Genomic DNA, 72,089 nt, shown 5'->3' with positions numbered 1-72,089 from the left:
GACCCTCTTCTTGAAGATGATCAGTGCATTTTGCTCTTGTCCACTTCTCAATATATCATTAAAGATAATCCTCTCTTGCTTCCAGCAATTGATATGATTGGATAATCTAGATCTAAACACTCCATTTACTCCTTTGCCCACACCACTAATTTCCCTGCCCTGTCATTTTGCTCCATTTATTATTTTCTCCACAACAATGCTGGGAATCACAGACATCCTAGAGGAGCACTCTCACTCCCACATATCCACTCTCTACTTCTTTTCCACCCCAGCTTGCACTCTTGGTCCCAGTCAGCAAATCTACTCACTGTACCTGTGCCTACTCATGGTTCTCATCTTTCTGGCCTCCAATCCCTTGCTCATATTTTTTCTCCTGCCTGGTACTCTTTTCCCCTTCAGATTCACCAGGCTGCAGCTCATTCATCTTCTTAGTGTTTCTGAAGTCCTACCTACCTGAGGAGTCTTTCCCAATTAATTTTTCTTCTTCCTAGGTTATAGTAGTAGTAATAGGGTTTATTTAGCACTGACTATGTGCAGAGCATTGTACTAAGTTCTGGGAGAGACTTTACAAGTGGGAATTAGATATAGTTCCTGTCCCTCAGGGAGCTGACAAACTTAGACCCTTCCAAATATGTTCTCAGTACTTTGATGACACTTCTGCATTTATTGCACTTTTCTTCATAGGGACATACATATTCTACTATTTTTGCATTTGCTCATAAACATATGCATCTTAGATTCTCTTCATCCTCCTATTTCAAATTTACTTTGTGAGTTTTTTCCCTTCTAGATTATACACTCTTTGAAGGCAGGCATCATGACTACTTATTCTATTGTATTTTCTTCTCCCAAATACTTAAAACAGAGCTCTGCACCCAGTAGGCATTAAAAAAAATTAATTGAAAGTTTCTTTCCCTTAAAGGTCTGCACACTGAGCCCTGAACTGGGAACCGGGCGGTGTTGGTTAAAGGACTGCCGGAGGGAGTTAGTCTAATTGTGCAAGGGATCTTAAACCAAGCCCAGGATTAATTGCCTATCCCCGATTCTAGCACTTTTCCTTCAGAGTATACTTCACTGTAGACAGTCGATGGGTTGCCTAGTGCTTCCTGAGGTGGATGGGGGAGGGACAAGCCAAGGGAGCAGTTCTGTCCCAAACCTCGCACTCCTCTGAGTCCACAGATGGGGAAGCAGTCAAATACAGCTGTGAAGCATTATTAAAAAAATGTTGGGAGAAGAAATGAGCCATGGAAGAAGCATATTTGGGGGCACATGAAGTGGTGGGAACATAAAGGAGCTACAGGGAAATAGGGAAACAACTTCTAGAACGTTGGGGATTTGAGGGTGGAGGTAGGAGCATTATTAAATCAATTATTGATCACTTGCTGTGTGCAGAGCACTGTACTAAATGCTGGGTAGTGTACAAAATAACAGTGTTGGTAGACACGATTCTTGTCCACAAGGATATTACAGTATAGAGGGGGAGATATTAAAATAAATTACAAGTATGTACATAAATACTATGGGGCTGAGGGTGGGGTGAATATCAAGTGTTTAAAGTTATCCCCCTCTAGACTACAAGCTAGTTCTGGGCAGGCAATGTGTCTACCAATTCTGTTGTATTCTTTCAAGTGCTTAGTACAGTGCTCTGCACAGAGTAAGCACTGAATAAATACCACTGATTGACTGATTTATTGATTCATTACAGGGTACATATCCAAGTTCATAGATGACACAGAAGGGAAAGGGAGTAGAGGAAATGAAACTTTAGTCTGGAAAGATCTCTTGGGGGAGATGTGATTTTAGTAAGGCTTTGAAGTGGGGAGACTGGTGGTCTGCCATCCATAAGGAGGAGGGATTTTCAGGCCAGAAGGAGAACAAAGGGCAAGGGATCAGTGCTGAGATAGAGTTACAGTGAATAGTTTGGCAATAGAGGTGTGATGTGAGTGGGCTAGTTTGTATTGAGAAATCTAGGAGGTAAGGTAAGAGTGGGAGAGCTGATTGAGTGCCTTAGAGTCAATGATGGTAAGAAGTTTCTAACTGATGTGAAAGTGGATGGGCAATCACTGGAGGTTCTTGAGGAGTGGGAGACAGGGACTCAATGTTTTTTACAATACTAGGTGGAGATGTAAGGAAAGGATAAAATGACTGTTACTTTGGTTGAAATAAAGTTAGTAACCCTATAGTCAAAGTTCATTTCCCTTTCCAGGTTTGACTGAGAGGCCCCGGGCTCTTCCAGGTCTCATTTTTCTCTCTCTCCTACATGGAGGATCAGAGGGAGGCCTGAATCCACCCTCACCAAGGGAGACCAGACTCCAAACTCACCTACATCGAACCAAGGCTGGTTAGACCCTGCCCCCTGCAGTCACAGTTAAGTGAAAATTAATTCACTTGTCCCTCCTCTTTTCAGGATAAGAATGAAAAAAATCTACTGATGGAAAACTCTGTGCCTCTTTCACGGAAAAGGATGAGTTTCGTTATCAAGGATGTGAAAATGCCCTGAGATTCAACGTGACTGTGTTGAAGCCCTGAGATTCTGCAGGAATGTTGGCAGCATCTTCTGGAGAGGCTTTTTCTCTTAATGTTGGGGAGGGTGGGGGCTTTCATCCTACCTTTACATTTTTTCTTCCTCTTCTCTGTAAATTATTTTGACTGCCTTCCACTCTAGATCTAAAATCTTTAGGGAAGAAGTTGTTTTTTCTAAGCTTATGATGCCCTCCCACTCACTTAATAAAGGATTGAGTTTTCCGTCCACAAAATAGTTATACTAGATATGTAAGTTCTTTGAGGGCAGAGGACCTGTTTATTTACTCTATTGTATGCTTCCAAGGTCTTAGTAGGGTGCTCTGCCCACGGTAAACTGTAAGTTCCTAGAGGACAAGGAACATGTCTATTAACTCTATTGTACTCTCCCAAATACAATACAGTCCTCTGCCCACAATAAGCACTCAATAAATACCACTGATTGATTGATCAGTGTGTTGTAAGTACTATAGATTGCTCTCAACTGATATATGCGGCATATGGTCAGAATGTAGGGTAGCACAACTCCTCTAAGAGGCCTTTCCTGAGTAAACCCTCATTTCCTCTTCTCCCACTCCCTTCTGCAACACCCTGATTTGTTCCCTTTATTCATCCCCCGTTTCCAGCCCCACGGCACTCATGTATATATCTCTGATTTATTTATTTATATTAATGTCGGTCCCCTGCTCAAGATTGTAATCTCACTGTGGGCAGGAAATGTGTCTGTTTATTGTTGTATTGTAGTCTCCCAAGCGCTTAATACAGTGCCCTGCACAAAGTAAGCGCTCAATAAATACGATTGAGTGAATGAATGAATGAATGAATGAATAGTGCTTGACACATAGTAAGTGCTTAACAAATACTATTATTATTACTATTACTATTATTATTATCACGGTCATCTACCACCACAACCTTAGTCCCCACCTCCAACTCTCAGAACCATTTTGATGCCTTTCTCATATTCCTCCTCTCATTTTTCAACCCTACATTGATCTTTGGAGAATTCAATGTTCATGTGGATGTCCCAGATGATCTTTCCACTGCCAACTCCTTTCATGTCTTTAGTCCATGATTTCCTGCTCCTCCCCACCTTACAAATTCACCAACTTCGGCACACACTTGATTTTTATAATCTCTAGTAACTGTTAAATCTCTTCCCTTACCAATTCTGAATTTCGTCTATCTGACTACAACCTCCTCACCTGCTCTCTTTCCCATTCAACCTCTGCCCACCCACCCCAGCAAATTTGTCCTTTCACCCCCAAGAGACCTCGGTTCTTTTAACCCCTTCCTGTATTCTGCAGGCTTCCTACCTGATTTGGTCTCCATACCCAAACTACCCACCTTCTCCTGACACACAAATCCACACACTCATCACCACCACCCTCTCCACTGAACTGAACTCTCTAGCTCCCGTGACCCTCTGCCAGTCTCATACCACTAACCCACTACCCTTGATCACCTCCACAGTACGGTTCCTCCGCTCCTGTACCTGAGCTGCGGAGTGCTGTTGGAAGAAATCCAGACATCTATTTGACCTTGTCCACCTTAAATTCATTCTTATATGTTTCAATTAGGCCCTTTCCTCTGCCCAATAATAATAGTTCTCCTTCCTACTTCACTCCCAAACACACTGCTCCCACCAGCTGTTCCAGACTTTTAACTCCCTTCTCAAACCTCCTGTCCCCCGACCTCCACTATCTCTTTTCCCTATTTACCTGGCTATATACTTCATCAACAAAATTCATTTATTCATTCGTTCAATAATATTTATTGAGTGCTTACTGTGTGCAGAGCACTGTACTATACACTTGGGAGAGTACAATACAATGTTTACTGTGTGCAGAGCAGTGTACTAAGCACTTGGGAGAGTACAAAGCAAAAATAAACAGACCTATTCCCCTCCCGAAACGAGCTTACAGCCTACGAGGTGGGGGGAGACAGACATTAATATAAATAAATAAAATTACAGATATGTATAAGTGCTGTGGGGCTGGAAGTGGGGAGTGGGATATGAATAAAACTGAGGCTTTGTCTGGGAAGAGATGTGCTTCAATAAAACTTTCAACTGGGGGAGAGTTTCCTGGATTTGAGGAGGGAGGGCATTCCAAACCAGAGGCAAGATTGAGTCAGTGAGAAGATGAGCATTAGAGGAGTGAAGTGTGTGGACTCAGTTGTAGAAGAAGAGAAGAGAGTTGAAGTAGGCAAGGTGGTAGAATGTTTTAAAGCCAATGGAGAGGAATTTTTGTTTGATGGAGAGATGGATGGGCAACCACTGGAGTTTTTTGAGGAGCTGGGTGACATGTCCTAAACACTTCTGTAGAAAAATATGAGCAACAGAGTGAAATATGGACTGGAGTGGGGAGAGACAGGAGACTGGGAGGTCAGCAAGGAGGCTGATACAGTAATCCAGGTGGAATGAGATGAGTGACTGTATTAACTTGGTAGAGAGAAAAGGGTGGATTTTAGCTGCCCTGTGAAGGTGGAACTGACAAGATTTAGTGACAGATTGAATATCTGGGTTTAATGAGAGAGAGGAGTCAAGAATAATTCCAGGGTTTTGGGCTTTTGAGGCAGGGGGAATGGTGGTGCTGTCTGCAGTAATGGGAAAAGTCAGCGGGAGGACAGGGTTTGGGTGGAAGATTAGGAGTTCTGTTTTGGACATGTTAAGTTTGAGGTGAGGGAAGGACATCTCTACAGGTGTCTTGAAGGCAAGAGGAAATGTAAGACTCCAGAGAGGAAAAATCCCCATTTTGGGTATTGAATCCCCATTTTGCAGATGAGGGAGCTGAATCACAGGTAAGTGATTTACCCAAGGTTACACAGCAGATAAGGGTTGGAACAGGGATTAGGTCCTCATGGCCTCCGATTCCAAGGTCCGAATTCTTTCCACTAGGCCTCACTGCTTCACTACTGCTCGTATAGCTTGGGAGAGCGCTTTTATTCTCTTAAATGCTTAGTACAGTGTTCTGTGCTCAATAACCACTTCATAAATATTACTAATTGATCAATATATCAATATATATCAATATAATATCAATATTATATCAATCAACATTAATCAATATATCGATGGTATTTACTGAGCACTTAATATGTACAGAATACAGTACTAAATTCTAGTGATAGTATGGTACCTGAGTTGGTACCTGAGTTGGTAGAGTCAGTCTAGAGGGGAAGACAAATATTGATATAAATAAATAAATTACAGTATGTACATAAATGCTTTGGGACTCAGGGTGAGGTGAATAAAGGGTGTAAAATTCAAGCTCAGGGATAACACAGAAGGGAGTGGGAGAAGAGGACATGAGGGCTTAGTCAGGGAACATCTTGAAGGAGATGTTTCCGATTTTCTCAAATCATCATGGCCCATTTAGTTTCCATACCCAGACTACCTTCCCTTGACAAAAAAATTGACGCACTCAACACAACCCTGAACTCTTCTGAACTCAAATCACTCGCTCCCCTATCCCTGTGACAATCTAGCACCACTAGCACACAACTCTGGATCATCTCCACGGTTCACTTCCTTTGCTCCTGTGCATGAGTGACAGAGAGCTGTCCCCCGCCTCCCCCTTCTGTTGCCCCCTATGACCTGGCTATCTGCTTTATTAAGAAAATGAACACCATCAGGTGTGAGCTCCCTAATTTCTCCCCTGCCCCTCCTCAGTCCCTTCCCCTTCCGGCCCACTCCCTTATTCCCAGCAGTATCTCTAAAGGAGATGTCCTGCCTCCTCTCAAATGCCACCCCCTTGACATGATCATCGGACCCCATTCCCTGGCATCTTATTAAAACTCTTGCCCCCCACCGCCCCAGTCATCTTGAACCATTCGCTCTCCAATGACTTCTTCCCCACTGCCTTCAAACATGCTCAAGTCTCCCCATCCTAAAAAAGCCTTCCCTTGATCCCGCATCTCCCTCCAGTTATCTCCTCATGTCTCTCCTATCATTCCTCTCCAGACTCTTTGAAAATGTTGTCTCCACCCACTGTCTCAAATTCCTCTTTTCCAATTCTCTCCTGGACACCCTCCAATCTGGCTTCTGTCCCCTTCATTCCATAGAAACCCCCGTCTCTAAGGTCACCAATGATTGTCTTCTTGCCATATCCAATGGCATCTACTCCATTCTAAAACTACTCAACCTCTCAGTTGCCTTAGACACTGTGGCCCACCTTCTTCTCCTGGAAACATTATCCAACCTTGGCTTCACTGACTCTGTCCTCTCCTGGTTCTCCTCCTCTCTCTGGCCTTTCATTCTCAGTTTCCTTAATGGGATCCTCCTCTGCCTCCTACCCCCTAACTTTGGGAGCCCCTCTAGGTTCAGTTCGGGGTCCCCTTCTATTCTCCATTTACACTCAATCCCTTGGAGAACTCATTCGCTCCCATGGCTTCAACTATCATCTCTATGCAGATGATACCCAAATCTACATCTCCTCCCCTTATCTCTCTCCCTCTCTCCAGGCTTAGATCTCATCCTGGCTTCAAAACATTTCTACTAGGTTGTTCTCCCATCACCTCAAATTTAACATGTCCAAAACAGAGCTTCCTCTCCCTGACTTTCCCATCCCCATAAGTGATGGGATCCTTCCCATCTCACAAGCCCAAGACTTTGGTGTTATCCTTAACTCCTCTCTCTCATTTAACTCACTTATTCAATCTGTCACTAAAACCTGTCTGTACCACCTTCACAACATCGCTAAAATTGACCCTTTCCTCTCCATCCAAACTGCTACCAAGTTAATACAATTACTCATCCTATCTTGCCTAGATTACTGCATCAGCCTCCTTGCTGACCTCCCAGCTTCCTATCTCTCCCCACTCCAGTCCATACTTCAATCTGCTGCCTGGATCATTTTTCTACAAAAACGTTCAGGACACATAACCCCGCTCTTCAAAAATCTCCAGTTATTGCCTATTCACTTCTGTATCAAACAAAAACTCCTCACCATTGGCTTTAAAGCACTTTATCACCTTGCCCCCTCCTACCTCACCTCGCTTGTCTCCTACAACTCAGCCTGCATATTTTGCTTCTCTTATGCTGTCCTTCTCACTGTGCATCTATCTTGCCTGTCTCACCGCCAACCCCTTGCCCATGTCCTGCCTCTGGCCTGAAACATCCTCCCTCTTCCAAGATGACAAACAATTATTCTCCCCCATTAAAAGTCTTATTAAAGGCACACCTTCTCCAAGAGGACTTTCCAGGCTAAACCCCACTTTTTCTCATCTCCCTTTCCCTTCTACATCACCCTCCGTCATTGGCTGTCCCCTGCCCAAGCCCCACAGCACTTATGTATTTCTGTACCTTTGTTTGTAATATTTGTCAATAATTTGTATAATTTGTATATAAATGTGTATACAAATTATATAATTTGTAAATTATTTGTAATTTTATTTATTTATATTGATGTCTGTCTCCCCACTCCAATCTGTTAGCTCACTGTGGGCAGGGATTGTCACTGTTTATTGTTGTATTGTACTTTCCCAAGTGCTTAGTACAGTGCTGAGCACACAGTAAGCACTTAATAAATATGATGGAATGAATGAGTGAATATCAGGCCGACCTCATACACTTCAAGTTCATCCTTGCCTGCTTTAACTCTATCTGCTCCTCTCCCTGGCAACATTATTTCTCTAGTCATTCATTTATTCATTCATTCTTATTTTTTGAGCATTTACTGTGTGCAGAACACTGTACTAACTGCTTGGGAGAGTATAATGCAAGAATAAACAGAAATATTCCCTGCCCACAACAAGCTTATTGGCTCCCATGCCCAGTGTCCTTGTCAGTTGTTTCAGACAATTAACACCCTCCTCAAATCTCCTATCCCCCGCCTCCCCCATGTCTTGCCACTAATGAGATTGTTTAACTCGTTGTGGACGGGGAATGTGTAGGTTATATTGTTGTAGTGTAATAATAATTATGGTATTTGTTAAGCGCTTACTATGTGCTGAGCATGAAGTATACTCTCCCAAGCACTTAGTACAATGCTTTTGCAACTCAGTAGTGTCAGTTAGGGATAGGGGGTTCATGACTCAGCTTTTCCAGTGGAATAAACAAGGATATTCAGTATCACAGGAAGAAAACATTTATTAACATATGGAAAAACATCAGCGCAATGGATTCTGCTTCTGTTAAGCCCTCAACCTGGGGGTGATGGGATCTCTGACTCTATTTAAGCCTCTATCCAGAGGTATTGATTATTTCCTATCATGGGATGATCAGTTCCATTAGATACACAGGTCCTTAATGGGCCAGACCAGCACTGGCTTCTCCCGAGCATGAGATCCCTCAGATGATGTCTGCCCCTGCCTTCTCTTCAGAGGACAGTGAGCAGCCAAGTCTGGGCCTACAAGAAGATCTCTCCTACCAGGGCTCTGTGGTTTATCCTTTCCAGTAGCAGTGAGCAGCAGCTGGACAGGCATTTCACCCAATCCTTTATACTATACCTGTTGAACATTACATCAAGTTTTTTCTGCCTAATGGATCTTATTTACTAATTACAGTTCCATTGTCTTCTGCTCTTAGAAGACATCTCACCTGAACCCCTGTGGGTGTTTCAACATTTAAGTTTTATCTTGGTGCAAATTCATGTGTCTCACCTGCAATCACAGGAAGCTATATGATGTCTATGCCAGGTGCTGATCGTACATTTTAAATGTTCTGCACACAGTAAGCACTCAATAAATAGGATTGACTGACTAAGCACTCAATAAATAGGATTGACTGACTGCCTAACACTAGCACAAATCCTCCATTTTCTCCCATTGGTTGCTGGGCTCTTAATCAGTTCCCTCAGCCAATCTGTGGCCATCTCCATCAGCATCTGCTCCTCCCAGAAGGGCACATGGAAACCCGCTCTCCTGGAGTCCCTACTATGATGACTTTGGGGTCCAGAGAATAGCGCTGGGTGGAGGGGAAGGGCCAGGGAGAGATCTCCACTGGACTCCAGAGAGCGGGTGAGTGGACCCTGGATACCTGCCTCTCATGGGCCTGAACACTTGGGAGTGAGAAGTGAAAGATGAATTTGGGAAGAATGGCAGAGCTGAGACCATCATTAGTTTACAGAACACATGGGGTGGGAGAGAAGAGGGTGAAGAGAGGCTGGAACCAGGGTTCTGATCTCCTAGATGGGGAAGGGGTCACAGACTCTGCAGCAGCCTGGGCTCTCCATTCATTCATTCATTCATTCAGTAGTATTTATTGAGCACTTAATTTGTGCAGAGCACTGTACTAAGCTCTTATAAAGTACAATTCAGCAACAAAGACAGACAGTCCCTGCCCACAATGGGCTCACAGTCTAGAATGGGGGAGTCGGATATCAAAGCAAGTAAAGAGGCACGAATAGCATCAATAGAAATAAATAGAATTAGAAATATATATACACATCAGAACAAGTAAAACAGGCATTAATATAAATAAATAGAATTATAGATATGTGCATATATTCACAAGTGCCATGGAGCGGGGGTGGCAGAGCAAAAGGAATGAGTTGGGCACGGTGGGGGGGAGGGGGAACTGAGGAATAGTGGGGGCTAAGTCTGGGAAGGCCTCCTGGAGGAGATGAGGCTTCAGTAGGGCTTTGAAGTGGGGAAGTGTGATTGTTTGGCAGATTTGAGGAGGGAGGGCATTCCAGGCCAGAGGTAGGTCGTGGGCCAAGGGTCAATGGCAGAACAAGCTAGAACAAGGCACAGTGAAAAGATTAGCACCAGAGGAGCAGAGTGTGCGGGCTGGCCTATAGAAGGTGAGAAGGGAGGTGAGTTAGGAGTGGGCAAGGTGATGGTGTGCACACCCACCTTATTTCCCACCTGCGTCCCAGGCCTGGTGCTGTCCAGAGACTCCTCTGGACATCCCAGCAATGCTGAAGCACCCCATTCTTCCCTCATGGACATCACAGGCATGTTCCTGGCACGGCCCAGGTGCCCTCAACATTGGGCAGGGTATAGAGTTTCCCTTTGATGCAGAGAGAGATGGGTAGGTATTGGAGGTTTTGGGAGAATGAGGTCCCCCAAAGGACAGGGATCCTGTCTAGTTTCTACATATGCATTCTCTTCCAATCCTTAGTACAGTGCTCTGCACACAGTAAGGACATAAAATTAGTCACCATTGGCTTTAAGGCACTTAATAACTTTGTCCCCTCCTATCTCTCCTGGCTACTCTCCTACAACCCAGTCCACACACTTTGATACTCTAGTGCTAACCTTTTCACTGTACCTCCATCTCGCTTATCTCACTACTGACCTCTCATCCATAACCTACCTCTGGCCTGGAATACCTTCCTCCTTATATCAGACAGATAACTGGTCTTCCCCACTTGAAAGCGTTATTGAAGACCCATCTCCTCCAAGAAGCCTTCTCTGACTTAGCTCTCTTCTCCTCTTCTCCCACTCCCTTCTGCATTGCCCTGACCTGCTCCCTTTATTCATTCTCCTTCCCAAGTCCACACCATCTGGGTATATCTGTAAATATCTATTTATTTATTTCTGTATATCAATGTCTGTTTCCCCCTCTAGACTGTGAGCTTGTTGTGGGTAGGGAATATGTCTGTTTGTTGTTATACTGTACTCTCCCAAGCGCTTAGGACAGAACTTTGCACACAGTAAGCGCTCAATAAATATGATTGAATGAATGAATGCTGGCAAAATGAGTTTTGTTCTATGCTTCAAGAGGACATGTGCAGCAGCATGTAGCATAGGCTGAAGTACCGAAAGAGTGGAGGCAAGAAGACCTGTGAGGAGACTGATGAAGAAATCTTTTTGCAGTAAGATCAAAACTTTTACAAGGGTGATTGAAATTTGGAGAGAGAAGAGGGGCAAAACAGATTGACCAGAAGATGTCAACTAGGGTCTAGGTTCCACTAAATGACTCAGGAGAAAACTTTTACTGGGATGGAGGGCTGACAACCCCCAGAACCATCACAAGAACTAAGGAAACTTTGAGAGCCATTTAACCTGACACACACTGGTACTGGTATTTCTCACTGGAGAAATAGTTTAGGAATCCTAGAGTATACACCTTGGAGTGTCTGCTTCTTAGAACCAGGATTAATCCATTCCAGGTCTTACCAGATGATTTTACCAGATGACCTTTCACACTATTCTACTCCCCCATCCCTTTCTTTACTCCTTTTGAAACCCATATCATCTGTGTCTGCCACCCACTCCATTTACCAGTCATTGACACCTACCACTGCCCGGATACCAACTCCAACTTTCTAAACAATTTTGATCCCCTTCAAATGTTCTATCTCTCTTTTTCATTCCCTACACTGATTGTTGGGACTTCAATGTCCATGTGGATGTTCCTAACAATGCTTCCACTGATCACTTCCTGTCACTTCTTAATTATACTGACCTCCTGCTCTAACCCACCCTCTAACTCACCTCACCCACTCTCCAACTTGGAAACACACTTGATCACCTCATCGCTAGTAACTGTGCAATCTTCAACCCTCTATCTAACCACAACCTCCTCACCTGCCTTCTCTCTCACACACCTCCTTCCCACAAGTCTGACCTGTTTCCTCACAAAGATCTCCAATCCTTTGACCCCATGCAATTTTCTCAAGTCATCATGCTCCATTTAGACTCCATATCCAAACTGCCTTCTCTTGATGACCAAATGGATGCCCTAAACACCACACTCTATTGAACTCAACTCACTCCTCTATCCCTTCACTGACTGCATACTACTTACCCTCAGCTCTGGATCACCTTCACAATCTGATTCCTTTATTTCTATGCATGAGCCGCAGATGACTACTAGAGGAAATCCGGGCACCGGGCCAACTTTGTTTATCTGAAGCTTGCCCTTGCCTGCTTTAATTCTTCCCTCCCCTCCTCCAGGCAACATTATTTCTCCATTGCCCTCACCACTTGTTTCAGATATTTGAATCCCTCCTCAAACTCCTATCCCCCTACCCGCCACAATTCTCTTGACCCTAATGTCCTGCTGACCACATACTATACTGAGAAAATTGAAGCTATCATGTATGAGCTCCTTAAAATCTCCCTTGCTTCTCTGCAGTCCTTCCCTTCTCCTGTCCCTTCTTTGACTCTCATCTTTCCCACAATGATGACTGGAAGTGAATAAGTTCTTCAAGGGAGTGGGTGCCAATGCAGAAATGAAGGGGACCCAGAACTGAGCCCTGGGGCACTCTCACAGTTAGAGGGTGAGGGCAGAGGGGGAATTACTGACAGAGACTGAGAAGGAGCGGTCAGGGAGAATGCAGCTCATTCTAGAAATGCCAGCCCATTTCAAAGGGAGGGGTGGAGATGACACTAGGAAAAAAGTAGAGGCTTTTGTCCCAGGTCACTTTAGATTTATGGGCAGAGAACATGTCTACCAACCCTGAGATTCTGTACTCTCCTGAGCACTTAATACAGTGCTCTGAACACAGTAAGTGTAGAATCATTACTACTGATTGATTGATCTCTAATCACCAGTGAGGAAAATTACACAGCAAGGACCAATATAAGCCAGATGGACTAAAGGACTCATGTTTGGAAGTCAACAACTATGCAGTAACCAAGAAGGCAGAAATCACAGCTGCCTCAGAGTAAGGTCTGAGGAGCTGTTTGGACTCTATCCTAATCCTCCTCGACCTCTCAGCTGCCTTTGGCACTGTCAACCATCCCCTTCTCCTCCACACTTCATCTCACCTTGGATTCACAGACTCCGTCCTCTCCTGGTTCTCCTCTTATCTTTCTGGCCGTTCATTCTTGGTCTCCTTGGTGTGCTCCTCCTCCCCCTCCCACCTCTTATCTGTAGGGGCTCCTCAAGGGCCAGTTCTTGGCCCTCTTCTGTTCTCCATCTATACTCACTCCCTTGGTGAACTCATTCGCTCCCACAGCTTCAACTATCATCTCTACGCAGATGATACCCAAATCTACATCTCCTCCTCTGTTCTCTCCCCACTCCTCCAGGCTTGTATCTCCTCCTGCCTCCAGGATGTCTCCACCTGGATGTCTGCCCACCACCTAAAACTCAACATGTCTAAAACTGAGCTCCTTATCTACCCTCCCAAACTCTGTCCTCTCCCTGACTTCCCTGTCACTGTGGATGGCACGACCATCTTTCCTGTCTCACAGGCCCACAACCTTGGTGTCATCCTTGACTCAGCTCTCTCATTCACTCTACATATCCAATCCATCACGACCAACGCCTGCCGGTCTCACCTTCACAATATCGCCAAGATCTGCCCTTTCCTCTCCATCCAAACTGCTATCGTGCTGGTACAAGCTCTCATAATATCCCGACTGGATTATTGTGTCAGCCTCCCCTCGGATCTCCCTTTCTCCTGTTTCTCCCCACCCCAGTCTATTCTTCATTCTGCTGCCCGGCTCATTTTCCTACAGAAACACTCTGGGCATGTCATTCCCCTCCTCAAAAGCCTCCAGTGGTTGCCTATCAACCTTTACACAAAAGAAAAACTCCTCACTCTTGACTTCAAAGCTCTCCATCACCTTGCCCTCTCCTACCTCACCTCCCTTCTCTCTTGCTACTGCCCACCCTGTACACTTCACTCCTCTGCCGCTTACCTCCTCAAGGTCCCCCATTCATGCGAATCCCACCGTCGACCCCTGGCCCATGTCCTACCACTGTCCTGGAATGCCCTCCCTCCTCACATCCACCAAACTAACTCTTTTCCCCTCTTCAAAGCCTTACTGAGAGCTCACCTCCTCCAGGAAGCCTTCCCAGACTGAGCCACCCCTTTCCCTCTGCTCCCCCTTCCCTCTCCTCCCCTCCTCCCACCTTCTGCTCTTCCTCTTCTCTTCCCCTCAGCACTGTGATCATTTGTATATATTGTTTATTACCCTATTTATTTTGTTAATGAGGTGTATATCTCCTTGTTTCTATTTTATACTGATGATGTTGTCTTGTCTTGTTTTGTTCTGTTTTGCTTTGTTGTCTGTCTCCCCCATTTAGACTGTGAGCCCGTCATTGGGCAGAGATTGTCCCTATCTGTTGCCAAATTGTACATTCCAAGCGCTTAGCACAGGGCTCTGCACATAGTAAGTGCTCAATAAATACTACTGAATGAGTGAAATGAATGAATGAACTTGAGAAGTGTACATTCAGTGAAGTAAGATAGTGAAGTACAAAATGTGAGAGGGAACACAAGAAAGGATGAATAGGAAGGCTTTTCTCAAAATGTCAATTGCTCAACATTTCCCTCTGCTTCAAACATAATTTTCTAATAATTGGTTTTAAAGGGCTAGATCAGCAGTGACTCCTCACTTGTCTACCCTCTTCACCAGCTTCACCCCATTCATACTCTTCCCTTTTCCCAAAGTGACTTATTGGCTTTCCCAGCTCTTGATTCTTCTGCCTCTGCACCATTGTCCTCAACCAAATTCTCATCTAGGACTTTATCTCCTTTTAAATCCTCCAGTGTGTATCCCTACTCATCTTTAAAGCCTTCCTAAAAACAGTGCTCCTCCAGGATGTCATCCCTATATAAGGTTCATTGTCCTTGGTCATCTGATTCAAACAGCTCCCTCAGATTTTACATGCATATTGATTTATGGACTCTAAGTATTTATCCATGTATTAATTTCCATATTCCCGCTGTTAGCAGTTATAGTTGTATTTTGCCTCTTGATAACACCACGTAAATGCAATTTATGACAGTCCCCAGATCACTGTAAACTCTTTAAAAGCAAGGATTATGTCTTTTATTTTTCTTGTTCTCAGCCAGATGCCTAGCATAGTGCTTTAAATACAGTTGGGTCTCCACCAGGTGTCCCCATTTTGATTTTCTTGTCTGATCTCAGTCGAAACTTCAGATCTCACTAGTCACTGCTCCACAGTACTCTCTGTGTAGTGGGTCATCTGACATTTGCTTTTCCTCCCAATATGATTTCTACTATAGAATGTAGGAAGAAAACTTCAAAACATGGGAACAGAAAATAGGAAAGCAGCATTATTAAGTGCCATCGAGTCATTTCTGATTCATAGCTACTCCATGGATATATTTTTTCCAGAATATCCTGTCCTTTGCCTTAATCCTCAACATTTCTATTGGTTCTTCCATTATTGTTGTTATGGTCTATATCCATCTAGCTGCTGGTCTGCCTCTTCCACATATTACCTGGACTTTTCCTAGCATTAGTGTCTTCTCCAGAGAATTAATCCTCCTGATTATGTGTTCAAAATATGTTAATCTAAGGTCAGTCATTTGGCCTTCCAAAGACCACTTTGGTTTAATTTGCTCCAAAATCCAATCGTTTATTTTTCAGGCAGTCCATGATATTCGCAAAAGCCTTCTCCAACACCATATTTCAAAAGAATCAATGTTCTTTCTATCCTGTAGGAAAGCAGCATCGCCTAGTGGATAGAACACAGTTCTGGGAGTAAGAGACCTGAGCTGTAATTCTGGCACTTGCCTGCTGTGTGACCTGCTGGTATCCAGCCAACATCAGTGAGTATGGGAAAGTCTTTTCCTATACCATCACAATGGAAACAGGAAGATCACGTTTATTTTGCTTGTTCTAGGAAATCTGATTTATAGAAGAGATACTAGCTGAAACAATTGGCATTAGACATCAAATATTTCTTCATGAATAATCATGAAAGAAAACTAATCAGAGAGAAGGAGTGTGAGCAATAAGCAGCAGAGAAAGAGGCAAACAGTTTATAAAAGGAAACAGAAAAAAATGAATCTTTAGATTTTTAGGTAGTCTGACTTCTTTGGTCCTCATACAAAGGGATCAAAATATGAACAAGGCAATTCTGTCTAGAGATGCTGGCTGTGACCAGTGAGCAACCTATCACTTAACTGTGAATTGCCCAGAGGGAAAGATCCTATTCTAGGATATGTGGACAAAGATTAAAATTCAACTCTTTCGTATTTGAGGTTAAGAAACAAAAATGGGAGGAGTAGATTAAATTTTTGTTTTATGATGACCATGAATTGCTGATTCTTTTGTGCTTTATGTACATATTCAAGTCATTTATATTCTAACCAAGGTGTTCAAGTCATTTATATTCTAACCAAGGTGTTTGTGGTTAAGCAGGAATAAATTTAGGTTTACAGAATACAGATATTTATATGATCAAAGAATATAAAATGGAAGGGTAAACTGACAGAACCCCCTTTGCTCTATCAACTGCAGTCTTCTGGAATTGGAGTGTGTGTGTGTGTGTGTGTGTGTGTGTGTGTTGTGTGTGGGGGTGGTGGTGCAAGAATTGTAGGGTCAGGGTTATTATTTTTTTCCTTAACCAGAAATATGTCTGAGTCTCATATCCCTCCAGTCAGTTGTAGACGAAGATGAGGATCACCCACTTTTTGCTATTTTTCAATGAATCAGTATAAGTAATTGAATGCTTACTGTGTGCAGCAGAGCACTATAATAAATGCTTGGGAAAGCACAATGTAGTTGGAAAACATAGTCCCTGCCCTCAAGGAGTTTAGTCTTGTGGAAGAGCTTACAAGACTTTATATAATGATTGGAAAGTCTAAACAGATCAATGGGAGATAATATTCTGTCTATCTCTAGAACAGATGAACTGTCATATTGACTGTCAACACCTGTCAGACCAGATTCTGGAAACAGTGTATTGCACGACAATCTTGGTTAAGTAGAAAAACCATTCATTTATAGCAGGGATTCGATAACTGTTCTACCTCATTTTTTGACTGTGAGCTCCATGAGTGACAATGACTATGCCCAACCTGATTATTTGTACCTACCCCAGTTCTTAGTACAGTGCTTGACACATAGGAGAGTGCTTAACAAATATCATCATCATCATCATTATCATTATTACCTGGGGATGTGATGGCTTTACAGATGTGGAACTGCTGCTTCAGGACTGCATCTCAGGTGAAGGCCAGGTGAGGGTATAAAAAGAGCACCTGGGGACAGGATGTTGAGGAGGAAAGAAGCAAGAACCCCAGTACTGGGGAGAAGGAAAAAAGCCAAGAGCACTTATTGTATGCAGAGGACTGTACTTAGGAAAGTTGGGAAAGTGCAAGACTAAGGATTGGTAGACATATTCTCTGTTCACAAGGAACTTACTATCTAGAGGGAAAGAAATACATTAAAATAAATTATGAATATTTATTATTATTGATAATAATTATGGCATTTGTTAAGTGCTTACTATGTGCCAGATACTGAACTAAGCACTTAAGTGGACACAAGCAAATTGGGTTGGATACAGTCCTGGGCCTGGAAATCAGAAGGTCATGCGTTCTAATCCTGCCACTGCCACTTCTCTGCTCTGTGACTTTGAGCAACTTGCTTTACTTCTCTGTGCCTCAGTTACCTTATAAATGCACAATGGGGATTGAGAATGTGAGCCCCATGTGGGGCAGGAACTGTGTCCAACTCAATTTGCTTGTAATAACTCCAGCTCATAGTACGGTGCTTGGTATATATTCAATAGTATTTATTGAGCGCTTACTATGTGCAAAGCACTGTACTAAGCGCTTGTAATGTACAGATCAGTAACAGATAAAGTCTCTGCCCTTTGCCTGGCTTACAGTCTAATTGGGGGAGACAGACAGACAAGAACAATAGCAATAAATAAAATCAAAGGGATGAACATCTCATTAAAACAATAGCAAATAAATAGAATCAAGGTGATGTACATCTCATTAAAAAAATAAATAGGGTAATGAAAATATATGCAGTTGAGCGGATGAGTACAGTGCTGAGGGGATGGGAAGGGTGAGAGGGAGGAGCAGATGGAAAGGGGGGAAAAGAAGACTTAGCTCCAGAGAAGTGAAGGGGGGGGGGCTAGAGGGAGCAGAGGGAAAAGGGGAGCTCAGTTTGGGAAGGCCTCATGGAGGAGGTGAGCTTTAAGTAGGGTTTTGAAGAGGGGAAGAGAATTAGTTTGGCGGAGGTGAGGAGGGAGGGCATTCCAGGACTGTGGGAGGACATGGTCTAGGGGTCGACGGTGGGATAGGCGAGACGGGGGACGGTGAGGAGGTGGGCTCCAGAGGAGCGGAGAGTGAGGGGTGGTCAGGAGAAAGAGAGAAGGGAGGAGAGGTAGGAGGGGGCAAGGTGATGGAGAGCCTTGAAGCCCAGAGTGAGAAGTTTTTGTTTCGTGTGGAGGTTGATAGGCAACCACTGGAGGTTTTTAAGAAGGGGAGTGACATGCCCAGAGCGTTTCTGCAGGAAGATGAGCCGGGCAGCAGAGTGAAGAATAGACTGGAGTGGGGAGAGAGAGGAGGAAGGGAGATCAGAGAGCAGGCTGACACAGTAATCTAGCCGGGATATTACGAGAGCCTTTAACAGTAAGATAGCCGTTTGGGTGGAGAAGAAAGGGTGGATCTTGGCGATATTATAAAGGTGAGACCAGCAGGTTTTGGTGACGGATTGGATGTGTGGGGTGAACAAGAGAACCGAGTCAAAGCTGACACCGAGGCTGCAGGCCTGAGAGACAGGAAGGATGGTCGTACCATCCACAGTGATAGGGAAGTCAGAGAGAGGACAGGGCTTAGGAGGGAAGATGAGGAGCTCAGTTTTGCTCATGTTGAGTTTTAGGTGGTGGGCAGACATGCAGGTAGAGACGTCTTGGAGGCAGGAGGAGATACGAGCCTGAAGGAAGGGGGAGAGGACAGGGGCAGAGATGTGTATCTGCGTGTCATCTGCATAGAGATGATAGTTGAAGCCGTGAGAGCGAATGAGTTCACCGAGGGAGTGAACGTATATGGAGAACAGAAGAGGGCCAAGAACTAACCCTTGGGGAACCCCAAAAGTTAGAGGATGGGAGGGGGAGGAGGAGCCTGCGAAGGAGCCCGAGATGACCAGCCAGAGAGATAAGAGGAGAACCAGGAGAGGACGGAGTCAGTGAAGCCAAGGTGAAATAAGGTGTGGAGGAGAAGGGCATGGTCGACAGTGTCAAAGACAGCTGAGAGGTCAAGGAGGATTAGGATAGAGTAGGAGCCATTGGATTTGGCAAGAAGGAAGTCATGGGTGACCTTAGAGAGAGCAGTCTCAGTAGAGTGGAGGGGACGGAAGCCGGATTGGGTGGGGGTCCAGGAGAGAATGGGAGTTAAGGAATTCTAAGCAGTGAGTGTATACAACTCATTCTAGGATCTTGGAAAGGAAGGGTAGTAGGGAGATAAGGCGATGACTGGAAGGGGAAGTGGGGTCGAGAGAGGGATTTTTAGGATGGGGGAGACATGGGCATGTTTGAAGGCAGAGGGGAAGAAACCACTGGCGAGTGAGTGGTTAAAGATAGAAGTTAAGGAGGGGAGGAGGGCAGGAGCGATGGTTTTTATAAGGTGAGCGGGAATGGGGTCCGAGGCACAGGTGGAGGGGGTGGCACTTGCAAGGAGGGAGGAGATCTCCTCTGAGGATACTGCAGGGAAGAATGGGAAAGTAGGTATATATATAAGTGCTTATATAGGCACTTAACAAATACCGTCATTATTATTATTTACTGACATATACTTACCAGATTTCCTCTTTCCTTTCTGATTTCTCCCCCTCAGTTTTGTTCTCTCTTTCTTCTTTTGACTCTCATCCTTCTTCTATGATCTCCTGGAAGGGTCTCTTCTGGATCCCGTACTTTTCTTGGTCTACACTCATTTTCTCTGGGAGCTCGTCTGCTCACGTGGCTTCAGCTACCACCTCTATGTGAATGACTCCCAAATCCATGAAAAGAGTCCTGACCTCTAATCTGATTTGCAGTTCTGCGACAGTTGTTGCCTCTGGGACATCTTTGATAGCCCATTGGCACCTCACACTCAACATGCCTTAAGTCAGCCTCATCATCTTTCCCTCTAAACCCACTCTTTCCCCTAAATTTCCCATCTCATTAAATAATACCACCATCCTCCCTGTCCCCAAATCACACAACCTCAGTGTAATACTTGAATCTCCATTACTGTTCAAATCTTACTTTCAATCTACCGTCATATCCTGCCAGGAATTCCTGCCCAACATCTCTTAGGCCCACCTTTTCCTCTCCTCCCAAACTACCACCATACTGGCACAAGCAATGGTCTTATAGTGGCTATACAATTGTGTCAGCCTTCTCACTGGCCTCCCAGCACCCAGCCTCTCCCCCTCCACTCTATCATTAAGCACAGTGAAGCAGCATGGCATAGCGGAGAAAGCATGGACCTGGGAGTCAGAGGTCAGGATCTGGGAGTCAGAGGTCATGGGTTCTAATCTTGGCTCTGCCCCATGTCTGCTTTGTGACCTTGGGCAAATCACTTAACTTCTCTGGGCCTCAGTCACCTCAACGGCAAAATGACAATTGAGACTGTGAGCCCCATGTGGAACAGGGACTGTATCCAACCCAATTTGCTTGTATCTATTTGAGTGCTTAGTACAGTACCTAGCTCATAGTAAGCCCTTAACAAACACTATTATCATTATTTTTATTATTCATTTATTATTATTACCTGGGGTTTTGATGGCTTCACAGATGTTGAACTGCTGCTTCAGGACTTGCATCTCAGGTGAAGGCCAGGTGAGAAGGCCTACTATAACACTTCATCTTCCTATAGCATTCTCAGCTCCCAACTTTCCACTCCTCAGAACCCTCCATTCATTTTCTATAACTCCCTCCATCACACCAAAGCTCCTCACACTCGGTTTCAAGGTCTCCACCAATTCACCACCAGTTCTCTTCCCCTACTACTCTGCAACTCGCTCTCTTTATTCTACCCAACGCAACTTTCTAGCTGTATCTTGCTGTCATCTCTCTTGCCTCCATCCCCTCAATCACGGTGTTTCCCCAGCTTAGAATGCCCTTCCTCGCCAAATCCAACAGACCACAGCTATCTCCAAATTAACTTCTTAAAGTCCGACCTCCCCAACAGGCCTTTCCCGCTTAACTCTCTAGCACCCTAAACCCCTATCATCCAACTTAATTAATGATACACAACCTCAGCTTTCATATTTTGGGGAAGCAGCATGCACTAGTGGAAAAAATATGGATCAGAGTCAGAGGACTTGGGTTCTGACCCTGATTTTGCCAGGTGTCTCTTGCGTGATCTAGAGCAAGTCACTTAATGTCTCTGTGCTTCAGTTACCTCATCTGTAAAATGGGGATTCAATACCTGTTCTCCTTGATACCTAGAATGTGAGGCCTAGGGGGAATGGGGAAATGTGTCTCACATGATTAATTTGTATCTATCCCAGTGCTTAGAACAGTGCTTGACACATAGTAAGAGCTTAACAAATACTATGAGTATTACTATCATATCAATCATATATAAATAAGCAGCATGGCTTAGTGGAAAGAGCCCGGGCTTGGGAGTCCAAGGTCATGGGTTCTAATCCTGGCTCTGCCACTTGTCAGCTGTGTGACCTTGGGCAAGTCACTTAACTTTTCTGTGCCTCAGTTACCTCATCTGTAAAATGGGGATGAAGACTGTGAGCCCCATGTGGGACAACCTGATTACCCTGTATCTACCCAGTGCTTAGAATAGTGTTGGCACATAGTAAGCACTTAACAAATACCGACAAATACATATATTTATATATATATGTCTATTGATCATTTATTTTTACCAATCTAATAATAAATATTTTTATGTCTGACTCATGTTTGGGAGCAGGGAAAGTCTTACTTTATTCTGCACTTCCCAACATTTAGAAGAATACACTGCCAGGATTATGCAGTCAATAAATACTGCTACTATTAATACCACTATTTCATTCATTCAAGAGTATTTATTGAGCACTTAATGTGTGCAGAGCATTGTACTAAGTGCTTGGAATGTACAATTTGGCAACAGATAAAGACAATCCCTGACCAACAACAGGCTCACAGTCTAAAAGGGGGAGACAGACAGCAAAACAAAACGAGTAGACAGGCATCAATACCATCAAAATAGATAAAGAGAATAGTAGATATAGACACATAATTAATAAAATAGAATAATAAATAATATATACAAATATATACAAGTGCTGTGGGGAGGGGAAGGGGGTAGAGCAGAGGGAGGGAGTAAGAGCAATGGGGAGGAAAGAAGGGGTAGAGGGACAGGGAGGACAGTCTGGGAAGGCCTCCTGGAGGAGGTGAGCTCTCAGTAGGGCTTTGAAGAGGGTAAGAGAGTTAGTTTGATGGATATACGGAGGGAGGGCATTCCAGGACAGCGGTAGGACGTGGGCCAAGGTTTGATGACAAGACAGCCATTAGAATAAGGGACCATGAGGCAGTGAGCAGCAGAGGAGTTGAGTGTATGGGGTGGGTGTAGAAGGAGAGAAGGGAGGAGAGGTAGGAGGGGGCAAGGTGATGGAGAGCTTTAAAGCCAAGAGTGAGGAGTTTTTGCTTCATGCGAAGGTTGATAGGTAAACACTGGAGGTTATTGAGGAGGGGAGTGACATGTCCAGAGTGTTTCTGTAGAAAGATAATTCAGGTAGCGGAGTGAAGTGTAGATTGAAGCGGGGAGAGACAAAAGCATGGGAGATCAGAGAGGAGGCTGACACAGAAATCCAGTTGGTATATTATGAGAGAGTACCAGCAAGGAAGTAGTTTGGATGGAGAGGAAAAGGCAGATCTTGGTGATGTTGTGAAGGTGATGGATTGGATTTGTGGAGTGAATGAGAGAGCAGTGTCAAGGATGACGCCAAGCTTGCGGGCTTGTGAGACAGGAAAGATGGTACTTTTGCAGCAGGTTTGGTGAGGGATTGGATGTGTGGAGTGAATGAGAGAGCAGTGTCAAGGATGACGCCAAGCTTGCGGGCTTGTGAGACAGGAAAGATGGTACTGCTGTCCACAGTGATGAGAAAGTCAGGTAGAGGACAGGGTTTGGGAGGGAAGATAAGGAGCTCAGTCGTGAACATGTGGAGTTTCAGGTGGGAGGACAACCAGGTGGAGATGACCTGAAGCCAGGAGGAGGTACGAGCCTGGAGGGAGGAAGAGAGAACGGGGAAGAGATGTAGATTTGGTTGTCATCTGCGTAGAGATGATAGTTGAAACCTTGCGAGCAAATGAGTTCACCAAGGGAGTGAGTATTAATGGTCTCTTGTGCCCACTGGCTCATAATCTAACCGTAAAGTGGGGGAGAAACCACAGCACTTACTGTTTTTTTTGTTGTTCCTTTTATTTTGTGTATTTATCCTTGTCCTTGTGTCAGACATTAAAGGACAGATGGGGCAATAAAAACGGAAAAATAACATAAAACACAAGGACAAAGATAAATACAGAAAATGAAAGCAACAACAAAAAAAAACAGTAAGTGCTGTGGTTAGAGGAGCAGTTTCCTGCTCCTCCCAGCTCAGAGTCCAACAGTCGCAGCAGCAGCCACAGTGACCACCACAACTATAGCAGCCACCCCGACCTTCCCAGCATACAGTATGCTTCTGGTGGTGAGCACTGCTACTGCTTCAGTCCTTCCTGCTATGTTGGTGGAAGGCAGCTATGTCTGCATTCAGGAAACTCAGTATCGCTTTGGGGCTTTTGTTCCCAACATAGTTATGGGCCCAGCCTGGGTCAGGACCTTATTGTGAAGCCCTGGATGCTTCCCACATGTGTAAAGGGAATTTAAATCCAGCAATCCACACCAGGAATCTCAGGATTTGCTAGCTGTAACCATCCCTGCTTGAGGACAGATGGCTGGGGACCCTGAGATACCTTGGAAAATTCCAGTGGTTCAGGTCTGGGAGAGTCCTGGCTGATGCAGGTGGTAGCAAACCTTGGCACAGTGATTGTGAGCCTTTGTTTTTTTGATTGTTTTTTGTTTTTGTTTGTTTTATTTTTCATGCTCTTTGATAAGTGCTTACTATGTTCCAGGCACTGTACTAAGCACTGGTTTAGATACAAGGTAATTAAGTTGGACACAGTCCACGTTCCTCATGGGGTTTACAGCCTTAATCCCCATTTTACAGATGAGTTAACTGAGGCACAGAGAAGTTAAATGACTTCCCAAGATCAGACATCAAACATGTGGTGGAGCCTGGAACCCATTCTCTTCTTATCCATTCTCTTTTCCCACTAAACACCAGCTTGCACTCCTCATTCCTTGTAAACTAGCCCACCTACTCTACCTCATTCTCATCTCTCCAACTGCCATATTTTTGCTCACAACAACCACACACTTCTGTACTCACAACCACCCAAACTATTATCTACATATTGTACATACACCATTACTTTAGCAGTAACATATATATATATATATATGTATTTCCATTTCCTTGCTGTACTATCCTAAGAGCTTCTTAAATTGCTCTCCAGGCAGTAAAGACATAATGAATAATATTGATTTTTGATTGATCTATCATCCACAGAGTATCATTAGGTCCTCAGGATATAAATGGGGCCTCCATGTGATCATATCCCCTATCTGTAATTTTTTTATTGTCTGGCTTCCCCTCTAGACACTAAACTCCTGTTACTCAGGGATTTTGTCTACCAACTCCTACTGTAAACTACAGGACATATGCAGTGTCACATTGTATTTTCCCAGTGCTTAGTACAATGCGCTGCACACAAGCACTCAATAAACACCATTGATTGATTGGTTTTGAGTTACTCTTAAAAGAGATGATCCATGCAACAGCACATTGTATATGCTGAGGAGATTAGAGTCTGGAGGCGGGGAGATAGGTGAAAAGTCTGCTGCAAATACACTAGGTGGGAGCATCTGGCTGGGTGGTAGACATCTGGCTGTTTCCTGGAAATGCTGTGGAGAAAAACCCGATTAGATTTTAAAACTTTTAAGGGCACAGATCCTATCTTTAACCTTTGTAATCCTAAAGCCATTAGGATAGTTCTCTGCCCAATAAATGCTTCTGGTTTTGATATTTATACTAATTCTGATACCAGGCTCTATACTAGGAGAGGCTGAAATGTAATATTCAACAGAAATGATGAATAAATTAATTGATGAGTACCATACCACAAAACAAACATCCTGTAGTTTATTTCACCCTGAGACTGTATTCCTCAGGTTCAGCGCTATGAGCATGACAACTTCTGAGCAGATGAAGCTGGGGAGAAGGTGTGAGCGGTAAGGAGAAGGGGTGGTGAAATGAACAATCGTCAGTCATGGAGAGAGTCCATGATCACCCTTAAATCATCTGCCCTCATGGTAAAAATATTTTTATATTTACATATTTTGTTTTAAATAGGATGACATTTCTGACACTCCTGGGAAAAATAATGATAAGATTTTCCTAGAAATGTAATTGCCTTTCCTTCTGACTGAGGATTTTGTGCAAATCAGTTTCATGTCATGGTTTATTTTCTTCTAAAATTCCATAATTTTAGAAGGGCTGAATAGGATGTATTTTGAAAAGTTCAAGTTGAAGTCATAATCTGAACTGTTGAACTCCAATGGTGAAACAGAGTTTCCTACATTCCTACTGTCTATAAAACAGTAGACTATTGGCATAGTTTACAGATGAAGTATGATGATGCCTGTTCCTGTCTGTCAACTTTCTAGTTTCCTGTTTTGATACTTTTCTCCAGAGTTAAGTGAAGAACTAAGACCCTCTTTCTGGAAAAAAGGTAAGATGTTTAACTTATTCAGTTGAAAATCATGCTGTTTTGCTTAACATACATAGAAGAGGGGAGTTCCTTGGAGAAAACTCTTGGGAGCAGAATTGCATTTTGCAGGCTGGAAATAGTTTGCAAATATATATTATGCTTCCTTTTTCAGTACAACTGTGTTGGTTTATCTTTCTGAGAGCTGATAAAGAAATATTTCTCTCCCTTTAAATTATGTGAATGTAGAGCTAAAAAAAACTGTATTTGTTAGATGTTTACTATCATTGAAGTCTATATGTATATAATTAGATCAGACCCAGTCCCTTCCCTGCAGGGAATAATGGAGAGAGAAAACAAATATTTCATCCCCATTTTAAAGATGAGGAAACTTAGGCACAAAGCAGCTTGAGTGACTTGTCCAAGACCACCCCACAGACAAGTGTCAGAACCAGCACTAGAACCTAAATCTCTTGATTCTCAGCCTCATGATATCTGGGCCACACAGTATCTCACAATGGTTCTTCAATTGGTGTAATAACTAAAAGCAATGGGGGAATAATATTACTGTTGGCTAGAATTAGAGACAGTTGTATTCATTTTAGTAAATCGTGGGGCTGGTTCAGAAACATCGACATGACCCCATCAGACAGACATGCACCTCCAATTGATAATAGTCCTAATCCCAGAGATTGCCTCAACTGGGCCTCACACTTTTGCTGACTACATCTACGCTTTGATTTGTCTTCTATCTGTATCTGTCAAAAACTGAGGATTGGAGTATCAGAGCTGAGGAACAGTGAATGCCTTTGAACCTGGTGTGAATTCATCCTCACCTGGTGACCTCCCAATCTCTTGCTATTCTAGCAAGAGATTCTGAAAAGAATCTCCCTATATTTTACCTTTGACCGTGAAGAAAAATCTTAAAAACTGGTGTATTTAAATCCAATCATCCTGGTGAAAAAGGAAAAAAAAATATTTTAGGTTGGAGGGACCAAAAACGCTTTTAAGGTCACGAGTGCCTTTTCAGAACTCCAAAAATTAAATATAGAAAATGGTACCTGAAACTCTGAATGCCCCTTGCTGTTCTAACAACTCTCCCCTGTCCTCATTGGTAGGAACAAACCTGCTATTGTCATGGGCCCACTGAGTCCATCCACTTACCTTTGGGTTGTCTCATACTATCATTGCATATCCCACAGGCTTTGCAAAATTATGGTGGTATTTTTCCCCAACCAAAGTCATATGTTTTTCACCAAAACTTCTGGAAGTCTGTTGGGAAGTGTAGCTTCCCACTACTCTCTTCTGCAAAGTCTCTGAGCCAGGTATTTCAACAAAACTCCAAACCACCTTCTGGGGGAAAATAGCAAGATAAGACTGTATAAAAATGGCTGCAACTCAGGTGGAAGGAATTGAGGGAAGAAAAACAGTCTGGAGCAGGTAAAAGAAAGCTGGCCTGGACAGAGAAACAGCAACAGCAGGATCCACAAATGATTTGCAGAAGATGATGCAGTTGTGTGTTGAGGCCAGAGATCTTTGTGGGAAAATGAGAGGAAACAAAGGAGGTGTTCATTTGAAACAGGGCAGGATGTAATGTTTGAGGTATAGAGGAGGAGGCACAAACAGAAGCAGAGAAAATTTGACCATTTAACATGGGAATGAATGGGAGGAGGAGGAGGAGGAGGAAGAGGAAGAGGAGGAGAAGAAGAAGAAAGAAAAGGCAGGGGCGGGGGCAGGGGAGAGGGAGGAGAAGGAAGAAGATCTCTCCAGCCCTTCTTTAGGATAAATTTTCCATACAAGGTAAAAAAAAACTTCCAGATCTGACCCAGAGCAATAATAGTGACCACATTTTTACACTTGAGGGAATAAAGATCTTTTGGAGGCAAACCAATCAAAGAAAGACTATATTTTGGTTAAGTAAGCAACTTCGCACTATGGAATCAACATCCCAGTCTTCATGACAATGAGGCTTTGTTCTGCATAACACCAAACAATAATTAAAAATACAAATCCTTCTATCTTTAGATCTTTAGTGATCTCCAGAGGGAAAGAATGGGCAGAGAAGCCTTCCAAAAACTCTTGGCTAGTTCTACTCAGGACTCAGTCACCATAGCTTAACTAGGTTTTTTGGTTTTGTTTTATTTTGTTTTTAATGGTATTTCTTAAACACTTACTATGTGTCAAGCACAGTCCTAAGTAATGGCATATAAACGTCATTCAAGGATGACAACCCCTGTCCCATATGGAGCTCAGTCTAAGTAGGAAGGAGAACAGGTATTCAATCCTCATTTTACAGACGAGGCAACTGAAACACTGAGAAGTTAAGTGAGTTGCCCCAGATCTCACAGCAGGTAGTTGGTGGAGTTAGGATTAGAACCCAGGTCCTTGTGACTCCAAGACCTGTGCTCTTCCCATTAAGTCACACTGCTTCTCATAAGAATAATGGCCAATATAATAAGCCAATAATGGCTGATAGATTCCCAACACAATAGCAGCCAAAATCTATGTTTAATCAATCAATTAATGAATCAGTGGTATTTATTAAGCAATTACTGATTTCAGAGTACTGAACTAAGCACTTGGGGGAGTATAATACAACAGAATTAGCTGACATCTCTATCCATAACAAGCTTACAATCTAGAGGGAATCAATCAATATTACAGTTAAAAAGCATGCACAGAGGGTACAAATGGAGAATCACAGAATGGAATTTAAAGACTTTGAGATTTAAAACTGAAAATGCATACATGATTGCCTGATTAGAAAAGGCACTCATCATAGTCTATAAGAAACATGTCTATTCTGACTTCAAGGTTTGTACTGGAGAAAGAGAACAGAAAAGGCTTTGTACTGGAATGACTCCAAATTAGATAACCCTGTTCCCTTTACCATGGGCCCTGGCTAAACAGAAAAAAATGCCTCACCACAAGGAAATCTTCTAACACAGTCACATCAAGGACATCAAGCCACACCAAGCAGCAACAGGGCAGGAGAGCAGCCTGCAGGGGCTAAAATCAGCACAGTAAATGAGGATTCCCCAGAATAATCCCTTCTTTGTCAAATTTGTTAAGTGCTTACCATCTGCGAAGCACTGTCCTAACATATTAGGCTAGGTAAAACATTGGCAGATCTGACACAGATCCTAAATTAGGGTTCCTGTCTAAGGGGAGGGAAATCAGAGAGATTTTAGATATGAAAAAATTGAGACCGAGAGAAGTTAAGTGATATGCTCAAGGTCACAGAGCAGGCAAGTGATGGAGCCAGGATCCCTGCAGATTATCCTATTTAGTTGCCATGGTAAATAAGGAAAGGGATTGGGGCAGTCCACTGTGGTAGTCATTCCAGTAGCAAACATTATCATCATCAGTAGTATTTACTGAGGATGTACTGTGTTCAGAAGAATAAAGTAAGAGTCTGGGAATGTAGTTAAAAGATCCTGGGAAGTATCTTCTTACAAGGCATTTACAATCTCATGGGTATGACATTGGCATCTGTTGCCAAAGCTATGGGTTCTGTTATTCACTATTCCTCATGGGAAACCTTCTATACCCAGCTTGTGGAGCTGGATGAATCATTCCCCAAGATGTCATCACTCCAGGAGGTTTCTGGTTCTGGGCCAGTTTGACACCAGAATCTTTTCATCTTTCAATGAGGGAGTTTGTTGGGAAAGTCCTGATGTTTTTTCAGGGCTAAGGTGAATATCCGGGACTGGAGCCTAGACCAGAATCCAAAGAAAAGCCACTTTATATCTGTAGGACTAGTCTTCTTCTGCTAAACAACCACTTAACTCTGATGCTGTGATATGGCACAAAATACAAATTTGACTATTGAGTTATAAAATATTCCATATAGATGATTTTAGTTTTTCTAATGTATGCCATTTTAAAATGGAAAATGGAAAAACAGAACTCCTTATTTTCCCATGCAAATCCCATCCTCCCCTTTATTTTTCTGATATTGTAGTCAGCGCCACCATCCTCCCTGTCTCACATACCTGCAACCTTGACATTATTCTCGACTCATTCATGCATTATTTCATTCAATCATATTTATTGAGTGCTTACTATGTGCAGAGTAGTGTACTAAGCACTTAGAAAGTACAATTCAGCAACAAATAGAGACAATCCCTGCCCACAATGGGCTCACAGTCTGGAAAGGGGGAGATGGACATCAAAACAAGTAAACAGGCATCAATAGCATGGGACGGGGAGGGGGGAAAAGCAAAAGAGCAAGTCAGGGTGATGCGGAGGGGAAGGAGAGCTGAGGAAAAGGGGAGCTTAGTCTGGGAAGGCTTCCTGGAGGTGAGCTTTTAGTAGGGCTTTGAAGGGGGAAAGTGTGATAATTGGTGAATTTGAAGAGGGGGGGCATTCCAGGCCAGAGGTAGGAAGTGGGCCAGGGGTCGACAGCAGGACAGGAGAGAACAAGACACAGTGAGAAGGTTAGCACCAGAGGTGGAGTGTGCGTGCTGGGATGCAGAAGGAGAGAAGGGAGGTGAGGAAGGAGTGGGCAAGGTGATGGAGAGCTTTGAAGCCAATAGTGAAGAGTTTTGCTTCATACGGAGGTTGATAAGGAAATTTTTGAGAGGGATGACATGCCCAGAACATTTCTGAAGAAAGATAATCTGGGCAGCAGAGTGAAGTATAGACTGAAGTGGGGAAAGACAGGAGGTTGGGAGATCAGAAGGGATGCTGATGCAGTAATTCAGTCGGGATATGATGAGTGATTGTACTAACGTGGTAACGTGACTCATCTCCTTGGTCATAGTCCATCTGTCACCAAATCTTATTGGTTCTACCTTTATAACATCTCCAAGAATCCATCCCATCCTATCCATCCAAATTTTTACTACATTGATCCAAGCTCTTTTATCCCACTCTGACTACAGCAGCAACCTCCTCTCTCACCTTCCCGCCTCCTTCTCACCCTTCCACAATCCATACTTCACTCTGCTTCCTGTATCATTTTTCTAAAAAAAAGAAAAAACATTCAGTCCACAACTCCTTCCTTGAAAACCTCCAATGACTGCCCACCCTTCTCTATGTCAAACAGAAACGCCAAAGATAAAGGTCTACTGGAACCTGGTCACCCACAGTAGCACCTCAGCCAGTGGTCCCCTAGACCACTAAGTCAGGGTAGGAAAGCTCTCCTTTTACTACATCCAATATCTCCCAATCCTCTCTGGTTCTGTTCCAGACATGGCTTTCTGATGTGTGACTGAATAATTTGTGTGTACCCTGGATGAGAATCTACAGAACCTTTTAAAAAAAAATTGCTAGCTATGCCATCATGATTTATGAGCTTAGAAAACTCCTTATCTATAACCTAAGAAAGGGAAGAATTCTCCCCATCATTTCAAGGATGCTGTTATCATGCCAGGGTACTCCCATTTTCTTCTCTGGTGTCAATGATTGTGAAGAACCTCTTCTTAGAGATGATCAGATCATCTTGCTGATGTTGAGTCCAATAATCCTTATTCATTCATTCATTCAATAGTATTTATTGTGCGCTTCCTATGTGCAGAACACTGTACTAAGCACTTGGAATGTACAACTTGGCAACAGATAGAGACAATCCCTGCCCAATGATGGGCTCACAGTCTAAACAGGGGAGACAGACCCCAAAGCAAAACAGAACAAAAGAAAACAAGACATCATCAAGATAAATAGAATCAAGGGGATGTACACCTCATTAACAAAATAGGGTAATAAATAATATATACAAATGAGCACAGTGCTAAGAGGAAGGGAAGGGGGAAGGGGGAGGAACAGAAGGTGGGGGGAGGGGAGGGGAGAGGGAGCAGAGGGAAAGGGGGGCTCAGTCTGGGAAAAGCTCTTGGAGGAGGTGAGCTCTCCTTAAAAATCACCTCTTCTGGCTTTTCCACTAGAAATCACCTCTTCTGGCTTTTCCACTGTCATCAGCAACATATTTATTTCAATTATCCTGCTCTTCCCTCTTTCTTTACATTGTCCCCTGCCCACAACTGTCCCACCCCAGGGGGAATATCCTTCCCCAGAGCTGGTCTGCAATGAACTACAAGACCTCTGTAATCAAACCTCCCATCTGCTCACACGCTGGGCACTACTACTTGCCATACCCAGCTTACTGATTTTAGTCTTCCCTCCTCAATATTGATTTTTTAATTACTACCTATCCACTGGTAGCCAAGAAATATGCTGAAGATTATTATTAGGAAGACTTGCTATGAAGGGCCTGGAAAAAGTCATGAAATATGTTAATGTAACAATTACCACAAAAATACAAATTGTCAACTCTATGGTGCTTCCAGTGACAGTGTATGGAAACGAAAGCTGGACAATCAAAAAACAGGATAGAAAGAACGTTGATTATTTTGAAATGTGGTGTTGGAGAAGGCTTTTGTAAATACCAAGGACTGCCCAAAAAACAAACAAATGGATTTTGGAGCAAATTAAACCAAAGTGGTCTTTGGAAGGTCAAATGACTCAACTTAGATTAGCATATTTTGGACACATAATCAGGAGGACTAATTCTCTGGAGAAGACACTAGTATTAGGAAAAGTCTTAGGAAAACGTGAAAGAGGCAGACCAGTAGCTAGATGGATAGAGACCATAACCATGATAAAAGAAGAACCATTAGAAAGGTTGCGGATTATGGCAGAGAACAGGACGTTCTGGAGAAAATATATCCACGGAGTCACTATGAATCGGAAATGACTCAACGGCACTTTATAATAATAATACTTACCGACCAGTAGTATTTATTGAGTCCTTAGTGCAGAACACTGCACAAAGCACCTGGGAAAGTAAAATGGAGTTAGAAAACATGATTTCTGCCCTCAAGGAGCTGTCAATATAGTGGGGCATGGTCTGTTTTGACCCCACTATTTTGTTTCTGGGAATCTCTTCAAACAAAACTGATTAAAAGAAAAATCAGTTCTTCAGCTTCCCTTCCATCAGAAGCCCTCTATTCTATCTAAATGGCCCTAGCATAGAAAGGAAGAAGATAGAAAACATAAAATTCTCTGAGACATGGGCTTACTAGAGTTAATTATTAAGCAAGATTCTTATGGACAGAAGGAGGTGGAAATAGGCCTAAAATGGAGAGAAAAATAGACTCATCTTCCTTGTCTAAATGGTATTTGTTAAGCACTTCTTATGTTCCAAGCACTGTAATAGGAGCTGGGGTATATACAAGATAATCTTGTTGGCACAGTCCATGTCCCATTTGGGTCTCATAGTCTTCTCTGTGAGCGCATAGTTTGCCCTCCAAAGAACAAATGTGGTTAAAAGAGAAATGATCCTTAATGAAAGGTGGGCTTAGCTTTGATTCAGGGAGACGAATCAGAAGAGGACTTGGGAGAAGGGAGCAGGCTCAAAGATCAGAAGAACAGGGTATAAGAAACAGAGTTCTCAGAATTGAGACTTGAACTTAGAAAGCAGGTCTGATGACCTCCAATCTTTAGCTGAGGAATGCAGAATTCAGAAAACAAGGACCATCCATGGAATGAAAGGAGGCAGAAGGAAGCCTTGTATAAGAGGAAAAGTTGTACTCCAGCTACAAGAACTGCAGAGGGGACGGGTAGCTGGATCTAATTAGATTTGGTTTTGTTTGAGATTTACACAGAAAATGTTGCTCCTTAGGCATCGTTATTAGATTGAACCGAGGTTTACCAACTAGCCTGTTCATTAGGTGGGGATGGTGAGCAGGACTCGAGCTTTCATTCATGCATTCATTCATTCAATAGTATTTATCGAATGCTTACTATGTGCAGAGCACGTACTAAGAGCTTGGAATGTACAATTTGGTAAAAGATAGAGAGAGTCCCTGCCCTTTGACGGGCTTACAGTCTAATCGGGGGAGACAGACATACAAGAACAATAGCAATAAATAGAATGAAGGGGATGAACATCTCATTAAAACAATAGCAAATAAATAGAATCAAGGTGATGTACATCTCATTAACAAAATAAATAGGGTAGTGAAAATATATACAGTTGAGCAGACGAGTACAGTGCCAAGGGGATGGAAAGGGAGAGGAGGAGGAGTAGAGGGAAAGGGAGGAAAGAGGGCTTAGCTGCGGGCAGGTGAAGAGGGGTGTGGGTAGAGGGGGCAGAGGGAAAAGGGGAGCTCAGTCTGGGAAGGCCTCCTGGAGGAGGTGAGCTTTAAGCAGGGTTTTGAAGAAGGGAAGAGAATTAGTTTGGTGGAGGTGAGGAGGGAGGGCATTCCAGGACCATGGGAGGACGTGGCCCAGGGGTCGATGGCGGGATAGGCAAGAATGGGGGACGGTGAGGAGGTGGATGGCAGAGGAGTGGAGCGTGTGGGGTGGGCAGTGGAAAGAGAGAAGGGAGAAGAGGTAGTAGGGGGCAAGGTGATGGAGAGCCTTGAAGCCTAGAGTTAGAAGTTTTGGTTGTGTGTGACGGTTGATAGGCAACCACTGGAAGTTTTTAAGAAGGGGAATGACATGCCCAGAGCATTTCTGCAGGAAAATGCGCTGGGCAACGGAGTGAAGAATAGACTGGAGCGGGGAGAAGAGGAGGAAGGGAGATCAGAGAGAAAGCTGACACAGTAGTCTAGCCGGGATATTACGAGAGCCTGTAACAGTAAGATAGCCGTTTGGGTGGAGAGGAAAGGGCGGATCTTGGTGTTATTATAAAGGTGAGACCAGCAGGTTTTGGTGATGGATTGGATGTGTGGGGTAAACGAGAGAGCCTAAGATGACACCGAGGTTGCGGGCCTGAGAGACGGGAAGGATGGTCGTACCATCCACAGTGATAGGGAAGTCAGAGAGAGGACAGGGCTTGGGAGGGAAGATGAGGAGCTCAGCTTTGCTCATGTTGAGTTTTAGATAGCGGGCAGACATCCAGGTAGAGACATCTTGGAGGCAGGAGGAGATACGAGCCTGAAGAGAGGGGGAGAGGACAGGGACAGAGATGTAGATCTCTGTGTCATCTGCATAGAGATGATAGCTGAAGCCGTGAGATCGAATGAGTTCACCAAGAGAGTGAGTGTATATGGAGAACAGAAGAGGGCCAAGAAGTGACCCTTGAGGAACCCCAACAGTTAGAGGATGGGAGGGGAAGGAGAAGCCTGTGAAGGAGACCGAAAATGACCGGCCACAAAGATGAGAGGAGAACCGGGAGAGGATGGAGTCTGTAAAGCCAAGGTGAGATAAGGTGTGGAGGAGAAGGGGATGGTCAGTGTCAAAAGCAGCTGAGAGGTCAAGGAGGATTAGAATAGAGTAGGAGCCATTGGATTTGGCAAGGAGGTCACAGGTGACCTTAGAGAGAGCAGTCTCGGTAGAGTGGAGGGGACAGAAGCCAGATTGGAGAGGGTCCAGGAGAGAATGGGAGTTAAGGAATTCTAGGCAGCGAGTGTAGACGACTCATTCTAGGATCTTGGAAAGGAAGGGTAGTAGGGAGATAGGGCGATAACTGGAAGGGGAAGTGGGGTCGAGGGAGGGTATTTTTAGGATGGGGGAGACATGGGCATGTTTGAAGGCAGAGGGGAAGAAGCCACTGGAGAGTGAGTGGTTAAAGATAGAAGTTAAGGAGGGGAGAAGGGCGGGGGCGATGGTTTTTATAAGGTGAGCGGGAATGGGGTCCGAGGCACAGGTGGAGGGGGTGGCACTTGCGAGGAGGGAGGAGATCTCCTCTGAGGAGATCTCTGAGATCCTCTGAGATCATTCAAACATATTTATTGAGTGCTCACTGTCCTAAGTGCTTGGAAAGTACAATTTGGCAACAAATAGAGATAATCCCTACCCAACAATGGGCTCACAGTCTAGAAGGGAGAGAAAGACAACAGAAGAAAACAAAACAAGTAGACAGGCATCACTACCATCAAAATAGATAAAAAGAACTATAAATATATACACATCATTAATAAAATAATAGAATAATAAATGCATACATATGTACACAAGTGCTATGGGGCAAGGAGAGGGTAGTGCAGAGGGAGGTAGTCGGAGCGATGGGGAGGGGAGGAGGAGCAGAGGAAAAGGGGGGCACAGCCTGGGAAGGATTCCTGGAGGAGGTGAGTTTTCAGTAGGGCTTTGAAGGGGGGAAGTGTGCTAGTTTGGCAGATGTGAGAAGGGAGGGTATTCCAAGTTAGTGGTAGGATATGGGCCAGGGGAAAGTGGGACAGGTGAGAAAGAGACACATGAGAAGATTTGCATCAGAGAAGCGTACTGTATGGGCTGGGCTGTAGAAGGAGAGAAAGAAGGTGAGGTAGGAGGGGGCAAGTTGATGGAGAGCTTTGAAGCCAATAGTGAGTGGTTTTTGCTTGATATGAAGGTTGATAGGCAACCACTGGAACTTTTTGAGGGTGGAGTGACATGCACAGAGCATTTCTGTAGAAAGATAATCCGGGCAGCAGAATCAAGTATAGACTGAAGTGGGGAGAGACAGGAGGTGGGGACATAGAAAGGAATTATCTGATTATGATTATGATTATTAATCAGCTTCAGAGGGACACAATACTACTGAGGGAAGGAAGGCTCCCTTGCTCTACCCTCCTCCTTGCCCCACAGCACTTGTGTAGATATGTTCAAACTTATAAGTATAATTCTATTTATTTTTAGTACTGATGTGTATATAGCTATAATTTTATTTATAATTATGCTACTGGTGCCTGTTTACTTGTTTTGTATCTGTCTCCCCAATTCTAGACTGTGAGCCTGTTGTGGGCAGGGATTGTCTCCATTTGTTGCCAAATTGTACTTCCCAAACGCTTAGTACAGTGCTCTGCACACAGTAAGTGCACAATAAATACAAGTGAATGAATGACAGAATGAATAAAAGGCTTGAGTTTTCCATGGACCAAAAGCCCCAAGCACAGTAATAGTCTAGAAAGCTGCAGTCCTTCGTGACCTACCCTCCTGAAGGGGACACTTCAAAATGAGTGCTGGTGGTGGCTAGTGGGGATGAATTTTAGTTTGGGAAAACTCCCACAAGTGGCTTCTTCCCAGAAAAGGGGAGTCTTAGTGAGTTTTAATCCCCGGAACCTCCTCTTCATTGTTCTTACAATTTGCAATGCATTTTATTTTATATAATGCAACATCCCAAAATCTATTCAGCCAGAGAATGTCGGGTTTTGGATAGATTCATAGATGAGAGATGAGGGAAACTTGGGGTTTCCAAGGACTCCTTGGATTTTTTTGAAAATTGCATGGATTTGCTAGGGGGCCTTGGGCAAAGTTGGTGATGGAGGTGGGATTAGAACCCAGTTTCCTGACTCCTAGCCCTTATTAATCCCTGATTTACAGATGTGGAAATTGATACACAAACTATCTCTTTCATTTGGGGTAGACTGTTCATTTAGGCAATACTTATGGCAATTATTACTTTTGATAAGTTATTTGCTGGAAAGGATAGTAGATAATCATATTAGATCCAATCCCTGTACCACATAGGCTCCCAGTTTAAGGGAATGAGAGAACCTTTATCTAATTTAGTGCCTATGAGAAACAGAGAAGTTAAATGACTTCTAGTCCTGGTTCAAGTCTTGGATGTTTTGGCCTCAGCCACAAAAGGTGTCTTAGTGCATGTTTTAGACATTTATTTTTTTTGCCATGGCCATGCTGTAGATGGCTTGGTGTAGGTGTTTTATCAGTTGTTGGGGGAGCGGGGGGAAGGCGAGCCGCAGGGATCTGCTCAGATTTGCCTGCTGTCTTCTGCTTATTACCGGGTGAAATCAGGAAGATGGTGGCCCCCCTTCCCCAGCATTTAGCCAGGCTTAGCCCCATCCGGCAGTCTTTCCCCTGCTGAGCAGAGTAATTTAACTCATAAAATTCCTCTGCCAAACAATTCCGTTTCTTCTCAGCTATTCAGGTCCTCCTCAGACTTCTCTGCCAAATAATTCAGCTTCTCCTCCGCAATTCAAGCCTACTCAAACTTCTCAGCAAGATAGTTCAGTTTCTCCTCCAATTCCTCTTTTGCCTTATTACTCATGGGATCAAAGAATAGTAAATGGCTTCTGTGTTACAGGATGCAGCCACTCCTGCTCACCACATTAAGCATTTGTGAACTGCCCCTCCACCCCCACCCTGATACGTCATTGCAGTTGTGTAGATAACTTCATATTCTATCTACTCTGGCCCCCTACCTCAAATTAATTTTGGTGTCTGGTTCTCCTTCTATTCCTCACCTACACTCACCCTCCTTCCTCAAATTCACCAATCATTCTTCCCCCTTTGAAGCCCTACTGAAGGTGCACCTCCTTCAAGAGGCCTTCCGAGACTGAACCCCCTTTTCCTTAGCTCCCCCTCCCTTCTGCATCATCTCAACTTGCTTCCTTAACACAATCCATGTTCCACATAGGTCTCACAGTCTTAATCCCTACTTCACAGATGAGGTAACTGAGGCATAGAGAAGCTAAAAGACTTGACCAAGAACACACACCAGACAAGAGGAGGAGTTGGGATAAGAACCCAGAACCTCTGACTCCCAGACGGTGTTCTTTCCACCAAGCCATGCTGCTTCTCAATGGCATGGGGAATTTGATTATTCAAATTTTCTACTGGAAAAAATCATGCAAAGGATGGAGGTAAAAAGGGCCAGGGCAGATTGAATAGGTGATTTCGAATATGTGGGTTGAATGAGAGAGATGAGTATTCTGGAAAAATCACACAAACTATATTCTTAATGGACTGTAACTAGTATTTAACCACTAAATCAAGCCCAACTCTAGTAACATAAACCCTTAGAAAACTTCTGGATTCCAATAAATGCATAATTAGACTATATTGTAAGCTCTGTTGTATTGTACTCTCCCACATGCATAGTACAGTGCTCTGCACACATTAAGCATTCAATAGTTACCACTGGTGGTGATGATGGTTTTAAAAAAAACATAAACTTACCAGCAATTTGGGAACTTCCTGGATGACTAGTCTTACCTGATCTGGCTTTGTGCTTCCTCCTCCCTGGACAAGGCTTTTATTTGAGCAGATATCCTCAGCTATGTTTAAGAGAGGTCATTAGTCTTTTGTTCCAAGTTACAAATGGGGCAAAAATATTTTTGTCTTTAATTGTAATAGGAGAATATGACTGCAGTGTTTCTTGCCTACCTACAGATAATAATGTGATTGGAGAAGAATTCTGTTGAAAACTTTTGCCATTTCTTTTATACACTACTTGTCACCTGTTTCTTCACTGAAAGATTCTATATGTTTCCTTCTAGAATGTACCCAGTTCTTAATCCCTGTGCATGCTTATGCATTTTTTGAGGTAATAATAATAATAATGTTGGTATTTGTTAACCGCTAACTATGTGCCGAGCACTGTTCTAAGCGCTGGGGTAGACACAGGGGAACCAGGTTGTCCCATGTGGGGCTCACAGTCTTAATCCCCATTTTACAGATGAGAGAACTGAGGCACTGAGAGGTTAAGTGACTTGCCCAAAGTCACACAGCTGACAAGTGGCTGAGCCGGGATATGAAAGTGCAAAGGAGAGAGTAGAGGTGGTGGAAAGAGACACAAATGACTCTGCTCTATCACAGCCCCACACTGTCTGCTCATCTGGGATCAAATTTTTCTCTTCCTCACATCTTTCCAAAGCCAGTGATTTTTATTTGCTCTAGAACACCAACATTTTTTTCCTCACAAGAATTCCAGAGAACTTCATTAGCATCAAACACAAATGTAAGCAGTAGAAATCTGTTTCTGTGTATCTCTATCTCTCTCTTTCCAGTTGCCAGGTAGTCTTAGATCATAATGGGTCACAGAAACCCAGCATGATGGCCTAGTGCAAGGAGAATCAACCTGGGAGTCAGGAGGACCTTGGTTCTAATTGCAGCTCTACCTCTTGTCTGCTGTGTGACCTTGGGCAAGTTGCTTAATTTCTCTGTGCCTTAGATAACTCAACTGTAAAAAGTAGATTAGGATTGTGAGTTATATGTGGGACATGGACTGTGTCTAACCTGATTATCTTTATCTACCCTAGGGCTTAGAACATTAAAAAACAGAGAGAGAGAGAGAGAGAGACAGAGACAGAGACAGAGAAAATATTACTGAACAATCAAAATCAGTATCCTTTCCCATCCCTAACCCCAGTGCTTCACCGCACTCATCTCCTTTCAGCTGTGGGTTGCTGCTGTCACCTTCCACTGCTACCCATGAGCCTCACAATCCCTGTACCTTCCTCTGGCCATAAGTCATGGCCCAGCTTCTCAGAGGGCAGAGGGTGTGTCTATCTGGGGCAGACCCTCCATGGACCCAGCCACTGCTCTGGAGATGGGGAGAGTGGAAGCAAACTCACTGAATGTCCTCCATCTTCCCTTTCCCTATTCCCTTGTCGCTAAGCTAGAGACTAAAGTATTTTAAAACAGACAGTGGAAGAAGCAGCAAGATACTGCATCAGCTTTTCTGATCACCTTTGTGGGCTGTGTGAAATTAAATGTTATAGTTCATAATGATGAAACCCCAGTGACAAAGATTACCACAGAGTGGAGTTAAAGATACCAGTAGTATGTAGAGAAAGAGGGTGGAGAAGGAACGAATGGGCTCCTACCAATCAGTTGTTAAGACCTTTTGGGAAGCTTCATTATTTCCAGTTCCTGTCTAAGAACAGCAAGCAGCCCTTTGGCTTTCTAGGAAATGTGGTCAAATACCTTTTCCTTGTAGTACCTTATGCACTCCAGTAAGAGAAGTTATTTGGAAGATAACATCCTCTCAGAAATGATTCCCTTTCTTCCCTCCTCCAATATCACCCTACGTATTCTAGTAAGGTCTGTTCTTCCCCCTCCCCATACCGTTCTGAGCTGGGGTCTTGGGAGAATCTCCCTCCATGACCCAGGTAAGAACAAATGGATTATACAATCCCCACTGCCCAGCCCCTTCACACTTCCACTTCCCTTCACAGCTCCACTATTGCCATGAAATCATATTTTTCTCACCCTGAGAGGTGAATGAGAATGGTATTTGTTCAGCACTTACTGTGTGCCAGGCACTCTACTAAGAGCTGCGGTGGATACAAGCAAATGGGGTTGGACACAGTCCCTGTCCCATGTGGGACTCACATTCATAATCCCCATTTTCCAGGTGAAGTAACTGAGGTACAGAGAAGTTCATTCATTCATTCATTCACTCATTCAATCATATTTGTTGAGTGCTTTACTGTGTGCAGAGCACTAAGCACTTGTAAAGTGCAATTTGGCAACAAAGAAGGACAATCCCTACCCAACAATGGGATCACAGTCTAGAAGGGGGGAGACGGACAACAAAACAAAATAAGTAGAGAAGCATCAATAGAATCAACAAAAATAAATAGAATTATAGATATATGTTAAAGATATAGGACACCGTTAATAAAATAAATAGAATAATAAATATGTACATATATACCCAGGTTCTGTGGGGTGGGGAGGGGGTAGAGCAGAGAGAGGTAATCAGGGTGATGGGGAGAGGAGGAGGAGCAGAGGAAAAGGGGGGCTCAGTATGTGAAGGCCTCCTGGAGGAGGTGAGCTTTCAGTAGGGTTTTGAATGGAGGAAGTGTGCTAGTTTGGCCAATATGAGGAGAGAAGGCATTCCAGGCCAGAGGTAGGATGTGGGCCAGGGGTCGAAGGCAGGACAGGCGAGAACGAGGAACAGTGAGGAGGTGAGCACTAGAGGAGCATAGTGTGCGGGCTGGCTAGTGTGCGGGCTGGGCTGTAGAAGGAGAGAAGGAATGTGAGTTGGGAGGGGTCAAGGTGATGGAGAGCTCTGAAGCCAGTAGTGAGGAGTTTTTGCTTGATACGAAGGTGGATGGGCAACCACTGGAGAGTTTTGAGGAGGGGAGTGACATGCCCAGAGGGTTTCTGTAGAAAGATAATCTGCTGACCAGAATTATTCAGAAGTATAGACTGAAGTAGGGAGAGTCAGGAGGTTGGGAGATCAGAAAGAAGGCTGATACAGTAAACCAGACGGGATATGATGAGTGATTTACTAACAAGGTAGCGGTTTGGATGGAGAGGAAATGGGCGGATCTTGGCGATGTTGTGAAGGTGAGACCAGCAGGTTTTGATGACATATTGGATGTGTGGGATGAATGAGAGAGCAGAGTCAAGGATGACACCAAGGTTGCGGGCTTGTGAGAAAGGAAGGATGGTAGTGCCGCCCACAGTGACAGGAAAGTCAGGGAGAGGACATGGTTTAGGAGGGAAGATAAGGAGCTCAGTCTTGAACATGTTGAGTTTTAGGTGGTGGGAGGACATCCAGATGGAGATGTCCTGAAGGCAGGGAGAGACTTGCCTAAGGTAACAGAGCAGACAAATTGCAGAGCCAGAATTAGAACTCATACCTTCTCACTCCCAGGCATCAGTCCACTAAGTCATGCTGGTGAAAGGCATACATATATGCACACATACACAAACTCATCTGCTGAACCTCTTGGAGCCTCTGTGTTCATGATGACCACTTCTCCCTTAACTCTGAAGCCACATAAATTTTGGGCAAAAGTATCACACAGTAGAAAGTAGGGTCCTCACCATTATAGTTTCTGCAATGTGGTTCCACTCACACCCATAACTCATAGCCCATAACCCATAACCCAGCTTTACTCTTCCCAGTTCCCTTTCCCAGGTCAAAGAAGAATTGCAAACTATAACTTTATCATTTATTTGGTTTTGCATATATATTATCCCTACTCTCTTCAGGCTTTCTCCCATGCTGGCTAGAACCAAAGTCTCATGACCTGGTGAAAAACTATTATTCTGAGAGGAGGTTGGAGGCAGGATCATTTAGACATCCAAAATCTTTGGCTTGGATTTTAATCCTGAGGACAATGAATACCACTTTCAACTAACAGAAAAGGGCTTCTGGGAACTCTCCTCCAGGGGCTCAGGTCATCAGCACATTCACATTGCTCTTACAGATCCAGTAATGTGAAGCGTTACAATTTTCAGGAGCAAATAAATTTGTTTTCTTGAAAGCAGCACAATCCTTTCCTGTAAAGTTTTTAATTTCTTTCATGCTGAAAAAAGAAGAGAATGTTATTATTATTACTCATTATTATTGCTATCATTATATTTGTTAAGTATTTACTCTGAGCAAAACATGGTACCTAGTTCTGTGATGGAAATGAAATAAACAGGTTGGCAAAGTCCCTGTTTGACATGGAGATCACAGTCTAAGTAGGAGAGAGTAGAATTTACTCCCCATTTTACAGATGAGGAAAGTGAGGCACAAAGAAGTTGAAGTGAGTTGCCCAAGGTCCCACAGCATATAATTGGTGGTTGGAATAAAACCCCAAAACTCTTTCAGTTAGGCCATGCTTTTTCTGGTGATTTACTGTCCACTGGATTGTGACTGTGTAAGATGTGGGGGCAAGGCCTGTGCTGGTCTTCGTTGGGACTGAAGAGGGAAGGGCCAGGCCTCTTCCACATCAGTCTGGGAAAAAAGGAGATGGAGTCTAACAGAATCTAGTCTGCGTTTTCCCTTAGAGAGAGCAATAAAGATGCCTGCAAGTTAAATGTGGAGAGCGCTGTCAGTCTGACTCACTGGACAGTGGGCCTCCTTCTTATCTCTCTGGCTGCCAACCTTTTGTTCACATCTTGCCTTCTGCCAGGAACTCCTTCCCTCTTGACATGCTCCCTGCAAATCTGTCCTACTCCAACCCTTGTCGCTAAACTGGAGACTAAAGTATTTTAAAATAGACAGTGGAAGAAGCAGCGAAATACTGCATCAGCTTTTCTGATCACCTTTGTGGGCTGTGTGAAATTAAATAAGTTATAGTTCATAATGATGAAATCCCAGTGACAAAGATTATCACAGAGTGCAGTTAAAGATACCAGTGGCATGTAGAGGAAGAGGGAGGTGAAGGAACAAATGTGCTTCTAACACTCAGTTGTTAAGGCCTTTTGGGAAGCTTCATTATTCCCAGTTCCTGTCTAAGAACAACAAGCAGCCCCTTGGCTTTCTAGGAAATGTGGTCAAATACCTTTTCCTTGTAGTACCTTATGCACTCCTCCAGATAGAGGTTAGAGAGGCTATTTGAAAGATAACATCCTCTCAGAAATGATTTCCCTTCTTCCCTCCTCCAATATCACCCTATGTGTTCCAGTAAGGTCTGTTCTTCCCCCTCCCCATACCGTTCTGAGCTGGGGTCTTGGGAGAATCTCCCTCCATGACCCCGGTAAGAACAAATGGTTTATACAACCCCCATTGCCCAGCCCCTCCACACTTCCACTTCCCTTCACAGCTCCACTACTGCCATGAAAACATATTTTTCTCACCCTGAGAGGTGAATGAGAATGGTATTTGTTCAGCACTTACTGTGTGCCAGGCACTCTACTAAGAGCTGCAGTGGATACAAGCAAATTGGGTTGGACACAGTCCCTGTCCCATCTGGGACTCACATTCATAATCCCCATTTTCCAGGTGAGGTAACTGAGGTACAGAGAAGTTCATTCATTCATTCATTCACTCATTCAATCATATTTGTTGAGTGCTTTACTGTGTGCACTCAGTAATTGCACTCAGTCATTGCAATTGTAAAGTGCAATTCGGCAACAGAGAGGGACAATCCCTACCGAACAATGGCATCACAGTCTAGAAGTGGGGAGATGGACAACAAAACAAAACAAAATAAGTAGAGAGGCTTCGATAGCATCAATAAATAGAATTATAGATATATGTTATAGATATAGGACACCATTAATAAAATAAATAGAATGATATATATGCACATATATACCTAAGGTCTGTGGGGTGGAGAGGGGGTAGAGCAGAGAGAGGTAATCGGGGTGAAGGGGAGAGGAGGAGGAGCAGAGGAAAAGGGGGTCTCAGTATGTGAAGGCCTTGTGGAGGAGGTGAGCTTTCAGTAGGGCTTTGAATGGAGGAAGTGTGCTAGTTTGAAGGATATGAGGAGGGAGGGCATTCCAGGCCAGAGGTAGGATGTGGGCCAGGGGTCGAAGGCAGGACAGGCGAGAACGAGGCACAGTGAGGAGGTGAGCACTAGAGGAGCAGAGTGTGCAGGCTGGGCTGTAGAAGGAGAGAAGGGATGTGAGTTAGGAGGGGGCAAGGTAATGGAGAGCTTTGAAGCCAATAGTGAGGAGTTTTTGCTTGATACGAAGGATGATAAGCAACCACTGGAGATTTTTGAGGAGGGGAGTGACATGCCCAGAGGGTTTCTGTAGAAAGATAATCTGCTGCCTAGAATTATTCAGAAGTATAGACTGAAGTAGGGAGAGACAGGAGGTTGGGAGATCAGAAAAAATGCTGATACAGTAATCCAGTCGGGATATGATGAGTGATTGTACTACTAATAATAATAATAATGTTGGTATTTGTTAAGCGCTTACTATGTGCCAAGCACTGTTCTAAGTGCTGGGGTAGATACAGGGTAATCAGGTCGTCCCATGTGAGGCTCACAGTTAATCCCCATTTTACAGATGAGGTAACTGAAACACAGAGAAGTTAAGTGACTTGCCTACAGTCACACAGCTGAAAAGTGGCAGAGCCGGGATTCGAACTCATGACCTCATACTCCCGAGCCCATGTCTTTCCACTGAGCCACGCTGCTTCTACTAACAAGGTAGCGGTTTGGATGGAGAGGAAAGGGCGGATCTTGGTGATGTTGTGAAGGTGAGACCAGAAGGTTTTGGTGACATAGTGGATGTGTGGGGTGAATGAGAGAGCAGAGTCAAAGATGACCCTAAGGTTGCGGGTTTGTGAGATAGGAGGGATGGTAGTGCCGCCCACAGTGACAGGAAAGTCAGGGAGAGGACATGGTTTGGAGGGGAAGATAAGGAGCTCAGTCTTGAACATGCTGAGTTTTAGGTGGCAGGAGGAGATCCAGATGGAGATGTCCTGAAGCCAGGGGGAGACTTGCCTAAGGTTACAGAGTAGACAAATTGCAGAGCCAGGATTAGAACTCATACATTCTCACTCCCAGGCCTCAATCCACTATGCCATGCTGGTGAAAGGTATACACATATGCACACAAACATACACTCATCTGCTGAAGCTCTTGGAGCCTCTGTGTTCATGATGACCACTTCTCCCTTAACTCTGAAGCCACATAAATTTTGGGCAAAAGTGTTGCACAGTAAAAAGTAGGGTCCTCCTCACTCTTATAGTTTCTGCAATGTGGCTCCACTCATACCTCCTGAATTTCTCCCTTGTTTCCTGATTCTATTACTGCACAGACTCCATAAACCAGCTTTACTCTTCCCAGTTCCCTTTCCCAAGGCAAAGAAGAATTGCAAAGTATAATTTTATCATTTATTTGGTTTTGCATATACATTAACTTCTTTGTGCCTCAGTTACCTCATCTGTAAAATGGGGATTAACTGTGAGCCTCACGTGGGACAACCTGATGACCCTGTATCTCCCCCAGCACTTAGAACAGTGCTCTGCCCATAGTAAGTGCTTAACAAATACCAACATTATTATTATTATTATCCTTACTCTCAACAGGCTTTCTCCCATCCTGGCTAGAACTACAGTCTCATGACCTGGTGAAAAATTACTATTCTGAGAGGAGGTGGGAGGCAGGATCATTTAGGTGTCCAAAATCATTGGCTTGGATTTTAATCCTGAGGACAATGAATACCACTCCCAACTAACAGAAAAAGGCTAATGGGAACTTTCCTCCAGTGGCTCAGGTTATCAGCACAGTCACATTTCTCTTACAGATCCAGTAATGTGAAGGGTTACAATTTTCAGGAGCAAATGAATTTCTTTTCTTGAAAGAGGCACAGTCCTTTCCTGTAAAGTTTTTAATTTCTTTTACCCTGAAAAAAGAAGAGAATGTTTTATTAGTCATTATTATTGCTATTATTTTATTTGTTAAGTATTTACTCTGAGCAAAACATGGTACTTAGTGCTGTGATGGAAATGAAATAAACAGGTTGGACAAAGTCCCTGTATGACAGAGGGATCACAATCTAAGTAAGAGGGAGTAGAAATTACTCTCCATTTTACAGATGAGGAAACTGAGGCACAAAGAAATTGAAGTGAGTTGCCCAAGGTCACCCAGCATATAATTGGTGGAGATGGGAATAAAACCCCAGAAATCTTTCAGTTAGGCCTTGCTTTTTCTGGTGATTTACTGTCCACTGGATTGTAACTGCGTAAGATGTGGGGGCAAGGCCTGTGCTGGTCTTTGTTGGGTCTGAAGAGGGCAGGGCCCAGCCTCTTCCACATCAGTCTGGGAAAAAAAGAGATGGAATGTAACAGAATCTAGTCTCCATTTTCCCTTAGAGAGAGCAATAAAGATGCCTCCAAGTCAAATCTGGAGAGGGTTGTCAGTCTGACTTGCTGGACACTGGGCCTCCTCATTTCTCTGGCTGCCGACCTTTTGTTCACATCTTGCCTTCTGCCAGGAACTCCTTCCCTCTTGACATGCTCTCTGCAAATCTGTCCTACTACAACCCTCTCCTCTCTTCTTCTCCCATGCCCCTCTGGGCCACTCATACTTGCTCCTTCATTCAATCCTCTCTCCCTTCCCCACAGCACATATGTATATATAAGTATAGATACTATATAAACAAGTGTTTGCTTTTCACTCTGTTTTGGACCTGTTTCCACTTGGTTCTGTCCACAAGAAGCTTGCTTAATAATAATCTTAATAAGCCCATGTCTCAAGGAGACTTTTGTTATTCCCATCTCCTTCTTGTTTCTCTTAAGGCAGGACATTATAAGTGGAATATAGGGTTTCTGATGGATAGGGAGCTAGAGAACTGATTTTTCTTTGAATCAATTTTGCTTTAAGTGACTGCCAGAAACCCAGTCAAGAGACTAAAGAGACCACGTCCCACATTATTGTAAGCTTCTTGAGGGCAGAGATCATCTATGAACTCCACTGTACTTTCCCAAGTTCTTAGTACAGAGTTCTGAACAAAGTAAGGGCTAAATAAACACTATTGGTTGATAGGTGGAAATTGGTTGATAGGTGGAAATAAAAAAAATCATTGTTGGGAAGCAAGTAAATCAGTAAACTGGGAGCAGCAAGTAGTGATGCCCAATGTGTGAGCAGACAGGAGGTTTGATCATGGAAGTCTCCTAGTTCTTTGTAGGCCAGACCCAGAAGAGGATATTCCCCCCGCCCTTTGACTTCCCTTGTTCCCAGAACCCCAGTCAGCATCTCCAGTGGGGATGGGCACAAAGAGGTTTCAATGACTCTTCTTCATCACAGTGAAGAAAGGGAGTATAAATCTCTCCTTTCCCCACTGAGCAGTCCCAACCTGCCTCATGCACTGGAACCAGTCTGTTCTACCTCCCCAGTCAATGATGGGAGAGGAAGTCTCTCTATGGTCCTTCTCATTGCTCCCCACAACCTATAGTCAGCATGAAGTAGAGGGAGGAGCAGTGGATGGTGATATGGATCTACTTGGAAATGAACCTGAACAGTTTTAAAGGGAAATGGATAACAAAGGTTCAGTTATGAGAACCTACTGTGCTGTTCTCCTGCACTGACTGGCTCAGCACAGCATTCCAAACTTACAGCGGGGCCCACCTGTATCCGGAGAATCCAGTGTTGTCCAGCCATGTCCACTGTCCCTGGATTGTGTTATAATTGTACCGGATCCAGTAATACTCATCTCTTCCTTTCATCTCAGTGATACAGTCCTGTGGAGTCAATGTAAACAGACTGAGCCCTGACAATCCCTCAGCCCTCACCGACCCCCAGGCTTCTATTAGAGAAGCAGCGTGGCTCAGTGGAAAGAGCACAGGCTTGGGAGTCAGAGGACATGAGTTCGAATCCCAGCTCTGCCACTTGTCAGCTGTGTGACTGTGGGCAAGTCACTTAACTTCTCTGTGCCTCAGTTACCTCATCTGGCAAATGGGGATTAATTGTGAGGCTCGCGTGGGACAACCTGATTACCCTCTATCTACCCCAGCGCTTAGAACAGTACTCTGCACATAGTAAGCGCTTAACAAATACCTACATTATTATTATTATCCCACTCTGGGCATGACAACCAGCTCAGAGCTCTGCCAGGAGGACACAACCTCAAACTTCCCCCCAGACTCCCATTTTGGGGAGGATGAAGGCTCTCAGGTTCATTACCAGAATGCAGTTGGATGCCATACAGCAATCCCAGCTCATTCTGGTAAATATGGGGTGGAAATTTGGACCCTGAGGTCTACCCTATTCTCACCACTTCAGGCTCATTCTCCAGGACCCAGAGCTTAGATTTCCTGTTGGCACAGTCTGTGGCACCAGCTTCCCAGCTGCGCCTCTCTTCTGAGAAGTAGTAACACCTGCTACAATTCAGCCACCACCCTGAGGGGCAGAGTTTACAAATTGTACCTGGGCAAGAACAAGAACAAAGACAGATATTTGGATGGCATCACTTCCCATGACTTTGGTTCCTACAACAAAAACCAAGGAATTGCACCCATGTTCCCAAGATTGGCCTCCTGCTTCCTGCTTTCTACAGCCTATTATCAGTATTCATAAATATATCCCACTATTTTTAGCCCAAATCTCAGAGGTAATCATCAAAATATTTTTGCAATTATACAAATCATGTGCTGAATGCCTCAATATTAGAAAAATTGCCCTTATGATTATTCCTTGAACTAAGGACTCACCTCATTTCTATTTCCCCACTGTAGATTGGATTCCCCGTGTCTTACATGGAATAGGAAGAATCCAACAGAGCCATCAGCAAAGACTAGGCAGGGGCAGGTGGAGAGATATAGAGCTAGATGGAACACAGCAGAGGCCTCCCAGAATTCATGAAAAGACATGAGCGCCATGGTTCCTGAGTTTCTACTCTCCACCTCGTGCACCTTCCTCGGGGAGTGAGCCTACAGGGAGTGAAGCTGATCCTGGTGGAGCAGCAGGGCTCTGTCTGTGCCCCTCTCATTCATTCATTCATTCAATTGTATTTACTGAGCGCTTACTGTGTGCAGAACACTGTACTAAGCATTTGGAAAGTACAATTCAGCAACAAATAGACAATCACTACCCAACAATGGGTTCACAGTCTAGAAGGGGGGAGACAGTCATCAAAACAAAGCAAGTAAACAGGCATCAATAGCATCAATATAAATAAATAGAATTACAGATATATACATACCATTAATAAAATAAGCAGAATAATAAATTTGTACATATATATGCAAACACTGTGGGGCAGGTTGGGGTGTAGAGCAAAGAGAGGGAGTTGGGGCAAGGGAGAGGGGAAGAGGAGCAGAGGAAAAGGGGGAGCCTGGTCTGGGAAGTCTTCCTGGATGAGGTGAGCTTTCAGTAGGCTTTGAAGAGGGTAAATGTGCTAATTTGGCAGATGTGAGCATCCCCCAGTTCAGCCTCCCTACTCTCACCCCTCCTTGATCCACCCTCCCACATCCTCCCCATCCCTGGTTTCTCTCGAAAACATGGCTAGGTAAGACTGATATATTCTCAATGGAAAGCCTTTCTGAAAAAGCACCAGACTGAAAATGTTTCCTCAGCTTCAAGGAAAATCGTGCAAGGTACCATCATTTTAGTTTTCCCATTCTTAGACCAGCAATCTTGATTTCTGGGCAGGTCCTCATTAGTCTTTCTGAGTCTCTCCTCTCCTTACCCTGTTGGCCACTGCACAGCTCCTCCTTCAGGGCTGCAAGTCTTGCTGAGCTCCTATTCCCAGGACCATCTCCATAGGAGGCCATGTTCTCTTTCATTGAGTTCCAGCTTCCCTGACATTTGTTGACTGCATAGAAAATAGAGGAGAGATTTAGACTGAAAAAGAAATTGAAGCACTGTGCCTTAGTGAGAAGCAGCATGGCTTAGTGGATAGAGCATCAGCCAGGGAATCAGAAGGACCTGAGTCCTAATCCCGGCTCCACCACTTGTCTGCTGGGTGACCTCGGACAAAAGAGGTCAGGTGCTGCCTATTCATTTATGGTGAGCAGTTTGGTCCTCCCTGAGACCTAGGGGGACATTGAATGTTGGGGAGCCAGATTTATGAGGTTTGGAGTATGTAAATTGGGGAAAGAGAAATGATAAATGGAGTAGAAAGGGGGGTGAGGCAGTTAGGGAGACGTCTTCCTTTTCCTTGGTGGTCAGAAAAGGAGTCTTCCAAGCACAGACATAATGACAGCATAACTGGCAATGACATTTTTTTTGTTTATGGTATTTGTTAATTCCTTACTATGTGCAAGGCAGTGAACTAAGCACTGGGGTAGATACAAGTTAATCAGGTTTGACACAATCCTTGTCCCACATAAGGCTCATAGTCTTGATTCTCATTTTGAAGATGAGGGAACTGAGGCACAGAGAAGTTAAGTGACTTGTCCAATGTCATACAGCAGATAAATGGCAGAGCTGGGATGAGAACTCAGGTCCTCTTACTTCCTGGCCCATGCTCTTTCCATTAGGCATCACTGCCCTTGAAGGGGTTGTGTAAAATCTCAGCCAGGGAGCACTCCAAATTATTTGGACCTCAGAAATGGCCTAGACCTGAAGTGACATTGGAAGCAGGAAGACTCACTTCCTGGGTGGAAGCAGAGATTACTGTAGGAGATTGGATAAAGTTAAAGGGGAACTTGCTGATCCTGCTTCACTGGTATATTCTCTTAGAGTGACTCTGGAATGTTTTTTAATGCTATTTGTTAAGTGCTTACTATGTACCAGGCACTGTACTAAATGCTGGAGTAGATACAAATTAATCAGGTTGGACACAGTCCATGTCCCACATGGGCTCACAGTTTTAATTCCCATTTTACAGATGAGGTAACTGTGGCACAAAGAAGTTAAGTGCCTTGTCCAAGGTCCCACAGTAGACAGGTCGAAGGGCTGAGATTAGAACCCAGATTCTCTAACTCCCAGGGCTGCGCTTTTTCCACAAGGACATGATGGTATGTTGTCAATATAGGTCAGGAATTGGCAGTAAGGAATTCCATAAGTGAGGTGAGTCAGGAAGAACAAAAAAAGCAAAAATGACACACTCATATCTAAATCTATCCAAAATCCCAGGAGAAGAATAAATCAGATCTCCCTTCATGAGATACCTGGATGTAAGATTAATTTATTTCTGCAGTATATCTTAAGAGTTGGGAGATAACGAGCTAGCTGATAAACAAATCGCTGACCTTTCCTCCTCAGGTGCCAAGGACGAATAAGGAATCATAAAAGTTCCATTCCAGAATGGAGCAGAAAAGCCTGATCAGCAAGCACTAATGTTCCCACGAGCTGCCCACTTCTGCATCCTGAGGCAGCCTGGGATTATTCAGTAATAACACCAGAACAGTGAAAGTGATGGGAGTAATACAAGTATTTATTGAGTAACTGCTGGATGCAATGCAGTGAACCAAGTGCTTGGCAGTGTCAAAGACACATTCCCTGCCTAGGAGGAACTTACATTCATAAGGCATGTCCCAGCTGGAGACCAACAACAAATTCTGCTGTACTGAGCCCACCCTTCAGATATCTGAGTGGCCTCCCTAACCAGGAATTTTTTGACACCCAAACTATGTGGGAACCTCCAACACAGACAAGGAGATCCATAGACACCCCGTGGAGAAGTAATGAAAAGTCACCATTTAATTCAAGTATTGAAAAATGAACATAAGATTTTCTGACTCTGATTATCAAAGGGACAAATGATATATGAAAGCAACATTGCTTTGGTGTGTGTCAGGTTGAAGTACTCACCGTGGAGAAGAAATGAAAAGTCACCATTTAATTCCAAGTATTGAAAGATGAACATAAGATTTCCTGACTCTAATTATCAAAGGGACAAATGATATATGAAAGCAACATTGCTTTGGTGTGTGTCAGGTTGAAGTACTCACATTTCAAGGACAAATACAAAACTGTGCCCATCAGGGTAAGCACAACAATCCCAAAGAAAACTGTACCTCTGAACCAGCCGGGGTGCTGACAGCAGTAACCTGTAATGGAAGAAAGACAAGGATTAATCAGAATCACACAGATTCTGTGATCAGCACTGAGTTATTCCCGCATGATCATCTGTCCCAAATTGAGTGGCACTTTTACAGAAGTATCTTGGTGGAACTAGCAAAAATCATAGCAACAGCAATAGCATGGAATCCAAAAGTGGCAGAAGAAACAAGAGAGCGTAGCAAAGCTATGCTCACCTTGTCATAATCACATTGGGTGGGACATGAGAAACAAATGAGCATCAGCTTGATACCCAAACAACTAATTTGGAAGCGCTCATGACACAGTTGCCAACTTCCTAAGATACAACTGAATTACTACCATCCTATGCACCCTTATTTGATCTTCCTTCGCTCTGTCGTTGTGGTTAATTTATAGTGCAGTTATCTTCTCGTTGGTTCTTGCTGACATGGGCCACATCTTCTTATTAGTTTCTGCCAACAGCATCTGAAACTTTATTAAAACTTTATTGCAGATGGAGAGGGACAGAAAGGAGGCACAGGAGCACCTGGGGGGGTTAGAATCTTGGTGCATCAAATGTCCCACTGGAGTCACCCTGACTCCTTGAAATGCAGAGCCATGCAAAGGAACCAAAAGAAGAAAGAGGGTATCCCATTAAAGGAACAAGCTAGGCTCACCAGTGCTGGGTATTTTTTTTTTTTCAAATAAATATATTGTCTGCCACCACTTCCCCCTCTCAGTCATATCCACAGTCCAGGGATTTAGGGCAGGAGCAATGTCAGTTTTCTGGCTCCATCCCCTCCCTTCCCACAGCCCCTAAGTGGTAGAGGCAGTAGAATGGCAGTAGCTGCAGGAGCAGCTCAATCTGATCAGCTGGGAGATTTCCTTCTGCAGCAGCCCAGACTGGAGTCTTGCCTGCCACAGAAACCAGCTCCCAGTTCAGTTTCAGAGGAAAACACACACACTCTCGTGATCAAACCTGGGTTCCTTCCTCCCCAGCTTCACAGAAAGTTCTGCCTCCTTCTTTCCCAGCTCCTTCCCTGCTCTCCAGATCAGGTGACCTAGTAATTCAAACTCTGAGACAAAATTGCCCCATAGACATATAAGAATGTTGTTTGATAGGTCATCTTGAAGAATTTTGTCTGGATAATATATCATAACAAAAAAGATGCCACTCTCTCATGGAACCCTGTGAAATTGGGAAACGAAAAGCAAGGAAGGAAAAGGAAACATTTTGAGGGCAGAATGAAACAAAACCTCAGACTATCCTGCATCTCATCCAAAAAGTGGCGGCCAATTGTTGGGGATAAACCAGCATGACACACTGATATTAAGAAAGGACTGGATCTCTTTGAGAAAAAGCTTTGTAAAGAAGAAAAAACAAGGCAGTAAAAGAGAAAACTGCACCAGATTTTGCAAATATTAAACATGATAACATAGTAGGGAATCACAGGTTATCACAACTACACTGGGTAGGACATGTGAGGAGAATGAGCAACAGCAGGATACCCCAACAACTACTACGGAGGGGTTCATGACATGGGTGCAAACTTCCTAAACCTCATCTGATTAGATTACTGCCATCCCAGGCACCCCATACGATCTTCCTTTACTTAGTTGAAGTGGTTCATTTACTTGCAATTATCTTCTCTTGTTTCCTGCCAACACGAGCCCTCATTGGTCCTTTCAGACACACACCCCCTCACAGGTGAACTCTACCATCAGTGATGTCTAATTCCATTATGAAGGACAATTCTGTATGCAAATATAACAGTCACTGCTTCCCACTGTGGGCTGCTCAGGATTCCTCCTCCTCCTCCAGGAGTTCCTATAGAAGCTATCCTCTAGTGTTCTTTCCCCTGTGTCTTTTCCTCTACTACCAAAAAGCCCATTTAACTCACTGAGGCTGATGTCTCTCTGAGTTTGGATGTGAATGTTTGGGGAAATGTGGAATTGTCTGGTCAAGATTCTATGGGTGTTTACCCTGCCAGTGTCACTCTGCTTCTCTGCCTTTCTCTCTCTCTCTCACTGTTTTTTTCTGCCTCTGAGTTTTGTCCTTGGCTCGGCCCAATGGCTCCATCTTCCACTCCCCAAATCCACGGGTTTGGATACTGATCCTGGCCCTATAAGCCATGATCTTAGACTCATCTTTTCACCAGGGTGCCAGGGGATATAATCCTTTTGAATAGAAAGGTTGTCATCCTTTGGTTTTTAGGTGCTGTTGCTGTTGGTGAGACCGTATTGCTGAGTGTGGTGTCACTGGGAGAGAATCCTTTGCAAATTCACACAGTTTGCCCTTTGCCCGTGAGATGAGAGTATTAAACCTCTTCTGGCTCCTTGCCACTTTGGATGCAGGTGGCTCTGATAACAGTGGTTCCCACCAACAGCAGGGCAAGCTCTTGAGTTGTTTCATTAGTAGTGGGGATGGTTTATACTGAGCCCTCCACACCCTTTCATCTAATCCCCCATAGCCAGTGGCACAGATTGAAGGAAGGATAGCAGAAAGAACCTATGCGGTTTGTGGGAGTGGAACAGAAGATCTCCAAGACCTAACAGCAGCCAAGAGCATTTTCATCACAGAGTATGACGCACAGATTAGTTTAGTAAGGGTCATGAGGAGGAGGGGCAAAAATCTTCAGAAATAGCATGGTCTACTGGAAAGAGCTCACTCAGACCTCAGAAACAGGAGATCTAGACCTCTTCCACTTGCTGGCTGTATGACCTTGGGCAAGTAACTTGTCTTCTCTGTGTCTCAGTTATAGGTTAAAAGGGGATAAAGACTTTGAGCCTTACGTGGGAGAGGGACTGGGTCCAATTAGATTATCTATTATCTACCTTAGAGCTTAGTTCAGTACTTGGCATATTTTAAGTGCTAAACAAATACCATTTTTGAAACTGTGAAAAACAAGGTGAAAAGGCAAAACAGGCAACAACAACAACAATGAAAAACTACCAACAGGAATGACTAGGCAGGCAAAGGCAGCACACTGTGAAATGCACACAATAATTTAAAATACAAAATCCATTTGTGGCCAAAGGGACCACAAGATTATGATGAGGTTCTACCACCTTAGACTGTAACCACTTCATGGGGAAGGCATTGTGTCTCATCAGAAAAAGCAGCACGGCATAGTGGATAGAGCACCGGCTTGGGAGTCAGAATATCATGGGTTCTAATCCCAGCTCTGCCAGATGTCTGATGTAGAACCTTGGGCAAATCCCTTCATGTCTCTGGACCTCAGTTTCTTCATCTTTAAAAGGGGATTGAGACTATGAGCCCCACTTGGGACAGGGCCTGTGTCCAACCCGATTTTTACTTGTATCCACCCCATACTTAGTAAAGTGCCCGGCACATAGTAAGTGCTTAACAAATACCACAGTTATTATTATTATCATATTGTACCTATCTTAGAGCTCAGTATAGGGATTGACACATAGAAAACACTGAGAAAATAATAATTATATTAATCATTAATAATAATTAATTATTTCTTGATTTCAGGTCCATCTATAGCAATTGACCCCCAGTTTTCAGTAGTATTGTCTGAGGCTTTATATAATTGTATATAATAATAATAATAATGTTGGTATTTGTTAAGCGCTTACTATGTGCCGAGCACTGTTCTAAGCGCTGGGGTAGACATAGGGGAATCAGGTTGTCCCACGGGGGGCTCACAATCTTAATCCCCATTTTACAGATGAGGGAACTGAGGCACAGAGAAGTTAAGTGACTTGCCCACAGTCACACAGCCGACAAGTGGCAGAGCTGGGATTCGAACTCATGAGCCCTGACTCCAAAGCCCGTGCTCTTTCCACTGAGCCGTAGTGTCCTCTTGACGTTCCATTTCCCAGTTTAGTTCACCTTTTAGCAGTTGTCTTAGGTGTCCTACTGTCATCCATTCTAACTACTTGCCCACCCAGAGAAGGTGGGTTAAAGAGAGCATACCATCAATAAATTCATTTATTTATCCTGGCTATTCTATTTAAGAATTTCTCCCTTCTATGTCATTTATGCATGTGGATCTGTACTCTGTGGGTACTTGGCACTCACCGCACCCTCAACCCCTCAACACTTGTGTACATACGTGTAATCTGTTTATATTAATATCTGTTTTGCCCTCTAGACTGTAAGCTCATAGTGGGCAGGGAATGTGTTTCCCAATTCTGTTGCGCTGACTCCCCAAAGTGCTAAGTACAGTGCTCTGCACATATTGAATTGTCAATAAATACCACTGATTGATGAGTATATCTGACTCTTCTGTTAATGTTCTTATAAACTTCATGTGGGCCACTTCTTTTCTTTGTACTTGCTTCACATTTTAGTTAAATGCACTGCATTCAGTGGGCTCTCAGTGAATACTAATCTAGGAGCACCACCAGTTCCAAATGACCACAATGGATATATGCACAAAATGCTGACATAACTCAAGATCCCAAAGTTTTGTCCAACATTGCATCCAATCACTGCTGGAAAAGTATTTTCCTCATCACCCCCTCCTCTTGTCATGCTATTCAGTTCTTAGTGTCCTCTTCTGAGCAATTTCCCCACTTTGCCCCTTCCTCACCTGACTCCCCTTAACTTTATTACTGTTTCTTAAAACCAGTGATGCGGTCCTTTTCTCAAGACCACTCCCAGTCCCTGTTGGTGTGTAGCAGCAACAGCAAGCATGCATAGAGGCAGGGGGAGTGATTAATCCTTGCAGCCTCTAGACAGGAGGGAGAAGAAAAGTTTGGTCTACTTTCTAACATCACAGTGTTGCCACACGTTTTGACAGTCTCTCAAAGGCTGCGCTGGCCTTTTTGACTTAAGTTTCTTTCTTCTTGTCTATTGTTACATTGTTCATTCATTTATTCATTCATTAAATCATATTTATTGAGCATTCACTGTCTGGAGAAGACTGTACTAAGCTCTTGGGAGAGTACAATGAAACAATTAACAGACACATTTCCTGACCACAACGAGCTTACAATCTAGGTGGGGAAAGAAAGACATTGTTGGCTTGTGTGCTGTCTGAGTCAAATATTTCCATAACTGTGTCTACCTCTGCATTGTGCGCATGCCTTTCCTAGAGAAGGCTGTGTATTACCAAAGCTTTTTTTTTAGAAACATCATCACCTGAGTTATTTGACTAAAAGGTTTAACATCACTTGCATTGCTTCTTTCACATGTGTCCTAATCGGCACATATTCTCTATGGCACAGTCATCTGAGTACAGCAGTTCTCGAGTGACCATTTTCAGAACTTTTAAATGATGCTCAAAGTCTGTTGAGTTTTAAGAGTTTCCCAGGGGGTGGATGGGTATTCTCATATTTCCAATCCAGGTCCTTTGTATCATGGCTGCTGTCATAAATTGAACTGGAGCCTCTCTTTATCCCTGCTATACACCATTTGAAAGGGGGACTGGATCAGCTAGGATATCTCCAACTCCAATTGATTCAGCTGTGCTATCGTGAAGTACACTTCAAATTTTAATGAGCTTTTAAGGGCACTCAGTTACGCCAGTGGTGTCATATGCTTTCATTAGTTTTGCAAAAACCATATAAAAGTTTTGGTGTTGCTGCTTTGCTCATTTCCTGTATTGGATAGGCTGTAAAGATCAGCCCTGTTCAGTGCCCTGCTATCGATTACCATCCGCTCTTGGTAGTGATCGTCCTCATCACTACACTGCATCTCGATCAGAGGGGATATGCTACCGAAGTGAAACTTGTTGATGATGAAGTTGGGTTGAAAAGGTTAAAAAGTTATAAAAAGCACACTCTACTTGGAAGTAGAAGCAGTACAGCCTAAGGGATAGACAAGAGGTCTGGGAGTCAGAATGACTTAGGTTCTAATCCAGTTCTGTGACCTGTCTGCTGTGTGACGTTGGGCAAGTTACTTCATTTCTCTGGGCTTCAGTTCCCTCATCTGTAAAATGGGGATTAAAACTGTGAGTCCCACGTGGGACTGGAAATTTGTCCAACCTGATTACCTTTAACCTACCCCAGTGCTTAGTACAGTGCCTGACACATAATAACCACCTAACAAATACCATTAAAAACAAACAAATAAGTCAGAAGGAGGGGAATGTCAGAAGAAGTCACTTCATTTTCTGTACTTCATTTACTTCATCTGTAATATGGGGATTAAGACTGAATCCCATGTGAGATGTGGGCTTAGTCCAACCTAATTAACTTGTACCTACCCAGTGTTTAGTACAGTGCCTGGCATTTAGTAAGTACTTAGCAAGTACAAGTAACATCAACATAATATTGGCAATTACAAGTGGTCTTTGAATGGAGTTGCCAGTTGTGGATAACCAAGGAGCGAGAAATAAAAATGCAAAATTAAAATAGGTGGACTCTGTGCATGTTTATTAATTCTAATAATGAATCCAGAAATATTGAATCTGTGATGAATTTCAGATTTCTTAGTCTAATAATGCTCTCCTATTTCCAAGAGAACTCTGCAATGTCTAAGCAAATGTAGATTCATAGACTACCCCACAATGGTATGTTTGGTCAGTCAGAGTGTAACAAGTCTGTCACTTTCCCAATCACTATCAGAGTAGAACCAGGCTATTCCATGCTGCCATGTTGGAGTTGCCTTGAGGGAATCTGGAAATTGAAGTCACTATATATTCCTCATCAATCACTCAATCAATAGTATGTATTAAGCGATTACTGTGTGCAGAGCACTGTACTAAGCACGTTGTACAATATAACAGAGTTGGTAACCACGTTCCCTGAATACAGTGAGCTGATGCTCCAAGAAGGTTCTCAAACTCAGCAGTTTTCCAAAATCATCAGTTGTCTTTGACGGTCATCCAAGAATGGAAGGATGAATAATCTCAAGATATCTAAATATTTGTTGCAGTGAACTGGAAAGGCAACATATATAAGCAGAAGAAAAGATTTAAAGGCATAGTAAACAAGTTTCAGGTGAATCGGCCTCACCTGGGAAGCCAATACTGATCAACTTGGCAGTTTCATTCAGTATTATTATTGAGCGCTTACTCTGTGCAGAGCACTGTACTAAGCGCTTGGAATGAACAAGTTGGCAACAGATAGAGACAGTCCCTGCCGTTTGAGGGCCTTACAGTCTTATCGGAGGAGACAGGCAGACAAAAACAATGCCAATAAATAGAGTCAAGGGGAAGAACAAGTTTGTAGTGTGGCATATTGTTCCAGTGCAATGAGCATGGGGCTGAGAATCAAATGATCTGGGTTACAGTCCCAACTCTTCCACTGACCTGCTGTGTGAGTTTGGTGAAGTCACTTATCCTTTCTGTGCCTCAATTTCCCAATACTAAAATTTGGGGATTAGGGACCTCTCTCTACTTCTAAGATTATTAGCTCCATGTTGGACAGAGGCTGTGTTTGAGCTAATAGCCTTGTATTTCCCCCAACATTTAGCAATAAATATACATAGCAAGAACCTAATAAGTGTTATAACTAATTAACTGACTGCCTGGTGGGCTCAGTAAAGCTTCAGAAGATTGAGATATCAAGAGGCAAGCTTGAAAAGAGAGATAGGTCCTGATCAGGGCAAAACACAGTGATCATCTATCTTTTCCCAAATGGGAAAAGGAGGTTGGAAGAGATATCAAATATCAACATTAGTCAGGTAAATCTCCTGGGCCAATCAGGAGACTGAAGAAAACCATGTGTATCTGGAGTTATCTCAATAATGTCAACAAGATCCACAACAAACACTGGATAATTACAGCATTTTTTGATCTCCTTAGAGTGAAAAGCTTTCCATCATCCTTTCTTTACTCAGAGAAAATCTTCAGTGTACAGTTACTACACAGGCTGTTGTTTCTTAGGCTGTAACAAGTCACTGCCACAGTCAATGATTCAGAGGAGTAGGAAGAACAGGCTTGGGAGACATGAATTCTACAGAGTCTTCTGGGCAGGAAAACCTCAAGACTATTTGGGTCCACAGAAATGCTAAATGAAAATCTTCCTGATCAGGTTTTCCTGCCTCAGAGACTTAACACAGAAAACTTGGCTTTCCCCTTCCCTCTTCTTTGGCCTCTCACAACTTATGAGACAGGCAAGAGAGAAAGAAAAGAAGTAAATCAATCCCCCAACCATTCATTCATTCAATTGTATTTATTGAGCACTTATTGTGTGCAGAGCACTGTACTAAGCTCTTGGAAAGTACAATTCAGCAACAGAATCCAACCAGCCAAGAGGAAATGGCACCAAAGCAGTGCCAGGATGTTACAGTCAGTCGAGATTAGAAAGCAGGAGGACAAGCAGAAGGCATAGTATTAAGTTAGGCTTACTGAGATGGAGACCCTGCCTTTTCCTCACTTGACTGTAAACACCTAGAGGTCAGGGATCGTGTTCCAACTCTATTGTCTGGTACTCCCCCAAGCACTTAGTACAGTACTCTGCACACTGCAAGTGCTCAGCAAATGCCATTGATGGATTGATTCTCATAGCCTACTGGAAAGAGTACCGCCCTGGGTTCTAATCCCAGCTCTGTCACTTACCTGCTGTGTAGTATTGGGCATGTCACTTAACTTCATTGTGACTCAGTTCCCTCATCTGTAAAATGGGGCTTCAATACCTGATGTCCCTCTTTTTATCCTGTATCGACCCCAGTGCTTGGCACATAGTAAGTTTTTAACAAAGTGTTTAACAAAAACCAGGATTATTTATCATTATCATTATTGTATTGTTGTTTTTATTTATACTGTAGCTTCTCTTCTTTCCCCATGCATATTCATTCATTCATTCATATTTATTGAAAGCTTACTGTGTACAAAGCACTGTACTAAGTGCTTGGTAGAATACAATACAACTATAAACTGACACATTCCCTGCCCACAGCGAGCTTACGGTTTTGAAGGAAGGAGACAGACATTAATATAAATAAATAAATGATAGTTATGTACGTAAGTGCTGTCCCCTCTCAAGGTTGCAGCTGGAGACTTTCCAGTACTCCACCAGTCTCGACTATGGGAGGGAGAGTTAAGCAGAGGCATACCCATTCCATTCCTAGCTTGGACAGTGGCTAGCAAGTAGAAGGCAATCTGTTACATGTCAAAACTCAACTGTGCTGGGCATCAGAGGCATGGGAGAGATCTGAGGGTGGAGACTCACGTTTACTGCATGGAAGGAGGCAATGGTATACCACTTCTGTATTTTTACCAAGAAAACTCTACGGATACGCTACTAGAACGATTGCAGTTAGAGGTGGGGGCTCCTAAAAGAGATGTGTCTGTGGCGTGGCTATGGGTCAGAGACGACTCAACAGCATAAGACAAGACATAAGTTCTGTGAGGCTTGGATGGGGGGAAGAACCAAGAGATCAAGTCAGGGAGACAGAGCAGGGAGTGGGAGAAGAGGAAAGGGGGACTTAGTCAGAGAAGACTGTTTGGAGATGTGGCGTCAATAAGGCTATGAAGGGGAGAGGGTAACTGTCTGTCAGATATGAGGAGGAAGGGCATTCCAGGCCAAAAGTGGGACTTAAGTAAGGGGTTGGTAGCATGATAGATGAGATTAGGCACAGTGAAAAGGTTAGCATTAGAAAAGCATGATGAGAGAGCTAGGTTGTATTAGCCAAAATCCACCCTTTCCTCTCCATCCAAACTGCTACCACATAACACAATCATTCATCCTATCCTGCCTGGATTACTGCAACAGCCTCCTTGCTGACCTCCAGCCTCCTGTCTTTCCCCACTCCAGTCCATACTTCTCTCTGCTGCCCAGATCATTTTTTTACAAAAACGTTCAGGACGTGTTTCTTCACTCCTCAAAAAACTGCAGTGGTTGCCCAACCACCGCTGCATCACACAAAAACTCCTCACCATTGGCATTAAAGCATTCAGTCATTTTACACCCTCCTACCTCATCTCACTAGTTGGCTACTCTAACCCAGCCTGCACACTTCGCTCCTTTAATGTTAATCTTCTCACTGTGGCTCAGTAATAATAATAATAATAATAATGATGGTATTTGTTAAGCATTTATTATGTGCCAAGCACTGTTCCAAACTCTGGGGTAGATATCAGGTTGTCCCACATGGGGCTAACGGTTCTTAATCCCTATTCTACAGATGAGATAACTGAGTCACAGAGAAGTTAAGTGACTTGCCCAAGGTCACCCAGCAGACAAGTGGTGGAGGCAGAATTAGAACCCACATCCTTTGACACCCAAGCCCGAGCTCTTGCCACTAGGCCACGCTGCTTCTCTTCTTGTCTATCTTGCCACCAACCCCTCACCCATGACCTGCATCTGGCCAGGAACACCCTCCCTCCTCAAGTCTGACAGTCAATTACACTCCCCTGCTTTAAAGCCTTATTGAAGGCACATCTCCTTCATGAGGTCTTCCCTGACTAAAGCCCCCCTTTCTCCTCTTCCCCCACTCCCTTCTGCATTGCCCTGACTTGATCCTTTTGTTCTTACTCGCTCCCAGCCCCACAGCATTTATGTACATATCTGTCATTTACTTATTTATTTATTTATATTAATGTCCTTCTCTCCCCACGACCCCATAGACTGTAAACTCATTGTGGGCAGGAAACGTGTCTGTTTATTGTTGTATTGTACTCTCCCAAGTACTTAGTACAGTGCTCTGCACACAGTAAGTGCTCAATAAATATGATTGAATGAAAGAATGATTGAACAAATGAAGAAATAGGGGAGTATGTAGTAGGTAGTAGGTAGTAGTAGGTTATAGGTAGTATCAAGGTAGGTAGGTAGTGAGATAGGAGGTAGCGAGGAGGTAAGAGGGGACAAGGTGATGGACTACTTAAAAGCCTGTGGTGAGGAGTTTTTGTTTGATGGATAAGTGGATGAGCAACCACTGAATTTTATTTTTGAGGAGTGGAAAGACAGGTCCTGAACCTTTTTATAGAAAAATGATCTGGGCAGCAGAGTGAATTATGGACTGGAGTGGGGAGATACAGGAGGCTGGGAGGTCAGCATTGAGGCTGATACAGTAATACAGGAAGGATAAGATGAATGATTATGTTAATAATAATGTTGGTATTTGTTAGGCGCTTACTATGTGCAGAGCACTGTTCTAAGCGCTGGGGTAGATACAGGGTCATCAGGTTGTCCCACGTGAGGCTCACAGTCAATCCCCATTTTACAGATGAGGTAACTGAGGCACAGAGAAGTGAAGTGACTTGCCCACAGTCACACAGCTGCCAAGTGGCAGAGCCGGGAGTTGAACCCATGACCTCTGACTCCAAAGCCCAGGCTCTTTCCACTGAGCCACGCTGTGTCATAGCAGTTTGGATGGAGAAGAAACGATGGATTTTAGTGATGTTGTGAAGGCAGGATTCATAGGATTTAGTGATGGATGAAATATGTGGATTGAATGAGGAGTCATGGATAATGCCAAGGTAACGGGCTTGTGAGACAGAAAGGATGGTGGTACTGTCTACAGTGATGGGAAAGTCAGGGAGAGGACAGGATTCGGGTGGTAAAATATGGAGTTCTGTTTGGGACATGTTAAGCTTGAGGTGACGGGAGGACATCGAAGCAGACATGTCTTTAAGGCAAGAGGAAATGTGAAACTGCAGAGAGGGAGAACTATCAGGGCTGGAGATGCAGATTTGGAAAGCATCCAGGTAGACATGTTAGGTGAAGCCATGGGAGCAAATGAGTTCTCCATTCCTGTTGAAAAGCTCTTCCTGGTCCACTACAATCATACTTACACTCCACCAAGGCTGCTCTCTGCAAGGTTTCTAAGGTTTCTCATTATATCCCGGCTAGACTGCTGTCAGCCTTCTCTCTGACCTCCCTTCCTCCTCTCTTGCCCCGCTCCAGTCTATTCTTCACTCTGCTGCCCGGCTCATCTTCCTGCAGAAACGATCTGGGCATGTCACTCCCCTTCTTAAACAACTCCAGGGGTTGCCTATCAACCTCCGCTCCAAACAAAAACTCCTCACTCTAGGCTTCAAGGTTCTACATCACCTTGCCCCTTCCTACCTCTCCTCCCTTCTCTCTTTCTACCACCCACCCCGCACGCTCCGCTCCTCTGCCGCCCACCTCCTCACCATCCCTCGGTCTCGCCTATCCCGCCGTCGAACCCTGGGCCACGTCCTCCCGCGGTCCTGGAACGCCCTCCCTCCTCACCTCTGCCAAACTGATTCTCTTCCCCTCTTCAAAACCCTACTTAAAACTCACCTCCTCCAAGAGGCCTTCCCAGACTGAGCTCCTCTTCTCCCTCTACTCCCTCTGCCACCCCCCCTTTATCTCTCCGCAGCTAAACCCTCTTTTCCCCTTTTCCCTCTGCTCCTCCACCTCTCCCTTCCCATCCCCACAGCACTGTACTCGTCCGCTCAACTATATATATTTCCATTACTCTATTTATTTTGTTAATGAATTGTACATCGCCTTGATTCTATTTAGTTGCCATTGTTTTTTACGAGATGTTCTTCCCCTTGACTCTATTTATTGCCATTGTTCTTGTCTGTCCGTCTCCCCCGATTAGACCGTAAGCCCGTCAAACGGCAGGGACTGTCTCTATCTGTTGCCGACTTGTTCATCCCAAGCGCTTAGTACAGTGCTCTGCACATAGTAAGCGCTCAATAAATACTATTGAATGAATGAATGAATGAATAAGAATCTTAGAGCCAAGTCAAATGGACCCTATTTTAATCCTCCTATATTGTTACTTGAACTGAGTTTCACATGCACGGTACAAATTTCTCCTACTGGAGTTTAGACAAAGGCTCATGAAGGTTAGCCAGTTCAGTCCTTCAAAATACATATCTGCAACACATTTTACATGGTAATGAACAATCTTATTCACAAATGGTTACATGTGACTAAGCTAAATCATGGAACTACTTCAGTTCTGGTTACATGCCTTGAAAAGTTGAGCAATCTTCATTTATCAGATCCAGCATGTTCAGTTGAAAATAAAAGACACTTAAGATTTCCAGTGCATAATTATTCACAGATTGTTATATTGAACATAGGCTTGGATTTTTTTTTTCTCACAGATAAGGAGGTTTTTGAAGAAAAGAAGATCCATGCCAGGAACATTAATTGTAAGTTTTAGTAATCATATCTTTCAAATCAATTTGAAAAATGTCTCAAATGCTGGCAGGTCCAACTTCTTTTTTAATGGTATTTGTTAAGCACTTACTATGTGTAGTCACTGTACTAAATTCTGGGGTAGATTAAAGGATAATCAGAATGGACCCAGTTCCTGTGAGCCCACAATGTTAGTCCTTATTTTACCAGTGTGGTAACTAAGGCTCAGAGAAGTTAATTGGCTTCCCAAGGTCACATAGCAAACAATTGGCCGAGCTGGGATTATAGACCCTATCCTTCTGATTCCCCTAGACCATGTTGCTTCACTTGAGTACTGGGGGAACTTGTAGAGGAAAAAAAAAACTTGTACAGAATCATTTTTAGAAGAACCGCCCTTATATTTTACTCATAAATTATTTAGCCTATCTATATTTTTCTAGATATTGTAGATACGTTCAATCCTGTTTCAATCCTGGAGCTCACCTACAATAATTAAGTTCAAGGACAATTTGGTTCTACATCAAAATCCATTTCAACATTAAAATTTGCACCTTCATATAGAATAAAAGCTGTTGGTATAAAATAAACCTTTACATGTAAACAAATTTTGAGGAACCCTAACTTGAAAGACATTAAATTTTACCTTCAAAAAACACAAGGACTGAATTCAGGGAAGTAGCATAATTTGTGGGAAAGAGCATGGATGTTTAGGAAACAGAAGACCTAGGTTTTAATCCTACCCTGTCCTGCCATTGGTCTTCTATGTGGTCTTTGGTCAAGTTACTTCACTTCTCTGTGCCTCTGTTTTCTCATATAGAATTCAATAACTGTTCTCACTCTTATTCAGACTGTGAACCCCTTATGGGACAGGGACTGTCTGACATGATTATCCTGTATCTATTCTAGTGCTTAGTTCAGTGCTTGTCTCATTGTAAGCACTAAACAAATACCGCATTTATTGTTATTAATTCAAGAAAATCTTCCTGGCTTTATCTGCAGAAGCACTTCAAATCTTTTCCCATTTAGACGAAAGAAAGCATTGCAAAGATTGACAGGACTTTACCTGGAAAATGATGCCTATGTTTTCCCTTGGGTGCCAACTGTAAATCCACATAAACAATATCATTCTCCATGGCGTAGTCATTTGGTTTTCTTCCACTCACTCTTTGCTTCTCCCGCTCTCACTCCTCTTACCCAGTTCAGTTCTGCCCCGCTCACTGCTCTGAGCCTGGGACAACTGATCTGACTGAAATGAGTTCCAGGACAACCGCTGGCTTCACTGTTCCTTTGAGAGTTCACCTCTCAGGCTCTCCTAGTACAGTCCCACGGGGAAAGAGACATTTGGATCCATTTCAGCTCCATGGTTCTGCAGTATTAGGGAAAAAAGACATTACATTGGATTCATTTACTCTTAAAAATGGTGGCTAAGGCTGCAGTTTAAACTTTGCAAGATAGTTTCCTCTTTCTCCCCCTCAGTAGGGCTTTGTGGCTTAGAAATAATGAGAGGTTTGCACGATCCCTTCCATGTGGTTTCCACTGAAGGTATAAGGGGCCCCCTCTGTCCACTTCTTGTATGTTCATACAACACAAGATGTTTTTTCTACATGGATCTGTTCAACTAGAGAAGTAACAGGAAAATGAGAGAGGCAAGTTTAATGATGACTAATCAATGATTAAATGACTATTTAATGTCATCACAAATTAATGATGAAGTAACTGTGACCAAATGCAAGTGGATCAAAAGCCAGCCTTTTTGAGCCTGTTCCTTTCAGAGAGGCTCAAGGTTGTTAGATTGCCACACATCAGCACCTCATTTTGATTGAAATGGAAGAAGTCAAGGAGTGGTCAGAATAGAGTCCGTGGAAAGTTGTATCTTTATGACTTTGCAATTCCAACTAGAATTTGGAGGGGTTACTGGTTGTTCACTCTTTAGCTCCGTCTTTACTCCTCAACATTGGCTTTAAAGCACTAAATCACCTTTCCCACTCCTACCTGATGTCACTACTCTTCTACTATAACCCAGCCAACACACTTCTCTCCTCTAATGTTAATCTTCTCACTGTAACTCAGTGTTGTCTATCTCATCGTCAACCTCTCACCCACATCCTGACTCTGCGCTGCAGCACCTTCACTCATATCCAACAGACAGTTACTACCCCTCTCTTCAAAGCCTCACTGAAGGCACATTTCCTTCAAGAGGCCTTCCCTGACTAAGCCCTCCTCTCATCTTCTCCTATTCCCTTCTGCAGCACCCTGACTTGCTCCCTTTATTCATTACTTAAATATAGTAATGTAAGTAACCCCATAAGTATTGTGGGGTTGGGAGAAGTAATAATCATAACAAATACCATTATTATTATTATTATTACTTCTCCCAACCCCACAATACTTATTTTTTACTCTGTAATTTATTTGTTTATATTAATGTCAGTATCCTTCTCTAGACTGTAACGTCACTGTGGGCAGGGAACGTATCTATTTATTGTTGGATTGTACTCTCCCAAGTGCTTAGTACAGTGCTGTGCACACAGTAAGTGCTCAATAAATACGATTGACTAACTGCCTGACTGACTGAGGGAACCACTGGGGTCACCAGGAGCAGTTCTGGAAGAGCAGGAAATATAAGTGTGGACTCCTCCTAGCAAATGGATCCAGTAAGTTGGTTCCTGAGCTGTTCAATCTCCTCTGATGTTGCAAGTAAGGACTTTGGCCCCTGACTGAGGTCAATCTCCTTCCCCTCCTCATTGGGCATTTGGGAGCCATTGGAAAGGAGAGGAAAAAAGTGACCTCCAAATGCCAGAATGAACAGAATGAAGAGCTCCCCTAGGAGCTGGTTTATGCCAGGTTCCACCTAGAAAAACTGCTGCCCTATTGGAAGAACAATTAATTTTGTATGCTTCCTCTTTAAAAACATATCTAAAGTGACTGATCTTTCTGGGCCACTTAGTCTAGCAGGTTAGGGATTTTTAAATGTACTATGTTCTTCCTAAAAGAGATTGTTTTGGTGTACATTACTTTAGAAATCCATGTGCCATATACAACTGTACTATTCTGAGACATGAGAAGACCTTGGCTTTAAATTATATATAGTTCCTAAAAAATGCAAGAAGTCAAAAACATTGTAAATTAGAATCAATTTCTTCATAGGTATATTTTTATAAATGGTGGATTTGCTTCTGGACCAAGATCGGTTAACTTGTTTTAACACAGGTTATCCAGGATTTAATACTCAGTCAATTATAGATTGGTAATATAATCAATCAGTTGTATTTACTGAACACTTCTTGTGCACAGAGCACTCTACTGAGCACTTTGGAGAGTACAGCAGAATTGATAGACATGTTCCCTGACCACAAGGACCTGGCAATCTACAGTCCAATATAGTGACAATAATGTATTTCTATTGTGCTAGAGCAGTTCCACAGTAGGTAGCTCCCTAGTGCAGATGTGAATACAAACCATTCACCGCTTTAGGGTTTCTCAAAGGGCTCATCTGCACTGGGCCTATGCTTCCTACCATTTTCAGCAGTCAGAAATTTTTACCACACAAATTGTCAGAGTTTGATCCAATTTGGAGATGCCTAGTTGTCCCCACTCACCGGGGTATGTTTCCAATGAAAATTGCATCTAATATCCCATAATAGATTGATAGAGCACCCCAAAAGGTGGGGGAATCGTTTGTGGTTCCACGACCTGGCACTGCTTTATGCTGGGGCTGATGTCGGAGGAATGTTCTGAAATGAAATCCCTCCCTCAAGAGAGTAGTACCATTCCAATTTGGCTACGGGTACCCAAAACACAAAGCACAGAGGTTTTTTCACTTTATAAGAAATGAGATAAGCAATCTTTAAAGAAAGCTAATAGTAGAAAACCAAGTTGGATGGGTTCAATAAATCAAACAATTGTATTTATTGAGCACTTGCTGTGTGCAGAACCTTGTACTAAGCACTTGAAAGAGTACAACACAGCAATATAACAGACACATTTCCTGCTCACAACCCACTTATAGTCTAGAGGGAGAGGTAGACATAAATATAAATAAATGAATTACACCTATGTATATAAGTGCTGTGGGGTAGTGGGGGTTGGGGTGTGTGAATAAAGGGAGCAAGTCAGGGTGATGTAGAAGGGAGTGGGAGAACAGGAAATGAGGGTTTAGGGAAAGCTTCTTGGAAAGGTTGTTCCTTCAATAAGGTTTTGAAGCTGGGGAGAGTAATTGCCTGTGATATTTGAGGAGGGAGAGCATTCCAGCCCAGAGGCAGTTTGGTTGCAAGAGGTTGGCAGTGAGACAGATGTGATTCAGGTAAAGTGAGTAGGCTGGCATTAAAGGAGCGAGGTGTTTGGGCTAGGTTGTAATAGGAGAGTAGCAAGATGAGATAGGAGGGGGCAAGGTTATTGAGTGCTTTAAAGCTGATGGTAGGAAAACTCTATAGATACACTCCTGGGATGATTGCAGTTGGAGAGTGGGGTGTTCTGGGAGAGATGTGTCCATGGAGTCACTATGGGTCCAAGACGACTCAACAGCATGAGACAAGACAAGGAGTTTCTGTTTGATGTGGAGGTGGATGGGCAACCACTGGAGGTTCTTGAGGAGTGGCAAAGCATAGACTGAATGTTTTTGTCAAAAAATGATCTGGGCATCAGTGTAAAGTCTGGAGTTGAGTGATAATGATGATGATGATCCGTGGCTCAGTGGAAAGAGCCCGGGCTTTGGAGTCAGAGGTCATGAGTTCAAATCCCGGCTCTGCCACTTGCCAGCTGTGTGACTGTGGGCAAGTCACTTCACTTCTCTGTGCCTCAGTTACCTCATCTGTAAAATGGGGATGAAGACTGTGAGCCCCACGTGGGACAACCTGATTCCCCTGTGCCTACCCCAGTGCTTAGAACAGTGCTCTGCACATAGTAAGTGCTTAACAAATACCATCATTATTATTATTATTATTATTAACATTTGTTAAGCACTTACTATGTGCAAAGTACTATTCTAAGCACAAATTGACACCTTGTATCAAGGTGATCAGGTTGTCCCACATGGGGCTCACAGTCTTAATCCCCATTTTCCAGATGATGTAACTGATGCTCAGAGAAGTTAAGTGACTTGCCCAAAGGCACACAGCTGATAAGTGGTTGATCAGGGATTTGAACCCATGACCTCTGAGTCCCAAGCCCGGGCTCGTTCCACCAAGCCTTGGGGTAGGACAGGAGGCAAGGAGGTCAGTAAATCAGTCAATCATATTTATTGGGTGATCACCTTGTGCAGAACACTATAGTAAGTGCTTGGGAGAGTACAATATAACAATATAACAGACACATTCCCTGCCCAAAATGAGCTTACAGTCTAGAAGGGGAGGCAGACATTAACATAAATAAAGGAGGCGATACAATAATAAAGCCAGGTTAGGTTTAGTGCTTGGATTAATGTTGTAGCAATTTCTATGGAGCAGAAAGTTTGGATTTTAGTGATTGTAAAGATGGAACCGACAAGTGATAGATTGAATATGTGGGTTGAATGACAGAGAGAATTCAAGGATAAAGTCAAGGTGACAGGCTTGTGAGACAGGAAGGATGGTGGTGCTGTCTACAGGGATGGGAAAGTCGGGGAAATTTGTCATGGGCAGGATAGGGTTTGGTGGGAAGATAAAGAGTTCTGTTTTGGACATGCTAAGTTTGAGTGATGGCAGGACATCCAAGGAGAGGTATCTTGAAGGCAGGAAGAAATGTGAAACTGCAGAGAAGAAGAGGGATGTAGCTGGAGATGTAGATTTGGGAATCTTTGGCATAGTGGTGGAAGTTGGAGCCATGTGAGAGAAGGAGTTCTCCAAGGGAATGTGTGTAGATGGAGAATAGAAAGGGACCCAGAACTGAACCTTGAGAAACACCCACAGATAGGGCGTGAGAGGCAGAGGAGAGCCCACGAATGAGACTGAGAATGAGCATCCTGAGATATAGGAGGAGAAACAGGAGGGGTCCAGTGTCAATGAAGCTAAGATTGGATAATGTTTCCAGGAGATCAACAGTGAAAAAGCAAACTCCAGTCACAAATCTCAAATCTCTCCCTTGTTCAATAATACCATTCTCTTAGCTAGAGTCCAGTCTTTCCAAGGTTCTTACATCCCTCTTATGGCACATGATCTGTGGCAATTTCCCAGGTGGTTTATACCTTTCTTACCCAATACTAATTTTCCCTTTTTAGCCCAGGTGAATCTCTGATTCTGCTAGTGAACATCAGAGACTAGGTCAGTCCAACCTAGTGCTCATAGCCCAGATCCTGCTCTATTCCCTGGCAGTCTTCTTGAGGATTTCTCACATTTAGAACATCAGTCTATGAACAATTCATTCGATAGTATTTATTGAGAGCTTACTATGTACAGACCACTGTACTAAGCGCTTGGAATGAACAAGTTGGCAACAGATAGAGACAGTCCCTG

At 43.5% G+C, this 72,089-nt stretch overlaps 1 long non-coding RNA gene across 1 annotated transcript; it reads right to left on the bottom strand.

Annotated features, from left to right (window-relative positions):
- Positions 1 to 46,381: 46,381 nt before the first annotated feature.
- On the bottom strand, positions 46,382 to 49,131 carry LOC114817907. The gene is made up of 3 exons (XR_005660958.1): positions 48,986 to 49,131; positions 48,340 to 48,452; positions 46,382 to 46,615 (listed from the first exon to the last, which is right to left on the bottom strand). It is a non-coding gene; the product is annotated as an uncharacterized LOC114817907 (long non-coding RNA).
- Positions 49,132 to 72,089: the final 22,958 nt, after the last annotated feature.

Source organism: Ornithorhynchus anatinus, chromosome 17 (assembly GCF_004115215.2).
Source record: "Ornithorhynchus anatinus isolate Pmale09 chromosome 17, mOrnAna1.pri.v4, whole genome shotgun sequence".
Taxonomy (NCBI): domain Eukaryota; kingdom Metazoa; phylum Chordata; class Mammalia; order Monotremata; family Ornithorhynchidae; genus Ornithorhynchus; species Ornithorhynchus anatinus.
The sequence above is the reverse complement of the archived record's forward strand: the minus strand, read 5'-3'. Positions and strand labels throughout refer to the sequence as shown.